This window comes from Trematomus bernacchii, unplaced genomic scaffold, assembly GCF_902827165.1.
Source record: "Trematomus bernacchii unplaced genomic scaffold, fTreBer1.1, whole genome shotgun sequence".
NCBI lineage: Eukaryota > Metazoa > Chordata > Actinopteri > Perciformes > Nototheniidae > Trematomus > Trematomus bernacchii.
Window position 1 is genome coordinate 11071786 of NW_022988043.1, and position 60948 is coordinate 11132733.

The window sequence follows — 60948 nt, forward strand, 5'->3', positions numbered from 1 at the left end:
TAGGACTGCATCCAGCAGAACTATACATTTTACTGTACTCAACACATTTTGCCATACTAGCATAACAAATCAATGTTTTATAATGCTCCCCTTGTGAAAAGACTTTGCCAAAACTCTGAAAGGACTTGTCAAGACACACTGGGCCCAACACTTTTTTTTGTCTTCCCTTTCTCTCTGTCTTTTTCTGTCTGTGCCCACGTGTTATACGCTTTTGGTCCGCACTGCTGAATGGGCCCCAGTGTTTGCCCTCTCCTTATCGTGTGACCTTTGATCTGTTTGGACAGCGTGACCAACAGAGGCTGCAAGGAGAAGAACAGCACAATTCAATCATTAAAGCGCTAAATGGGTGAAAAAAAGGAAAAAGCATCGACATTTCACATGAATCAAGTGCATATTTATGTGGATTAAATTAAATATGTTATACACACACTGTTTGTAACATTCTTTCAGGGCTCTACTGAGTCTTCCCTCTATATTTGCATAAATAAACTTCATAAATGCCAGCACCCAACATATACAGTGAGATCTCAGGATGCACATTTTAGAAAGAAAACTAGGATGTCAACTATGTTTTTTAAACCTAAATCTCATTTTCTGTGGAACATCATGGCACCACTTGTTTGCATTTAGATAGCGTGTCTAGTAAAAATAGCATAGTCAGCCTTTGCCCTCTTAACCCTTTGTTGTTTCTCCCTCCCTTATGTCCTGTTGACACACTTTACCACTGCTGCCTCTTCTGTCCATCACCTTGACACGTATTGAACATCTAATTGTACTTATTGTAACAGTCCAAAGTGGAACATCCAGATCTATATCAGCCATGCTGAATCCTTAAAAAAAGGATTGCATGGACAGTGGATTTTTCGCACTTTGTTTTTATCTCTCTCTCTTGTTTCATCAATCAGCATCACAAAATATTTCAAAAAACATTACGGGTCTTCTAGGTTGACCCACAGTTTACTGGCTGTTGCCAGACAGCGGATGAAGACATGCAGTTGAGTGTTTGCCCAGCAGAGGGCTGAAGCTGCACCTGCAGGAACATCAGCACTGACTCAATGAATACAGGACAGATGATCTCCGTATGATATATGCAAAACTTAATGCACGTCTTTTTGTGAGTCCCACTTTCACTTTCATTTTGAACTAAATGTTCTTTCAAAGCTTTGATCTGAATGTTCCATATTTAATAACATCTTAAGATTTATTTTGTGTTTTGACCACATCAATCTGAAAAAGTAAGATTTCTGTCATTTCATACTTCAGTTCTCAAGTCAGATTAAATAAGATGTAATTAAGCTCTTTCCGTGGCAACTAAGCAACAACGAAAAGCCTCTGCCACTCTCTCAACTGCCATGGCCACTGTTGCCACGGAGACCCATTCAGATGCCCGGTGGTGACCTCTGACCTGAGGGGAGGCTGGTGAATGTAGCTGAAAGGGGCGGCTGGGCTGGGGCATCTGGGGTATCATCTGGCGCTGAACAAAGCCCTTCGCCAGCTGGGGAGGAGGGCAGGGAGAGAGAGGGAGCCGAGGAAGGGGCACAGAGGAGAGGGGAGTGGGGAGAAAGAGAGAGCACCCTTTTCTTCTTGCCCTCTTCAGAGAGAGTGGCCATTGACACTGTGCATCTCATTAAATACGGTGCACCCCCCCCCCCCACGCTCCCCTCCTCTCCTTCTCTCTGTGAGCACCGGGCCCAGGCAGCTGCCTGTCCTGCTCTGGCCATTCAAGCTCAAGTGCAGTCCGCTGCAGGACGAGAGAAAGGAGGCAGACAGAGGGAAGGCTGGGAGTGGGGGGGGTACGGGGTGGTGGAAGAGGCCTTGGACATATGCCACCACCACTGGGACTGCAGAGGCTGCAGGGAGAAAGACGTTGCTTTTATTTCTTCAATGTTCCATTTTTCTTTCTTTTAAAATCTCAAGTTAAGAATAAAAGTGATACAGATGGAAAGGTGGTGTGCATAAATAATATCAACTCTGATCCACCTCTCAAAACACTGCATGTGTACTGTATGATTTCACGAAAAGATGTCCCGACATATATGAGCTGGTTATGTTTTGGGGGCATTTTTTAAAAAGATGTAAGTGAGCTCCAGAGTGATGTGATATCACCAAGGCGCCAGACACGGCCCCATCCCTGTGTAGCTGGACAGCAGATAAAACATGCAAACAGCTGCTGGGTGGCAACACGCGTAATCACAGACCGCAAACAATGACACACGCACCCGCCAACCTCCCAGAGCCCCGCTGGAGTCCCTACGTCCCCGAAGGACATTGTGAATATACACAGGGTCATGGTCATGCAGTGCGTCTGTGTGTGTGTGTGTGTGTGTGTGTGTGTGTGTGTGTGTGTGTGTGTGTGTGTGTGTGTGACGCTTAGAGAGCACAGCAGGACTGCTGTCAAAACACAACATTTGCCATGGGGTGCAAAAGGTGGGGGATCTGTAATATGGGTGGGGGGGAGACATAGGCTTAAACTGGTGGGTGCTATGTTAATGAAATGGTAACACTGCAGGTAGTGACTAAAGCATTATCCAAGCTCACATAAATATATTATGTTTCAATGTGTACACACACAAACTGACTTTAGGCATGTGATTGTTTAAGGGTTAAGTGCAGGGCTGACGGACGGAAAACAACATGTACCACATGTCTGGAGAAATCAGCTTCAACTCTCCTTCCTGTTTTTCACTCTTCACAAGCCAGTTTGGATTTCTAAATCCAAGGGTACAGCAACAGAGCCCCTTGTCCCCCACGTCTTCTCTCTCTCTTTCTCTGTCATCTCGGCTGATGAATGGGGCTTTGCGTGTGGATTTTAATTACTGCTCTGTCGAGGTGGGAATTGGCCATGCATTAAATTGGAATGAGACACATTTTTCCCCTCAGCAGGGGCGGGAGGAGAATGGAGGGTAAAAGGAGAAACTGGTTACTGTATATTAATTGAACCATCCAATGGCACAAAGTTTGCACATAACACTTTTGCGCAAGTCTGACAAAAAAGGGGAGCATGGAGAGAAATATTTTTAGATACAGAAACAGTAAGGATAGAAACATTGACTATGAGGTTCCTTTGGATTTCCATCATTTAGAAAAAGAACATAACTTACTCAAGAGAGGAATTTGTTCTAGAATATCATTGCATTAAGGTGACATATTCAATTAGGCCTGGTGGCTTCTTAATTTTTGAATTGTGGGAAAGTATTTAGCCAGTCTACTGTAAGTGGAGGAAGTGAAAATAGAGGCAGTGCACTGCAGGGCTCCGGCATGGTGGGCAAGGGCATATGCAGTTATGATGAAGGTCTATCTGTGTCAATTACCTCTGATTAAAAAGGACATTACATAGGTCAAATTCCATTTTGCAGTCTGCCGGGGCAGCTTAGCAGCATCAAAGAAATGTGAGCTTTGAATCCATTCACACATGCACACGCACGCACGCACGCACGCACGCACGCACGCACGCACGCACGCACGCACGCACGCACGCACGCACGCACGCACGCACACACGCACACACACACACACACACACACACACAGAGGATGGCTCGTATTGCAGGCCTGGTGTTCAGTGGACTAAGGAAAGCACTATATTATTTCCAATATCAGGAAGTGAATAAAGAGCCAGTCTTTTCTTTACCACAAGCAGCACATAAGAAATGGCTGATAAAGTGTGAATAACTTTGGGAACATATTGTACAGATTGTACAGCATTACAAACATACGAGGGATGAATGCTTAATGGTGTGTAGGTTAAACATATCCTAATGACTTATGCAAAGCCATGTGACGGATTCATTTTCATTAGTTCATGTGATACTTTAAGTCATGTCATGTTTACCAACTTTACGGGTTTATGAGGATTGCTTGGACACGCCATTGACATTACATTACATTGCATTTAGCTGACGCTTTAATCCAAAGCGACTTACAATAAGTGCATTCGACCAAGAAGATACAAACTTGAACATTGAACAGCTAGTGTTGTGACGTTGTTAGCTGGTCTATCAGGATGCATTACTGTAAAAGAATAACAGTGCTTTTATTGTGGCATCTCGGGGGGGAATCTATCATGCTCCTAAATAAAATAGCTCATTCTGTAGTCCATGTTTATTGATATTTCCCATTTGTGTTCCACACTTCATAAGGAAATTATTCAAATAGTCCCTGGTGCATGGTGGATCATGGGATTGTGAGGACTAAGAAGTAGCTTAAGGTGTCCCCTTAACCCGGTCATAAAAGCGAGGGATACATTTTATCTTCCGCAATTGCAGCAGTGTTTGAAATGTTTGAAAAATCAGTCAAGAAAAGTCGACTCTGGACCCAGGCGCAGTAGTGCACTGTTTTTTGTTACATGTATGTGAGATTTCCTGTGTTGTTCCTCTCTACTATAAAACCCCACACATGCATTACATTAATTTCCCTCCGGCAAGTGATGTGCTCCGTTCCCCCTGCAGACTTGGTCATGTACAGTGTTTGCTGTATCAGTAGCGGTTTGCTTGTGACACAAATACGCTCATGTGAGATCAGATGTGATGATGGAGGAAAGGGATACATGTACACTTGTTTGCTGCTCCAACAAGCCACTCCTGTAAGTTGTGGTAGATCAGTGCAGCTGCAAGACAATACACTAGATTTGGATTTGTATTCCTAATTGGATTTAGTAAACCGTCCAGTGCAACATGAATCATAAAATCAAGCAACTCCCACAGCTGCACACAGCATCTCCAAAATAACAGGCATCCAAAGAAACTGCAGACAAGACATATTACATTACATGTGACTTACATACATTCAGTACTGTGGACAATCCCCACAGGAGCAATTTGGGGTGAAGTGTCTTGCCCAGGGACACAACGACATGCTGACTGCAGTGGGACTCGAACTTGCTACCCCATGATTCGAAGTCCAGCACACTATCCACTGAGCCACAGTCACCACATATCGTATTGATAAGTCCTGGTCTGCAGTGACTTCATATCAAAATGTACAAGAGGCTAGAGTTACAATTTAACATGATAAAATGTGTTCCGACAATCCCTCATACAGCACTAACCTTTTATTTCATTCATAATAAGGCGCTCTTCATGACACAGCCTCATCGGGGAAGATGGACATTCCTTCTGCTTTGAGAGTCAGGTTAAAGAAATACAGTTCTATCATAAAAACTAACAGGAAGTAAAGCTGATAAAGATCTTTAAATATGACTGTATGTGTACAAACTGTATTACTCTTTTGAGTTATAGCAATTCAAGTACATAATGTCAAACCCAGTTTATTTAGGAGCTTTTCTATACTATCAACATTGTTTAGGTCATCTTAATGGAAGCTGACTTGAGACTTAATGTGACTCGTGTCAATCGGATATTGGTGGTGTGAAACTAAATAAATCACATTTTGAAATACTTATCTGGCCCCGAAGTAGCCACAAAAGGATAGAGCTGAGTGTAAAACCCAATCATCTCTCACATTTCCTGTCAGTTATTTACTGTCTCTTGATAAGAGCGTGACGTAAAGTGCGAAGTGCCTCCAAGTCAGAGGTCTCATCTTAAGTGCTTTGACATGAGCTCAGCTTTTTTTTAAAGGATTCATAAAGTCCTCTTCTGTTGGAGATCAGCATGCAGCTCTGGAGCAAATGGAGCTGTGATTTGATTGGAGGTTGGAGGTCAACACATGGTCATCTGTGGTCAGCTGACAGGCCGAGATAGTCTCTGATAACAGGCCAGACGGGCAAAGGACAGGAAAAGCATGACTCTGTAAACAACACAAGACCTCGAGAAATATCTGTCTATTTTGTTCTTGTTTGTTCCTTTTATAATTGTTTGCTTTTTCTGACACTCCTCAGAAGTGTGTTAAGATCAGCTTCTTCAACCAAGCACTTCTCTGTCAGTGAAGCTAATGCTCCAGAGATTAATTATTGATTTGAAGGGATCTGTATAGCATTGCTTCCTTAAGAGATTTGAGCTTCTAATTCCTGACAACCGGGATGTTTTGATGAATTTTAAACGTTTTTTGGTCCTTATTAATGCTTTGTTACTGACACTATGATTTTCCATTTTTCTTTCGTCTGTCCTATCACAAATAATATTATTGTAAGGATTGTTATTATTCTTATTAAATATATTTTATATAAATTAAAAGACAAACACTAGTCAGCGACCATAGTGAATAAAATAAAACTCCATTAAACTTCAGTCACCAATCAGATTCAAATTATTGAAGGCAATTTTTCTGGAACATTAAAACATAGTGAATCTATTGGATTTGTTCATTAACTTTTGGTTAACATTGCTTTCATAATCCATTCAAGTTTCGTTTAAACTACAGACATTTTCTACAGATTATTTAATTGAGAACAATTATACTTCCGCTTCTAAATCACTGTCTTTCAACTTAAAAAATATAATTTCATACAATTACAGTTTGAAGACAAGATTCTAGATTTAACTTAATCTAGTGAGAGTCATTTATTCTATCAACCTTCTTATCCTATCAACCCAGCTCTAATCCTGAGATTATAAAAGGAATCCACTGTCACTGAGTACTTTATTCTTTCCTCCATTTCCCCATACTGTCAACTTTTTCCGCTTCCCTTTCCTTCCCCTCTGCCTCTGCTTTTCCCTCCCTTTTTCTTCCTCCCTCCTCTGTCCCTCCTGCTCTCCCTCTCCTCCTCTGCTTGTTAATGGAGTGTTGGCAGCGGGCCAGGGGAAGCCTTGCTCTGTAGGTCTTCCCTCCTTGGCAGCGGGCCCAGTGTGTGTGTGTGTGTGTGTGTGTGTGTGTGTGTGTGTGTGTGTGTGTGTGTGTGTGTGTGTGTGTGTGTGTGTGTGTGTGTGTGTGTGTGTGTGTGTGTGTGTGTGTGTGTGTGTGTGTGTGTGTGTGTGTGTGTGTGTGTGTGTGCTGAAGCTCTCTCATAATCAGTGCCATTCAGCACCTCGCCGGAGTGTGTCCGTGTTTACACGAGAGGGGTCAGGGAGCAGGCAACAACTTTCTCTCTCTTTCACTTCCAACACACACACACACACGCACGCATGTACGTATGCACACACACACGCATGTACGCACGCACGCGCACACACACGCACGCACGCACGCGCACACACACACGCGATCGAGATAAAGTGTTTTTGTTTTGTTAGACTGCAACCTGAACCATCTCCTTAACTAAATCACACTCATTAAGGATATTATTATTATTATATTATTTTCATGAAACCTTTTGGAGCCCCCCTGGGGAGACCAGTCTTTCACTTTGAAAACCTCTGACTAGCTTTCTGCACAGAAAGGTGGCGATAAAGCTGAAAAAGTCTGACGGGGTAGGAAACAAAAGCAGGCACATGATCATTTAGGTTTCACAGAAAGCATCAGGGCAGCCAAACTGTAGAAATGATGACCCCAACATCAGTCAGAGTTTACTGGCTCAGTTGATGAAGTACGGGATCACTGTCAACATTTGGAGCAATAACTTAAAGTTTTTCTCCAAAAGAGATGACATTTGTTCTAGTAAAAAATGTTAACTCAGAATGTGTTTTTGCATGGCTAAAAGTAATTGTTTACAGTTTATAGAAAAATGTGCTGACTTGTAATATTGTTGTGTTGAGCGAATTGGTATTCATATTTTTGAAGACCTTGTTCGGTATATATCCCTTACTCCCATCTCAAACATGGCTTCACTTACCCGGCTGATATTTGCCCCATGTGCCACATGTAAGAAGAATCCGGAACTTAACGGCTGTCCCTGAATGTGTCGCCAACAAAAAAGTGGATATATTTGATGTTTTTTTAACTGTCCTTGTTTGTTTGAAGGCTGATGGACAAACAGTTATGACACTGCGTGCACATATATTGATTGCATTACAGCTTGCAAATAATCTCGGGCTGTTTGAGTCAGCAGAAGCATGTTATTGACAGCTCTCAGCAGGGCAACCTGTACCACAGGTTTTAATGCACAGCTTTACGATGCTCACATTGACAGGTATTGTAAGGAAGTTCTTTGCAGCAAATATTCCCCTGGCATGGAGGAATGTAGTCTGTTCTCTGTCGCGATCAGTCTGTTGTCTCTCTGTAATCTGTTATTCTTTTTTCTTGGTCTCTAATTGCTACCCGCTGCACTTCCCCCCGAGGGCCTGCGGGCCATTCCCTTTATTTGCATACTATAGGAGTGGATGTGTGAGCAGTTGAATTGTCTGTTTGAATCTCAAATAGCCCAGGGATACACTACTCATCACTGGATGGCAATTCTGCTTCTTGGGAGAAATGATAAAACATCTTCAACTGTGACACTGACAACCTTTTGGGACTGTCCAAACACAATTGCAACTTTACAGCGTTCGGAAGGTATCATTCATGATCGTGGTAACTGACTTTGGTGTGTTTTTATTGACTGCTGCATGACCAGTGGCCCCTCATCTACTGGTTCCTCGCAATATATGTGTGTAAAATACAAAAGGTTTTACGGGTATTTGTATGCGTCTATAAGTGTTTGTGAGCAAACATATGCCGAAATGAGAAGGACATTTACATTGGGCATGTGAGAGAGACACATAGGCAGAAAGACAGACACATATGGATTAAAAAAAAGAAAATAGAATTACATATTGAAACATACACCTGCACACAGCACCATTACTCTAATTTGACCAGCATGACTTTCTACCCTGGAGGTAAATGTGCAGGCGTAAAACAAGTCACACAATTGTTGTTGTAAATTATATTCAATAGACTGCTGTGAGGTTTTTATTAGTTGTAATGTAATTGAACATAATGTATTCATAACTAATCACATTTATTATGATTGAGTGTCAAACATGTGAGGGGACAGCTCCTGCTGTGACACATGTGGCTTACTGGATGAGTACATGTGACTCATAGAGGCAACTCAAGTGTTTTCTCAAACTGCATGCCTTATTGTAACTTTTAACCAGAAACATAAAACGTTGTCTATAATCAACATAGGCTAAATGTGTTTTTCTCACTGGTTGCCTTTCTGCTCTGCACGTCTTTAAATTATAAGAAATACAAATAATGAAAAAGATGCAAGAACAGTCATGCTCATATTAGCAACATTCAACAATGTTTAATATTTGTATATAATGTTTAATGTACGTTGAAAACAAAGGATGATGGGCGAAAGAAAGAAACCCTTCCTTTATGTGGGGGAAATTCAATTGTTGTTATCATTTTTCACCAATTACATACACACAGGCCGGAAATACACACACATAAGTAAAGGCCCACTAAGCACAGATTCAACATGTGTACAGGGAAAACACTGTGCAGCTTCACATGGTGTCAATATGTTTTACAATATTGGTGTAGTGGATCAGAAGAATGCAAACAAATGTGCATACCACAAACTTGGCGAGATACAGAGTTGTGTGTGTGGGGAAAGGTTCCAGCCATAAGTTGCCATGGCAGTGAACAGAGGAGTGACAATGTGATGGTAATCAAATAAGGACAAACACCACAGACCTGTGTGAGAAAGATAGTCAACTAGAAGACTGCACATAGCTGAAGAGAGGGGGGGGCGAGGAGTCAGCCTGCAGTTAGTGAAGGAGAACAGTGAGAGAGAGGAAGCTTGTAGCTTCATTTCAGATCTTACGTGAATGAAAAGTTAAAACTGTTGTAACAGAGCAGAAAAAAGAACCGCTCAGCATCACATGGCACACTGTTGTCAACAAGAGTCGTCACTCATGATTTAAACTGATCCAAATGTTTAAGTTTGACATTTTATAAACATTTTTAAGTTTGGCTTGAGTCTTTAGCACAACGTATGTAAGATGTTTTTCAAAGTGGAGTAGGTTTGAACCAAGTTGCATCATGCACTTCCGGTATATAGTCCTGATTTTCTTAAATGATGAACTTCAGTTGAATATAAAAACAGGAGGATCAAACATGTATAGAATATGAAATTGTTGAACAAAGGAGCAAAAGTGCAATCATTTTGTGGTTGGCCATTATTCTGACTCATATGTTGTCCTTATAAGGCACTGGTGCCATTTAGCTCTCAGAGCGGTCCACTCATCGGCAATCTGCTTAAACCAACTGGGTCACTTGCACCTAATGAGATCAAGGAAGGGGACCCAATGCTTTGAGCTTGAGATCCCACCAACCATACATAAATACAACACTATTTCCTGAGCTATTTAGTAGTTAGTGTCTTAAATCATACATTTGTTTTAGACTTATGATACAATGTGATGAAAGAACCCGTTTAGCTTAAAAAAATTCTGCTGCTGTGAATAAATGACTGCAAATAGACGATTGGGTCTTAGAAAAGGTCCAAAACACTTGTCCTTTCTTTTTCCTACGCTGTTGTTCAAGAAACAGCAGTATTGAGCTTAGAGCTGGTTTAGTAATTCTCCAAGCAGATTAGGATGCCTACTGCATGCTTGCAGGGGATTGGGCACACAAGCACACAGGTCCAACAATACAGCGAGACAGATTACCTCCACAGTGCCACACGGCCGAACAGAGCTACAGGAAAGACTTAATACTGCTAATTTCTCCCTCTTATACTCTTACATATAAGATAACACAGGCATTCAGAAACACACACGATGCAACTATTTCCAGATATGCTGCACATGCATGTTGTAAACACACTAAAGCATACATGCAAGTACACACACCAACATGAACACACATGCACACATACCATGCACTCAAGCGTTTGAGCCTGATCATCTGGGGCTGATCTCTTCTGTTTGTACAGAGGTCATATTGCATTCTAAACAATACATAGTATTATCAACAAAAACAATGACATGAGCGCTCACATTGAAACTCAGAGATAATCTCCTCTCGTGTGCAATGTTTATTTAAAGAGGGAAACTTTGGTTTGAATGGTGCATTCAGTAAGTTGTTTTATATTTGTGTGACCATTTAAAAAAACCCTGCTTTACTCATGTCTGTTTTATGATCTCCTGCAATCCTCAGGTGTGTTTATTCAGCTGTAGGTTGCAGAGAGGCGCACACAGAAAGGAGAAAGAGTAATATATAGTTTAGAGTGGGAGAAGCACAGCATATATTCAAACCAAATAGTCCTGTGGCTGCAATGCATGCTGGTCTGTACGCACCTGAGAATATGGCATGTATTATTTCTCAATATGACTTTCGAATACATGTTTAAATGTGTTTTCTTTACAATATTCGAATGTTTTACATATTCAGTGAATACATATGTGTGTTCCTCTAAGACCTGTTTTCTAAATGATTCCTCTGAGTCTTAGTTTATAGATAACATGTACCGGTGGGGCTTACTTAAATATATAAACCTTGTAAAAATAAATACACCATGCAGTCTGCAATGACTGCAATTATTACATCAGGACCTCCTTTAGTTAAACTGATGTCTCTTTACACAGACTGTTGTAGTATCTCTTCTCATAAAAAAACCATCATCACAAGGATGTGGTGTCAGAAAATCATACAAACAGAAGCAATAGGAGATTTTTATGTGAAATTAGTTTTATAGCCATAGGTCCAAATGTCTTTCTTTACCCTCTAACCGGTTTAAATTATTTGTAAAGCCTCCTCCACAGAGATTTGAATCCTGGTGAGGAAAAACGTAATATTTTATTTATCTTTACTGGCTGTAAAATAGTAACCTTCAAATATATTGAGTCTTAAAATACACATAATATAAAAAGTAAACTTCCTAGATGCAAGATTTCCATAAACTCTCACAAAAACCTGCAGCCGTAGCAACATCTCTGTCTATATTATGAGCACAAGTATTCATTTAAACTGTGACAGAAAATGTCTCATGTGTTCCACCCCCATCTGCTCTGCTGAGGGAAAAGTAAACACAGAGCTGTTGGCTGTGATTCCCTCTATTATTCCCAAGACTGTTGTTTCCTAGCAGAGGTACAACACTTCAGTTTCCTTTAAAAGAAATCAAATTGGAGTGTGCTGAATAACATCGCATTCTGTATATACTGCAAAATTGCCTGTTAATGGACTTCAAATCGTTCATATACGCACACATTAAGGGTGCTGGTGCTGTGTTGGTGGAGGCTCTATCTGCATGTGCACATGGAGCAGGTCTGACCCGGTCTAAAGGCCCAGAGTCCCAGAGGGCCAGCGAGGGTCTCGGGGCCCCTATGGCTGAGAATATGTAGGTGATCTATATTCATTGGCCAGCTTCGTAGAGGCCTGCTGTCACGGCCTCCCCACCCCCCCCATGGCCGACCAGACCAGGGACCTGGCTTGTGTGTGTGTGTGTGTGTGTGTGTGTGTGTGTGTGTGTGTGTGTGTGTGTGTGTGTGTGTGTGTGTGTGTGTGTGGTGTGTGTGTGTGTGTGGTGTGTGTGTGTGTGTGTGTGTGTGTGTGTGTGTGTGTGTGTGTGTGTGTGTGTGTGTGTGTGTGTGTGTGTGTGTGTGTGTGTGTGTGTGTGTGTGTGTGTGTGTGTGTGTGTGTCACTAATGAAGGCTGACAGAGATGAATGGAGCTGGACCACACGGCTTCCAGCAACGAGGGGTCCAGAGATCAGAGCGCGGAGGGAGTTATCTGCATAAAAAGGAGAGAAAGAGAAGGAGAACATGTGGGCGAGGAGAGAAAAATGCAAGGAGAGAGGGGAGACTGTAAGGGTGAGGAGACAAAAGGAGAGAGGGAGGTGAGACTATAACATGAGAAACTAGATGGGGGAGGGTGCAGGTGTTGGACTAGATTGGAGGGAGGCCATCTGCATTGGAGGTGAGGATGGAAGAGATCATCATCATCAGACAAGAGAATGACGTCTGTGAAGCAAGACAAAATCAAGTGAGAGAGGAAAGAAAAGTGGGTTAAAAGATGCACCTGGACCACGGAGCATGCCGTGATCGGACGGAAATAGAAAAGAGGGGGGAGGAACAACAGGGGAGAGGGCAAGCAGTAAGAACAATTTGAGGAATGGGGGCTGGTCCCATTAATGTTAATCAAACAGCCCTGACAGATCCTAATGAAGGTTTCATAAGAAAGGTTATTCATGATTTCTCCTTGGGCTCTCATTGTAACATTCCCAGAGCCGGACTGGCGAGAGCAAAAGTGTTCATCTGTACCTATACCAAATGAATGTGTCAGCAAATGTGTTTAAAATAAAACATTAAAAAAAAGAGTTTGGTGAAAAGTTAGGGTGATTATGACGATGATGTGATTGGGCCTTCTGCATTTAAAGTCTGAATTGAACATCTTTGCCAGATATGTGCCCTCTGAATGCATGTGTTTCATTTGCATTTTATTTTTGATTGACTGATTGCCAAGGGATGTTTAGAGGCTGCACAATTACACAAGTCAATGTAATTATGCAAGCGGATGCAGATTCACTCTAGTGAATTGACGCAAAGAAATGCCTTTGGGAAGTTATTGAAATATTCTTTGTCTAAACTGATTCATAAACACACTTGATGTGGTTGGTACATGGACAAAGACTGCCTAAAAACTCAAGTTTCTGTCAATAATTAGAAGTATTGCACTCTGAATACACCTCTGTGAGAAAGAATACTAATACAACTTTGAAAGGCTTTTTGAATGGCTACTAGTTATTTTGTGTCATTATGATTTCCTAAATAGACTGCGACATTGCATATGGGTGGTCTTAGATTTCTAGGGTCTGTGAATATTGAGCTTTGTAGAGTGATGGGACCTTGATACCACCATGGCTAGCTACAGCATGTATTTGAGGTGATTATCCAGCGGGATGTAATGTGTAGCTGACAATGATGTAAGGAACAGCTACAAGATAAAACACAGCACCTAAAGACCTGTACCGCTGTGTAGAGTATAATGAGTGTTAGGGAAAGTGTTGAACACTATTTTTTTTCCAGATATCCAGACCAGCTCTTAGTGTGCCACATACCTGTAACGGTCATGATAATGATGTTTTGCAGGCGATGTGCACACAGTACTCCGTTCCCTTTCTGCAGGGCATCTGAGGTGGCAGCATTGATGTGTTTATGTACCATGTGCACCATGCTGGTTCCCATTATGGACCCGGGGCTCTCTCACCTCCCTCCTCCGCTCGCCACGATTAACAGCACTCTCCTGTCAGACTAATGAACATGCCAGAAAGCAGAGAAAGAGAAAAGAGCGGGTTGAGTAAGAGAGAGGGGGTGGTTATGAAAGAGGCGGAATAAGAGAGAGATTGCAAGATACTAGGAAGGATATTAATAAGGGAATGAAGTGAAGGGGGACAGCAAAAAAGGGGGCGATCAGAGGGGATGTAATTTCACATAGTCAGCCATCAGATCTTATAGCGATCAGGTTTTATTATGACAGCAGGGAGAACAAAGCCTCACAATGAAAGGAGATGCATATGCATATAAGGGGGGCACACATCAGCTAATAATGTAAACAAATATTGACTCTGAAAATGTAAGTCTGTGTTGTGGGAGTGGAGATACTCTATAAGTGAATGAAATGATCCTTTCTAGTCATCTCAACAATATAGTGCACTTTGCCGTAATAACTGAATTGGGGCACAACAGTGGATTGATTCTCTATCATGTTTCATTTCTCTATTCTCCTTAGTACAAAGGATTCACTTTTTCTACAACTCTAATCACATGAGAGAGCAACTTCAAAGCATCAAAGATGGTTTTTTCAACATATTTGACAGTGTATTATGAAAAGAGCTTGGAACATAAGATGAACCTTTCTACTACATGCTGAAGTGTGTTTTATATGTATGTTTGTATGTTGGAGGACCAACAGGCTGTATGTGTTCCCAATGAGTTAACAGCTGGGAGTGGAGAGTTATGGTGTATTTTAAGCACAAGATGCAACATATCAATCTACTTTAGGCTACTTTCTCATTTTCTGCGTCAACACTTACTGTTTATACATACTTTCCTCTAACACATGTAGTGTACTTCCTATGTGCACAATGAAACGATTCATGGTCATAATAAAGAGCTGCAGAAATGTTACACTCCGCAGGTAAATGGAGGATGGGAGTGGGTTATTCCATCTTCTGAACAGCCTTGAAGCACACAGACTGAACGGTGAAGCTTTCAACGTTGCTGCAGGCAGCCTTGAGTGAAACAATGATGACACGATTATAAACTCTGATAGCGCTGCAGATGTTGTGCTTCTATATTCTGTGTCAAATGAAAGAGAACCAAGGTAAGATGATAATGATGACCCCCGTGAATGGCCAACCAGTAAATGCCTATTTATATTGCAAATTAATGCATGTACAATGTCACAATTGAGCACTTTGACAATTAATGTTCATGAATGATGATCAGAAATAATTCCATCAGCTTGATAATAAATCATTTACTACCGCTACCATGTATCTGGGCTGTATTAGAGGGGGACATTCATAAAATCAGGAGGGAGGGGGGTGATGGAGGTTGCTGTGGCAACCCTAATGACACCTCCCCACCCCTATCAATGTGTGCTGGTCCTTTCCTCAAGATACTATGTAATTGCTGCTACTGATGCATAGGTTGGTAATGCAAACCATTAACCAGGTGTGTATGTGTGGTTGATGTTTCAAGAGACTTGTGTTCTCACAGTTAAGATTTGTGATCGCTGCCAAACACATAGAATTGTCCATTTTTTAATGGAGCATGTTCTCGTTGTCTGATTGCAGAGTGTGTACAACTATAAAGAGAAAACCATTAGCACACTATGTTGGATAACCAATCTTTAAAAAGTCTTACAGAGTGTGTCTGAATGAAACCCAGTTAATGTCAGGTCAACTTCTCTAAACTGAAACGTTCTCATGAGCCAAGTAAATACATTTCAGTCAGACAACTCACGTGTTTCTTTAACATGTTTATTAGAAGCAGCATATAGTTGAGTTGGGCGACTAGGCTCGGGTCTCATCACTCCATAGATATACATAGCACGATGAGTGATGATTAAATAACTAACCCCCGAGCCTACAGGTGGAAGCTGGGGTGGAAGCTGGGGTGGAAGCTGGGGTGGTGGTGGGGCAGGCAAGCAGCAGCGACGTGGAAGTAGCTGCAGCAATAGCAGTAGCAAGCAATGCATAGAGAGATATCTGACAGGTTAAATAGAGCGGCACATTAAGGAGACTCTGTTTGGTTGGTTGTAGAGTGGCAAGGGGCGTTATGTATGAATGCAGCATAAGTGCTCGAGTTGACTGCCTGAACTAGCTCGCAGGCTTCGCCCCATTTATTTTTGCTGAATTATCTGTGTTTACGCAGACGTGTCTCACTGTGTGTCTGCCCTAGTGTCAATCTGCAAACACTATGCTGTCGCTATGAGTTCTCAGTTTATCTGCGGGCAGGAATACTATGACTATAGTCTTTCTGCCATTTAAAAAGTTGATCATTTTATTTGCAATTCTTGATCAAAAAAAGACAATAGCTTTTTCCTGTGTGAGCAATAGGAAGGCGTAGGGATGCTACGCTCATATGCCTCTGATTGGGATGTGATGACTGAGGAGCTGTTAGTGTGAGGAGAGGCTTAGACCCATAGGCTGATTACTGATTACCACAGTTTTGCTGAGTATGCTAAACCACATAGGCTCAAGGTGGGCTGGGTCACTATGGGAAGGGAAGGGTGGGTGATGTGGATTGGAGAGCGAAGAAGGGGACAGGGCCACTGAGACCCCACCAATGGCGCATTTCCACTACACGGTCGGCCTCGGCCACACTCGGTACGGCTCGGTACGGCTTGGCCGCGTTGGGCCTTAACAGGGCCGACTCACTTCATGCTGCGCTTCCATTACAGTTTAGGAACTGGGGTAGTTACTATAGTAACGCAGTGTAGGCGGAGCCGTGACGTCATCTTCAATGAGAACTCCAGAAAACACAACACAGCCGTTAGCTGTTAGCACTCAGAGCTCACAGCTCCTTATATATGTTCAGAAACTCGACAAAAGTTAAACAAGTACACACCACAGACTGCCTGTGTCATGGTGAATACAGTCGCTGCTTTATTTATGTCTGTATAGGCCGTTGTTGTGAGTGTGGACGGTCGGGGCATATACTGCGTTAGCTTAGCCAATCTCCATCTAGAAAAACACGAATTTTAAAAGGTTTTTCGCCTGCCGTCTGTCTGCAGACTTGCCAAAGCATTAATTCATGGTTTTTACTAACCGGTATCAGTATGTTGTTACTTCGGCATCATTTTGAAACGTGTATTACAATTAAATCACGGTCAAATATGTCCATCTTGTTGTAGTTCTAGCCCTCTTGCCAGCGCTCCTCTCTCTAGTTTAGCATACTCAGCCCGACTCAGCCCTGTTTGTTGGCCCCGATAGAACCACAATTTTCTAGGGCCAGAAAAGAGGGGAAAAAGTGGCCCCGCGCCGTGCCGCGCCGGAACGAGGCCTAGTGGAAGCACAACCAAAAAAGGGGACGGCACGACACGGCACGCTTAAAGCGAGCTACGCGCTGCAATGGAAATGCGCCACAAGAGAGAGATCTGCTGAGGTGGGCCAAGAAAAGCCATTACAGGCAAATAATCTCCCCCCGTTTCCTCCTGCAAAGGAAACCACATGAGAATACTCTCCTTATAGAGGACACTTACCAGGAAATTACATCATTTGTATGTCACTGTAACATTTGGTGCAGTGGTTGGGAGTTTTAGCGCGTGCACAGTTGATGTTTAAAGTGTCAGTCACAGATACAGAGCTTGATTCCTTTTGAACACTCGAAGAAAAAGGCCAAACAGGAAGCCTGGAGGAAGTAGCTGTCAGTATGTTTGGGATTGTGAAGTCTAGTCTTGAGGGGAAGAGACTCAAAACGGAAACACAAAAAGAAAATGTGCTTTAGTACGGAAAGCACAAAAAAAAAGCTGAGTTTACCTTTAGTCCAATGGTTTACTGTGTGTGTGTGTGTGTGTGTGTGTGCGTGCGTACGTACGTGCGTGTGTGTGTGTGCGTACGTGTGTGTGTGTGCGCGTGTGTGCGTGCGTGCGTGTGTGTGTGTGTGTGTGTGTGAAGACCCTGAGTGAAGATTATTAAATCCATTTGTGTGTGTGTTCTTCTGTCCCCTTGAGGTAGTTCATGATTTTATTGCCCGTCGACTTATTGCCACAGTGTAACCGTCCAATCGCTGGGGGTGAGACCGTAATGAAGTGGCCTTTTATTGTTTTAACTGTCAAAGTCAAAAGGCCACTTCCGAGCTGCAGGACACAGCTTTTTATGCATATGGTGTGCATGTGTTTTTGTGTGTGTGTGAGTGTTTGTGGATACCGCTTTTTAATTTGGCAGAAGGCTTGCAGGCAAACACACAGGTGTTTTTGCTAATAGGTCTAATCTACCTATAACTATTATGATTACTTTTCATTTGTAAAGGGTTTTTACATGTTTTTATTATATATGTTCTATTTTTACTGTTAGCCACTGTTTTTCATACACATTTGTCTTTATAAACATGAATTCTCAGACAAACAAAACTTGCTTTTATGTAGTAATAATTACAATGAACAACAAATGTGTTCATGTCAAAACTATTGAAAGTGAGTTCTTGGCACGACCTCTCTCATGTTCAGTTAACTATATATATTTACATTTCTTTAAGGATTTTTGTCTATGCTGCACCATAATAGAAGTTATTTTCATCGCATTGAGGTGGTGGCCAAAAAGACAAGAATAAAATGAAATATCTACAGTACTTGTCTAGATACTATAGGGTAAGTGAGATTGGATATTTGGTTGAATAATTGATTTGTAACATTGACAATAGTAATGCAGATTTTAAGTTGATGAAACTAGAAGCTGCATAAGATGTTATAAATACATACAACAGCATGGTTTAGCTGTTTGATGTAAAAATAAATGGTATTTTTTGGAAATAGGCTAAAGTATGCAAAACAAATGTTATGATTTGAAGTGGAACCATTGAGCAAAACTGCATGATCAGATTACTGGAAATATGCTGTATAAAGATCACTGTATGGCAGGAAAAGTATCTGTTGTCCTGAATGAGAGCCATCAGGGGCCTTCAAATAGAAAAGACCGATGACACCACATGAAGAAATGCCACAGTGGAGGCCGGCCTTGTGATCAACAGCCTTACTGCCACACCAAATCAATAATCATTAACACTGTAACTATGTCATGTTAATTACATACGTAACATGTTCAAAGCACAACACAATCACACAAAAGAAAATCTGAAATGTTTTCTGTAATCGATTTCACGGAGGCCTTCTTATGACTCATTGTATTAATGCGTTTCTAGACATAGATCATCCACACTTCTTTTGTGCTCATCTAGAGAAAATTGATATAGCTGCGGAAGCACAAATTAACATTAAATAGATAAGCTGCTCATCTTTCGCTCATGTGAAATCTGGAATCCACTCCTATGTTGCAAGCCACAGCATATTTACCCTCCTTCCTGCTGCCTGCCACACACACACACTCACACACACACACACACACACACACACACACACACACACACACACACACACACACACACACACACACACACACACACACACGGTATGGCTGCCAGGCAGGGTGGAATTACCAGAGATGTGCTTCAACTTGCCCAACGACATTCCCCAGAAACCATGGCAACCTAGGTATAGTGGGAGTGTGTGTGTGTGTGTGTGTGTGGTGTGTTTATTTGCCTTTAAGGATTTCCAGTGCCCATCAGCCTCACACACTTTCACTAACTGCACCGACCCTCGCTGGACCAACTCCACGTCTTTCAGGAGCTGAATAGGGTCAAGCCTGCATGGCAACAATCTCTTCTTCCTTTGTGGCGCTCTGGGATGCTTAAAAGAAACCAGGAGGGCATAAAACTCAGGCACGGCCGCACCCACCCCACACACACACACACACACACACACACACACACACACACACACACACACACACACACACACACACACACACACACACACACACACACACACACACACACACACACACACACACACACACACACACACACACACACACACACACACACACACACACACACACACACACACACACACACACACACACACACACACACACACACACACACACACACACACACACACACACACACACACACACACACACACACACACACACACACACACACACACACACACACACACACACACACACACACACACACACACACACACACACACACACACACACACACACACACACACACACACACACACACACACACACACACACACACACACACACACACACACACACACACACACACACACACACACACACACACACACACACACACACACACACACGGAGAGCTGCAGAATGTGGTGGTCTCGTGGGAATGGAGGGTAAGTGCAATGCAACCTCAAACTGACCCTTGGTTGATTGAAGGTGCATGCATTTGTGCACACACACATACACACATGTGCACACACGCGCACACACTCAACTAAAGACAGATCCAAGCACAAGGCTTCAAAGGGGAATCCAGCGTCGCCATTCAGCTGGATCTGTCTTCAACCCTTTCCAATAGGTGGCTGGTTGATACCTGGGTTGTGTACAGTTGAACGTGGATTCCTGTGCAAGCCTGGCTATGGGTGAGGAGGACAGCTAAGGGTCAGTTTACACATCTCTCCCTCTCTCTTCCTCTCAATTATTCATACACCATAACATCCTCTCATGCACCCAGCCAATCACCATAAGCCGAGAATGAGGAGAGGAGGCTTGGGGGAGGGCACGGAGAAACTTGGGAGTGAAGAAAGAGCTGATGAATCCTTGGGCTCGGCAAGAAGCTGCCACTCACTCATTCACTGTGGGCTCCATTATCTCCTGAAAGGTATCACACACGGAAGTATCTGATTCCACAGCAGGCACAAACTGAATTGTACACACACACACACACACACGTACACGCGTACACACGTACACACGTACACACGTACACACGTACACTCAGTACATATAGCAACTTCACCCCCTCACCCTATCCCTCTTTAGTGCACATATACAAGCATGCTTGAGGAAGCCGTCACTGAACAATACTGCCACAATTGCTGTGCAAGCATTAACATAGTAATGGTGTGTTGAATACAGGGCGAGGAACAGCTCTTAGGTTATTAGACCCACTCCTCGTGCCTTAAATCAAAAAATTATCCTGTTCAACTGTGGCTGCAGGATCATCCTATGGGACATTTTTTAAAGGGCTCACTGATATTATTCATGTGATAGATGTAACTGTACGTAAAGCAGGCGTACTGTGTCAACACATTTTTGTATGTGCAAAGGTTTTTAGCAGGAACGGATAAGGGTCCTTGCCTGGATTAAAAAATTAAGTGAGCGACAGTAAAATGCTGTCCAACTTTCCAAATGGCTTAAAGCACATTTAAAAACAATTGGCTAGGATTTTTAGGTCAGGGTGGGTTAAATCAGCATTAGGCGGACCTTATTGAATTTCTGTGTGGGAGGAAGCAGAAAAGCTTCCACAGGGATCAATTTTAAAAGACAATGTAGGCTACTGTATGTGCAAATAAGGACGTAAGGAAGGAACATTCACAAACCTCAGTACACCTTTTCATTCGAAAAGATGTATATTTTCTACCATGATCATTATTTTATTATAAAATCATTGGAGAATGTATTTAAAAAGGGTTAGGTTTTTATACATTAAAGTAGGCTATACTTCATGTATATAACTGTTGGAGTGCCCCTTTAAAACAGACTTTAGTGTACAACCAGTGGCGGCCGGTGGTCTTTTTTTTTTGGTGGGGCTCTTGACGTACCGTAAGTGACCTACCCGGGGGGTTTCCCCCCGGAATTTTTTTTCGAGAAATGACCCCTTAAATGATGACTTCTGGTGATGTTAGAGGGGGGGGGAAAGGAGAAATCGAGGCTTAAAAATATGAGAAGACTGATCAATACCTCCATAATCTTCAGTGTGGAAAATATTATTTATCAACCTGAACATCTACTACTTTACCAGGAATTTGTGTTCTCAGAACTAGTCTGTTTTTTTCTTTCTTAAAACTGTTCATGTTTTATGAACCAACACCTTCACCAAGTAGCTTTACAGTGAACTGCATGTGAGATATAAAATTAATAGCATCTTTACAGTAGCATTAATTATAAATATTTAAGTGGTTCAATACAAGTCACTACAGCATTTCAAACTGAACTGTGAATAAATGCAATTTAAAAAAAATAACCACAGCACAAAATGTCATAAATTGTGTTTTTTCTTTGTTTCTCTGAGGATTATTTACAAACAGGCTTATTTACATATAGCAATAACTCAGAAATGAAAAAGCTACATCGTCTAACATGAACAACCACTTAGCATAATGATAATATATGTGTTATGTACAATGTAACTGGCAAGGCTAGAGCAAGAAAGAACATAAAGTTTGCAAAAGGTTTAAATAACTTCAAGTATCTGTCTTCAGATTACGTGGAGGTTTTAGTCCGATGGGAAGCAGATTTTAAGCGACACCGAAGATAAACCAAAAATGTGGTGGAGCTGCAAACCGTGTAGTGTTGCTGGGACAGAACAGGAGCTATAACCGTTGGAAAATACATCACAGACAATGCAACAAACGTGGAGACAGAACAATCACTTCTGTGATAAATGCCCACTTATTAATAAACTTCTAACAACCATGGGAAACCTCCTCTCTACATATAAAGTGATATCCAAGCATGGGAAACAAAAGACAGCATTTACCTGTTTGCATCCAGCTAGCCAAGCCTTTTTTGTGTACCAGCTACTTGCGAAGCCTCGTGTATACGTTTTGTCTTTTTCCCGAGATTGCTGCGATATATTCAAATCGGGTTGGTCCGGTCCAAGGTCTTTAAGCAACAATTTATCTGCCAAACTTCTCCTTTCGAAAGGATTGGAGATTAGCTCTTGAACAGAATTAGGCGGGGACCGAGGTCCGGAGACTCCACCTGCACACGAAGCCATCCTCATCAACTACTGCGTCAACCGGATACGAGTCACTGTCCAAACTACTCACAGACTGCACTGGGCGCTGACATTGGCGCCCGGTGACCGTCATCTTTGACGACGCTGATTGGCTGAAATTATATTTTCGCGGCATAGTTTACATGTTACAGATAGCAACAGTCAGCTGCTAGTGGCTGCTGCTGCACTGGTTGAAGGCTCCTCTCTTAGCGCCCAGACGAGAGAAGGTGCATGGGCAAGGCCAGGCAGGAAACATGTGACTTATCAGTAACTTTAGACATCGTAACACAATTTTAAACGAGATTTTATTGTAGATTATACATTTTACTGATACCAATTATATAATATTTACCTTGTTCATTAAAAATAAAAATAAAAATATATATTTTTTTTTAAACATATTTTTTTTTTTTAATTTTAATTTTATTTATTTATTTTTTATTTTTTTTTCAATATGGGAAGAGGTGGGGCGGCGCCCCTAGCGCCCCTATGGACCGGCCGCCACTGTGTACAACCCTATTGGTCGATATATACCATAAATCAAGAGCTTCATCATTGGCCAACAATATGATATTTAACAACATGGCAACATGTCGTTTGTGTCATTTGGTTCCAGTCACTAGTTGAATTGAATTGATTTATTTAAAACAAGGGACAGTGTACATTAATCAACATATTAAAAACATGTAAATGTACTCGAATTAGCCAAAATGCTAGTTTTCACCAATAGTCCCTTCACCAATAGTCCCTTCGCCAGATGGTACTTTTTTTTGGTATAACAATATAGTGGTGTTTTTATTCTTGCTTTTAGGAAAAAGCAAGAATAAAAACACCACTATATTGTTATACCAAAAAAAAGTACATATTTACAATAGACGACATCACTGAATACAGGTAAGGAGCAAGTCATAATAATAAAGAAAACATTCACAATACGCACTCATACACACACCTACACCCACACATCAGTGCTGACACTGTTGGTTATCAATGAGCTACTTTTTAACACTGTGCTTGAATGAGTAGATGAGGACTCTCTTATAGATTGTGGTATTGAATTCCATTGATGGGATGCGTTGAATGAGAAGACAGCCTGGCTAAATGCACTTTTCCTAAATGGGATGGTGCAGATTATTACCAGTCACACAACAGCTTGATGTCCCTAATACATGGCTGTTTAGATTTCATGCAATTTTGTTGTGAGGAGCTGTGCAAACTGCCTAATCACTGTTCCTCCCTGGGGTGAGGCTGCCACTGACCTGCCTCCCACAATGCACTGTGGTGGCTTCAGGGTAAAGGGTGTAGCTCTGTGCCGCAAGGGAGCTTTCCTCCTGCCAGTTAAAACATAGCCATTACCTTTATTCTATTACACTCTCCTTCTCTTCCCTGGTCTTCCTCTGTCTTTGAACACAAAGTGAAGACACAAAAGAGAGTGGAAGAGGGAAGGGCAAGAGCGAGCAACAGAGAGAATTAACAAAGGTTTTTAAATGAATAGACTGAATTATGGGAAAAGAGAGCAAGACAGAGAAGTAACCAAAAAGGGAAAATAAGAAAAAAGACAAAAGAAAGAAAAAGAAAGTGAAGCAGCTCAAATTCTGTCCAATTACAGAAGGAGCTCAGGCGTAAAGTGAAACGGTCAGAGGAAGGAGGAGGTATTCCCTACTAAACTAATGTAACAGGACAGAGAGCAGGAAGGGGAGAGGAGAGGAGGGTGTAGGACAGAAACTGAGTTATTCAGAATTATATAGAACAATTATTCAAATGTATCCAACATTAGATCCAATGGGAGAACCGACGTGTCACTTGGCCTGTATTTGCATGCTGAAAATAAGCCAGAGACAAAAGATTAAGCTATAATGTCGTAAATACTAAAAAGAAGGCAGGTCAATTCATGAATAAGCTTCTTTTTTTTATATAAAGAAAGTGTATTATGTGCTATTCTGTTCCGTGTAACTAAAAACATAGGTAAAGAAAGTAAATCAATTAAAAGAAAGAGAAAAATATGTTGCTTTATTTACAAGCACAAGCTTAACACTTATATGAACTATATGAACATTTTTGATGTTTTGATGGGCCGGAACACACACCATCTTGTAACAAACCAACAACTAAAAGCTTATTTTAAAGACCAAAAGTCATGATGTAATAACTCCAAATCAACATGCAAAGTGTGTTATGTCTCCTTTTAATCAACAGTATGATTATTATCTTTCCATGTAAAGCCCCTTCTCATCTGGGCCTTTAATGAGGATCAAAAAGGAAACAAAAGGAATTCTTCTGAAATTGAAATACGTGGCACTTCACAGACTCACTCACTGATCTTCACAGCGACAGATATTCAAAGACTCTTTCATGCCAACACCGTTACTCCATTTAAATTATTCTCCTCTGAAATTACATGTTTTTTTATATATTGTTCACATACACGGCTTTGACTTGTACATTTGGTCAGGAAGGACTGATAATTGGAGAATAAGGAAAGCTTTTAAGCAGACATGAAATAAAGTAATACATCCTAGTTCTTTTATAAGAAAACCCTATTGTGAATGCACATATCTGCATTTGAATGATTTGTGTGGTCAAATTCAGTAGCATGTTATAAAAGCCAGTAATTGCATTCTTATGGTCTCCACACAAGCTTATCTGTGTGTGACTGTGTGTGTGTTAATATGCACACTGATTAACACAACGTCAGCCAGTGAATGATAAATTAGGCAAGTTTTAATTCACTCAACAACAAAGGGAATTACAATAAAAAAACAACCGACCACACACACAGACAAACACACATACACACACACATACACATACACACACACATACACACAGGGAAAGAGATAAACAAATTAGTACAAAGGGGAGGAGATTAGAGACCAAATGAGTTTACCCATACGCCATGACGCTGATTACTCCGAGACAAATACCTTTCCCCTCATGATATCCTGCCACTGTTTATGACCTGATTGTTCTACATGGCTCGTTATGGAGGACAAATGAATAAGAAACGGAATGACCTCACATGTAAAGGACACTTTGTGTTGTGGAGGGGCTGGATGGTTGCCATAAATGTGGCTTTAGTGGCTTTGAAGTCTTTTTTTTAATTAATTGATTAAATGCAAAAATAGAGTTCACAATATTCAAAATCTTCGTGTCATAACTTCAATTTAATGGTTGAGTCTAAATAAGAGCGACAAAGATTTTAATTTTTGCATTATATAAAACTGAGAAAAGCAACACATTCTCACATTTCACAAGCAGGAGCCAGAGCATATTTGGCAGAATTGCTGTTTATTAATTTTCCCCTTGATTTAATAATAAATAGATTTTCAATGTTCATTTGGACCTTGGGAACAGCCAATGGCAAAACAAAAATCCCAACTCAGGTTATGTTAAGCTCTGCTGTTCTGTATTGCTTATATACACATGATCCTCATCCGCAGAGAATGACCCTTGTTATAAATGTATTTTCTGAGTACTTGTTTTAAATTGTTTGGTAAACTGCTGCGGAACCAAGGAAAAATAAATGGACAATAATTAAACATCTGTATGCTGCAACAGCTGGGCAAGTTTAACTGCTGAGAAAGCTTGTCAGTGTGACAGCATCACTCCCTATTGAATGTAGTACACTTTTACATCAGTTTATGTAAGTATTCGAATTCTGATTGTTTAGATCTATAATCACTATTGTGATTGCGGCCCCTAAACTGTGGACCGTTCTTCTCCTCCACATTAGACAGGCTCCTACACTGTCCGTTTTTAAATCTCGTCTTAAAGCCCACCTCTTCTCCTTAGCATTTTGAGAGCGCTGTGTGAATCTGTATTTCTCTGTACAGCACTTTGGTCTGGAGGTTTTAAAGTGCTTTATAAATAATGTTAGATTGGATTGTGCCCTCAAAAAGGCTGAAAAAAGCATTCACTGGCATAAACACTACTTTCTATATATATATATATATATATATATATATGCATGTGTTAAAAATGCAATAATCACTCGGAAATAAAGACATAAGTAAGTATTCATGAATATATCATAGACCTTTCAATATAGGTGTTGAGAGTAGTTGTTGTACATGTCCTTGGAAATGCATACCTTTTCAAAGCTTACAAAATAGGTTCCTAAAGGAAACAGATTGCTCTTAAAGAAAACCACAGCATCAGCTGACAAAATAAGGGACAAAACTGTCACTCTGACCAACAAAAAACAAAAGCAGAGACCCCTCCACGAAGCAGGTCAGCCAGTCTCTAATTCTTATTTAGCCCTGAAAATGGGATAATGATGATAATGAGTATGATTACCAAAATGGACGTCTTGGAGCACAATAATCTAAACTGTCCATCACAAAGAGAAAAAAGGATCTGTGCATTTCCAGTGTGTGCCTGTGTGTTACAGCTTACAGTACTACTCTGTAAATGAACTGGCATTAGCATGCTCTGAAAGGAGCAGGGCCGGGGTTGAAGGGAGCAGGTGAAAATCTCACTTTGAATCATTTCCCCTCCCGGTCCTTGCCATTGTTCCTGTCCTCACACATGGCAGAGGCAGAAAGAAAGGATCCTATTATTCTGGCCCAAGCCTGTTCTCCTCGTTTATCGTTTAAAGAGGGGGAAGAGCGGGGAATATTCTGATGGAAAGCAGGGCCTCTGTGGCAGCCTAGCAGTTGTGTGCCAGCTGAAAAGACTCGGCGGGCTGGAGCTGCGGCGGTGCCCACCACCTGCTGAGCTCTTTCTCCTTCATCTCTCCCTTCTCGCTCGGCTCTCTTTCTCTGCCTTTCACCGCCAAGCGCCCGGTGACTCAGCAGTCCAGGTTCAATTCAGGCTGAGGCCTCATGAAATAAAGAAAAAAAGAAGGGTACAAAAAGAGAGAAAAAAGATTAATTTCTTGAGTGGGAGAGAGTGAAAGGGGTGAAAGAAGCAGGCAGACACATAGGTACTGTATTTTGTTTGGCGTTGAAAGAGAGGCCTAAGCTGCACCTGGCTCTGGATTTAGAAGTGATTTTCATGGCTGTTGCAGAAAGACAAGGTTTCTGTAACTCTCTTGGAGAAAATAACAATTTCGGGAAAGCAAGAATCACGACCTGCAACTTGTAGTTTGTATATCTCGTGCAAGCATTCATCTGAGGCTAGTTTGGCCTTGTCTTGTTACCATACCTGCAACACAGGCCTTGGCCATACTCCCCATGCTCCATAAACAGACCCACAGAATTTAAGATCAGGTATTGATGCTGAGAGCGTACTCAGCCCCCATCAATACTGATGGGTTATTGATGAAGGGGTGAGTGAATCCTTGCACTGCACCATCATGAGACCAGTACTGCCTGGGAAACATGTGTAGTATGTGTAGTGTGTGTGTGTGTGTGTGTGTGTGTGTGTGTGTGTGAGAGATGATATAATGAGATAGAGCTAAGACAAGGTGTTGTCATATATTTGTGTGCACACTCACACAGCAAAAATCAATGAAATTCCACACAAATGGAGATATATACATTGCCTGCAGCGTTGCACTTTTGTGCCAAGACACACGTCTTCCCAGTGGGATGGACAGGATCCACTGCACTCTCCCCCGGGGGAGAAGAGAGGGAGGAGGGCACGGTTAACTACATGGACAGAGGGAACGGCCCCACAGGCAGAGCCAGGGAGATGAAAAGATGCAACTATGAAGAAAAGGCAAAGTGTTAGAATGGCTGGGACAGAGCTTTGTGTCAGCCGGGAAAGCAAAGTCTCTCTCTCCTCTGCTCCAGGAGCAGCATCTCATAACGGCTGTATATACAATCTGTGGCTCCCAGGCATGAATTCAGCACATGTTAATAATTGATGTGCATCAAAACATTGAAGATATATTCACATTGATCAAAATGCATACATTCAACTTGTGGAGGATCCACTCTCTCTTGGTTTTTTTCCTGGTTTGTAGGTTTCCTCATTCTTTACAGCAGTGGTTCTCAAACTTTTTCTGTCAGGCCCCCCCTTTGGAGAAGAAAAAAAGTCGGGCCCCCCCACACAAGTCAGGCTCAGTGGTGGCACCAGAGATTTCTTTTGGGAGTGCTGTGGGGTAGCTTGACGTTTCATAGAGGGTGCTCAAACATGTAGGGTTTCCCATTAATGTACCGGTCGCTACAGTGGAATGTTCTACTGCAACAATCCCCACGCATATACACAGTGTACCCGTGACTGTTACAATGAAGGCTCGATAATCAGCTCACGGCATATAGGTGTAAGCAGGGGTAAAGTGCTATTTTTATAGGTGGTGTGTGGACCTCACATAGGGGGGTCCGGGGGCAAGCTCCCATGGGAAGATTTATTTTTAAATATTGAAGTTAAATGCATCAATCTGGTGCACTTGAAGAGCAAAATGAAGAGATCTATGGATACCTCTCTCAACACCCATATGAAACAGAACTGTAAACAGATTTACTTTTTCTTTATGGATATTTTACAAATCACCCTTTTAAACTTTATTCTTTTTTTACTGTCATATAGTATTTCATACATGTTTTTCATTTATTCTATATAACTATAATGATCATATAAACGTGTGCCTCGGAAATAATTGTTTACATTAATGGTGACCAAAACGTTTGAGTCCCACTGAGATAACACTGAGAGAGTCCTTTAGCTCACTGAGTCTCTCAGTCTGACAGGAGAGGACTCTCCTCCACTTTGTTGTTGAAAAAGCTCCTTATATCCGTTAGCGTAGCTCGCTAGCACCAAAAGCTAACAACAACGATCTCCGGTACCGGTGCGCTCTCTCTCTCGCGCTCGCGCACGCACACAAAATGGCTCGTTCCACACACACACAGAGCCGAGCTTTAATGAAACACAGAGACCCAGACGTAATAGTACTGTATCATATTATTTTCGAATCAATAATTTTTCAAATTATTATTTTTTTTATAACCATTTTTCCTCCTGGTCTCTCGGGAACCGCTGCTTTACAGCAACAGCAACTTTGGACCAATAGAAAGACATTCAGACTCTGCATGAATAACTCTCACCGATATTCACCTTTTTTTCAAACTTCTGCCTAAAAATCAACACAGCAACATAAACACAGATTCCATGTAGTGGTTAAACTACTCTTAAACCCAAATGTATCTTTATAAAATCCTCTTATTTAGACAAGCCTTCCTTGAACGTACAGAACATAAAGATTTTCGCAAGAATCATAAAGCTACAATAGAGTAAGCTGGGAATGTAAAATAGGGGAGAGAAACATGCTTTTTAGATCAATTTTAAAATAATAAAGGACACATTCTACGGGGATAAAAGTTATAGTTTGGGAAATACATTATTCATTATGATGGAGAGCACGACATTAGAAGATTGATACCACCCTTTTCTGTGAGACAGGTATCGATCTTCTCATATAACTATCAGCAAGAAGGCAAATAAGCGTATTTCCAAAAATGTCAACCCGGGTCCTGTCTCTCACACAGAGGTTAAAACAAAGCCAAGACAAGACTAGAGTTATTCTGCCTAATATCAGCATCTAGACAAGAGAGGTCGTCTGGCAGTGGAGATAAAGGTGGGTGTGGGTCCCATCTCCCTCGCCCACCATGGGCAGGCCAGGCATCTCTGCTCCACATTCCTCAGATAATACAGGGCCATCCCAGACGAGCAGAGGCAAGCCTGGACCCACCTGGGCAGACCCTGGTAAATTCCTCTCATGCTCGTAGACCCACTTGGATAAGAAAAGCTGGGGAGACGTTGGGGCATTTCTAGAAATGTCTCTTTGCTCTCCACCAGATAACATCGAACCAGCTGAGCTTCATGCTTGTTCTGTAGCAGCCAAAACAGCACTCGACATGGCAAACACTCCAGGTCTCTGCTGTGGGTAACGTCCACCCTGTGCCGACCCACCCACCTACCCCCCCCTCTGCTCTCACTATTGTGTTTACTTGGCGCTGATGCTATGGAAGAGAGGGGCTCGGGTGGGGGAGGGCAGTGTAGGGCTACCGACACCAGGGCCATTGTTTCTAAGCGACCCCCATTCAGGGTCATTTAGCATGTGACACCTCTGGGGGCACAGTGCCTTGCTAATGGCACAGAAGAGCAATACATGTGCCAGCTCCCTACACTGTGACCTGAACCAACATGATGAGAAACAAAGTAGGAGAGATAAGGAGGAAGGAAGGTGGATGGCACGAGGAAGGCACATCTACAGTCTCAATATTAACGACAAGAAAGCAACAGCATGATGGATGGATGGCAGTGAGAGAAACAGACATAAAGCATACCAGACGCTTCAAGGAGCTCATCTACATACCTGAGGAGGGCGTGTGCCCCAGTATGTGTGATCTATGAGAGTGTGTGTTTACCATAAGTGATGGGAAGGTCAGCAGCCCTCAGCCATGGGCATTCCTGCCTGGGCATCAAAAGGAATAGGAGAAAGAGACACTGGGGGAGGGTAGAGGTATTGATACAGTGTTTACCACAGCTGGGTCTGTCCCAACTACAGGAGAGGAGACGTCAGGAGGAAGCCTAGTAGGGTGAAGGCCACTGTGTCCAGTTTTCAGATTTTATATTTGATATTTTTCGGGAAATACACTTTTTGACTTATGTCTAGTGTTAGATGAGAACATCAATACCATTTGTGTATTATCCACGAAGCTGTAGCTAGCTAAAAAGGAAGATTGAATGCAGGGTGACCGGAGGGTAACAGACGCAGCAACTTTGTGAAAAATCACTAAAGGTATTTTGTAGTATTTTGTCTAACCCTGTACCTCACAGCAGCACATTTCCCCCATTAGAATGTAGTTTTGAGACGCTCAAGTCAAAGGATTAAGCATTTTTGGCCAATAATTAGTCGGATCAAGGGGAAAAGGTACTTCTTTTTAAGGGGGCTCTCAATTAATCCAAACAGTAAAAATGGTTCTGCTGAGAGCTTGTAATACAGAGTTGAAGATGATTGTCAGTTGTGCAGCTATCATCTTTGGGATAAGAGAATCAGCAGAATAAATACCAGAGAATTTAATGACTAGCACTGGTTTCTTGGTACAAAACATATGATCCAATAATATGCTAATGGTATGTGACAGCTGAAGATGATCAGCTGATGTGAGAGGACTTGCCTAAAATAAGGCTCTGCATTATTTGGCCTATTTTAATGTATCTTGGCAACAAACTGTTTTAGGTGCCCCTCACTGAGTGATGGGAGCTTTCTTGTGACCACTGAAAGTAAGTGTAGTACCCCCTGTGTTTGGCTTTTTTCCTATCTTTTCAGACGCTCGCTCATGAACTGTTAGCGCTGTGTTACGCATGCCCACAGCACCTCGCTGGAACGCGCACAGCGTAAAGCAAATACTTTCGTTGATCTGTTCGGCAAAGTTAGGTTTGGAAACGATATCATTTCCTTTTGGCATGCATAACACGGCATAATACCGGAGCCCCGCTGCGGGAAAACTTTGGCGCTGTTCGGAGTTTGTTCTAATCTGTCAAAATGACGGACGGCTTTCAGATTTTTCCGTCATTGTTAAAAAAAATCCGTCATAGACGGAAAATATTCGGTTAACGCGACCTCTGCTGGGTAGTTTATTTAGTTTTTATAAAATGATCCGCTGATTTACAGACGTCTCTTTCCCCATGTTAGTCAATGGGAAAAAGTATTTCTGGACCCAGTGACGTCACGGACTGATACGGAAGTTGTGGTACCGCCGTTTGGACACTACGAATTTTAGGCACCGAGTCCGGCGCACTTCCTGGGGGCTTGGTGTGGACGGGCACGTTTCTTGAGCCAATTCCGTGTGGACGGAAGACTTTTTTGATATCGAATTTGGTTCGTTTTCGTCTCCGTGTGGACGGGGCCTAAGACAAAGTATGGAGATACAAATAGGCCAGAAAGTCACCACCATTTAAGTGCTGGTGCATCAGTGGCAAAAAAGTATGATTATGCAATATAGTTAAGGAAATACCCAACACAGAGTATATCAAAGGAAAACTAGTGGTCACAAGTTGGTCACCTCGTCAACTGCTTAAAATACTCTTGACAGGAGGTTTGCAAATACTAAAAGCTATAGATAAAAAAATAACCACAAAATTAAGTCAATATCTCTTTAAAACAGTGTTTCAGAAAACATATAATTACAGCCTGACTGGTTTTCAAGTGTTATTTGTCCCCACCCTGTACATTGTCTATGGAGAAAACCGGATTTCACTTCACACAAATTAATTACTCGTACACAACACGTCACAGGCATGTTCACAGAATGTGCATCAACTAACCCAGAGGCACACTGCACAGGGTAGCAATACCTGAAATATGGCAAGAAATGCGACCTGTGAGTGGGGAGATAGAACCTATTATATATGATCTACAACAAGGATCCCTTACACAAAGGCAGAAGGAGACTTGTTCTCGAGACAGGAACACAAAAGACAGAAACTCAAACATTCTTGGTTTTCAATCAAGCTTTTAATGAAAAGATCATAAAATAACAGTTTCTTTCCTCACTGCTGTACATTAAGACTGCAAGGTTGTGAGTGCTGAGGTCAGCTGTATTACACTTTTATGACACTTTGAGTTTGCGAGCCCCATCGCTATGCACGGCGGTGGCTCTGACCTGAATACGAGCTCTCTGAGGAGTGGAGATAAAGAGAGAGCCCTGCCTGGGTGCTGCCAAAAGCCACCAAAAAGGGTCACAGAACCTCACCTTTAAATACTGCTGTCTGCATGTTCGGTTGTGTATGAAGTCTAGACGGTGGCATTTGTGTGTGCATGAGTGGAGGTCTATGCGCATACATGCCAGGAAAAAGTGCACCTGGGTGTGTACACCTTTGCATGTGAAGTGTGTTTGCCAAGGGGGGAGGGCCTCTCGTCCTTTAATTATTCATCAGCAAAGACCCTACATGTCCCTTCCAGAGCCTCTCAGCCTACGGAACCTGATACATTATTGAGAGGATGATCCTGAAGAAAACAGATCATAGAGGAAGCATGATACACCCACTTCATGGGGAGCTCCACTGATCAACTCTTCAAGTACCATTTTTTAGCAGCTAATCATGTCTTCCATTAATGTAGTGCACACCAAAGTGACACTGTGCCGTGGTAAATTAGAAAAAACAGATGTAAATTAAGGTTATGTATGAAAATATGCTGCTACAAACTCTATTTCAAAAAGGATTTTTTTTTTTGGTTACAGTTGGACGGCAAAAAAAAAAAAAAAAAATAGTATAAATCTTAGAATGTAATGGCAAGACAGCACATTTCTGTAAACACTGAAAGTTTTGAGGTAATTTGGTGTTTTTCAGTCACTACTGCACATCGTCACTGGAGGTACAGTAAATACTGACGTGAAATGTCAAATGCAGCAGAGCTGAGGATAAAGTCGCCTAGGCAGTAACAGAGATTACAGAGGGTCAAAGGGCTAAAGCAGGAAGTCAGGTGTATCTGAGATAAAGCAAGGGACAATAAAGCTGAGAAATGCTTCAATGGCACCAGAGGCCATTTTAAAACTGGCTTTGGTTAAGTCTGCCGAGGTAAGTAGGAGCATCTCCATAATAACTGGACAGACCAGCCCCTCTACTACAACATGCCTGGAGAGGATAGTCACAACCCTACAAGGTGCAACAACGATAATACCATGAAATGAAATGGAAACGTGAATATGTAGAGCCGAGTACACTCTCTGCGTTTCCTGCTTTGTATATTCATTTTAAAGCTTTTGTAACACTGCATAATGATATGATATTTCAACAAACACACAGGAACAATGATGAGGTAAGAAGAGAAAGACAAAGAGTAAACCGTCAGTTAATGGGAACTGATATGAAAGCGCCTGGGTCTTCCCAGAAGCTTTGAAAAACATACAAAGTGCACTTAGTAAAGCTATCTCACCCAACGTTTCTAAAATCCTCCAATGTAGAACTAATAGACACTAAAAACAGATACATGTAAATAAGAAAGACGAAGTGGCGAGTCGTTTAAGACAAGAAATGTAACAATAGTCATGAGAACACTGCGATTCAGCAGAGAGAGTTGTTATGTGCATGTTTGTGAATGTGTGTGTTTTTTTAAATGGCAGCAGCATGGCAACACCCAGGGAGAGCAGGCTAAAAAAGATACAGTAGCCTCCGTTCTGCACAGGCAGGTCTGTGTCCTGCCTGTGTCCACAGACACACACAAGGGGTTAAAGTTCAACTCCCCTGGTGTGCAGTCATTCAGTGAGAACTCAAGAACACATGGGCAAAAAACACCCATAGTGAATCACATGAAATAAAAACCATACAGACTGTCAGGTATAACTGAGAAAGAACATATTAAATGCCATAAACCATTTTCTTTGAGTTGGAAAAAAAATCAGTTCTCCCACAAAAAAAGTCAACTTCACATATTGTGGTTAATGGCTATGTCTTGTGTCTCACTTTTGATTCTCAGCTTGAAATCCTCAAAACAAAAAAATAACAAAAAGGGGTCCTGCCTCCACCTCAGTCTCACACACTGAGCACATTCTTTGCAGAGGTGAGGGCAGGACCAGAAATAAATACATTCATCACTGACAATAGACATTTGATAAAAAAAAAAGAACACTGTCAATAAGTGTTTGCACCAACTTTGTTTGAGGCCCGGCCAGCCAGAGGTTTGTGCTGCTTTTACTCACAGAACACAGGCAGCTAAGAAAAAAAACATCATAAAGCAGAAAAATGACAATAACATTCACAGTTAAGACTATCAGCTAAGCCTGTTTACATGCAGTGAACAAATCAAAGCTACATTCTCCAAATAGGTTTCGTGAACCGCCAGCATGAGAGATGTACCATGTTACTAAAACCACCCAAAACATTCTAGCATCACCCACCCACCCACTACATCATGGGACCCTCACAGCAGAGGTAGTCCTCGAGTGCATTTGGGCAAACGGAGTCACAAAATGTAGCTAAAGACCCTGTCTAACAATGCTTTTTGATTAATACGTCAAGGACGCACTGCCCACCCCCATCGCTGCGGTCCCATCAGAAGACAGGCCAGAGGGCAGGGGGACCGGGGCGCAGGGTCACCCCAAAGCCAGCTGGCAGAGAAGGGGGAGCCCCTAAACCACTTGCCCCTCCCCTTAATTGAATATGTAGCAGTTCACCCCATGTTTGACGCTATGCTTTTGTTATGGCAGCAACCTCTGTGGAAAAGCATCTTTAAGAATAAAAAAAAAAAACACAAAATCACCTCTCCGTCTGGCCGAGCCTCGATTGAGGTCTGTAAAACTGTAAAAGTTTATGTAAACAATGAGATAAATACATGTTTCTTTTTAGAGCCACACATGGTTCCATAATCATTCAAATGTGCTTTGGTTTAAAAAATAGTTTGTGGATTTGGGTATGAGCTTTTCTTTTCTTTTCTTCTTCTTCTTCTTAGTTCTTTATACAACTTTGAAACTATTTCTGAACATACTGTGTTACTAACTAAAATGTAGACTTGTTTCAAGCTGCCTCGCCTTTGTCCAGGCTCTTTGTGTTAGTTGAAAAAGTACCCCCCCGTTTGTCTTAAATACGAAACTAGTGTTTTGCTTTTCCCATGATTAAAATACAGAGAAATCGATACAATACTATGTCTTACAAATGTAGCTGAGAGTCTGCATTCGCAGATGCAGAACAATCCCTGAAGTATTTGAGTAGTAGTAGTACTAGTAGTAGTAGTAATAGTAGTAGTATTGTCACAGTTTGGAGTTCGTAGTTTTTTTTCTTCGTTATGTCAAGCAAGCAAGCATTCAAATGCAGCTGCAAAGTCTTTTGCAGAGATGGCTAGAGATCTTGATGTATAAAAACACCTTTTGCATGACAGACATTATGCTGTACTGCAGTAAGTGCTGACAAGTACAATAACGTTTGAAGGCAATGCATTGTGGACTCCCTCTTAAGCTAGAAGAGGTCACAAGCAACAGTGGATCAGGCGATAAATAACATGTTTGTGGTTGGGTCGGGGAGTGTGAAAAATTCATAGATGTACCATGCAATCACTGAACAGCAACTGCTTAAACAGCAAGACACCAACATCCAACATAACCAAGTAACAGCCCCGGGAGTCCAGGACGCAGGTACCTTTAAACGGTAGTGATGTTTGTGTAACTGTAGCTGCATCCCTATGATAACAAACATTTCACAGACCATAACATGAGGACGAAAGAGGAATACAAAAAATCAAGAAGACAGTTAAACCAACATAATAGAGGAATGCCTATACCAAAAACTTGTAGTGAAGGTTCATGCTCCACAGGGTAACTGTTAGAGTAGATACACTGGACAGATAACAGAGTGGCCATTCCCAACGCGTGGTTGCTTATGATGAGGTAAAGCTTTAGAGGTCTTAAATAATTTGAAATCATTCTGTGACATAATGAAATACAATCAGAAACAGAAGGATGCCGCAGGAGACCGATGAGTTGTTCAGCTGTCCAGTGCATCTCTGCTTCTCCCTTCTTATTACAAGTTTTCACAAGTCTGGCTCAAAAACTAACAAGCAACTTGAACTTCACATTAAAATTCTGATTATAATTCCTATCTTTTTTGTCTTTTTCTTTTTTTTTTTGGTCTGAACAGAACACATACAATGTCATCAAGTCCTGTTTTTAAAGTCAGGGAATATAAAGTGATAAGGACTCTGGATACAAACGAAAAGAAAACATGTTCAGGGAACACGTTTTTAAACTTCACCATTTCGTTAGGTGGTAAAGTTTAATTATACCGGCCCACCAATCAGCACAAGCTTTCCTTGCAAACCACAATAACCTTCCTCAGTCTCAGAGTCATTGGCCAAAATTCCATCAAAAGAGTGGATTTCTTTGTCTGGACTTAGAATATAATTCATAATTTGTTTTATACAGCAAAAAGGAAATCAAAAAGTGAAATAATTTAGTATGCTATAAATCTTAAGTACATCTTTTTAAAACTTTGGTTATGAACTTGTCTAGCAATGTTAGTTAGCTCTGTTCTCCTCAACATTCATAAGATCTTTGGAACACTATACATCTACACTAACTAACCACTAATTGCTCCAGGCAGGAAGCTACAGTACACTTTGAGGTGGAGCCACACTGACCAGGGCACCCGAAAAGCTATATTTGACAAGTAAATACAACAGCTAAAAACAATATTAATGTGTAAAACCTATGAGCATCAAAAACCTGTGTTGAGAGATGGGCAGGTTAAAGCATTAGGTGAAAAGTTACCATAATCTACACACTTTTTACAATTAATTACATAGGAACTTTCAACTAATCAACATAGAGTTCGTAAGAATAATCAGAGGTAGCGAGGTCACAAGCCTATATAAATAGACTTTTCTTTTTTCTGAGGGGAGGAAAGCTATACAGACAAAAAAATAAACGTACCCACTGAACATAACGTTCAGTCTAAAACCCCTTCTCCTTAGCCAGCCCCCCCCCCCCCAGCCCAAATCCCTCCCCTCAACAAGAAAAATCCCAAGACTTTCCAGTTTAAACATTCACTGAAACATTACAAGCTCTTTAAGTAAATCAAGTACCTCAAGGGGTTTCGAACCAGGATTCTCTCCTGGGAGCACTAGCAGGCAAAACCAAAGACATTGAAAATCCTCTCTGTATTACTGTGAACAGCTGTATACAGGACTTTGAGTTTTCATGGTCTGTGAAAATAAAAACATAATCCAATGTCATTCCACCTTTTTTTAGGTCTTTCAGTTAAAGCATGGAGATGGTCCCAAACCCAGTTACCCCTCCTCTTACATACAGATCCCCATCACCAAAATAACAAAGGATATAAAGCTGTCAGGGTAAAAATAATCTTTTGCTGAATTATTGCCAGTATTGTTTGCGCAGGTTTTTGGTCAAAATAGCACTGGAGTTCAGAGGGGACTTTTGAGTTCATCAGTATGAGGACCAATCTGAAAAACTCAATGCTCAGGTAGAAGAGAGAAAGGCTGCTGAGGGGTACGAGGCGAGGGGGCTTGACTTTATATCAGTACCCACATTCACATTTGACAGACTTGTAATGCAGACCAGAAGTCTTTGGAGAGAGACAGGAGTAATTGTCCCTCTAGAACTCCTGAGCAGGTGAGTAGACGTTGCTTGGTATTAATGATGACATGATCCTTGCATCAACAGTTCCCACCGTCACCAAGAGCCCACTGTGGCTAACCGCTACATCTTTCACTTGGCCATGGCATCGTAAACTGGAATTAATATGAAGAACTGTGAGTGTTTGCAAGTGAATGTGGACATGTGCGTTTCTTTGCTGTTGAGATGGAAAAAAAGGTAGAGAACTTTTTTCTATTCCCAGAGTTCTTTGGCTTGATGCGTTTCTAAGAGGGTGAGGTGTGCATTCTCAGGTGACTGATGAGGTTGCGCTGCTGGGTGAACTTCCCCCCGCATAGCTGGCATTCATACGGCTTCTCCCCAGAGTGTACACGCATGTGCTCTGTCAGACGGTACTGGCGTGTGAAGCGCATGCCACACTCTTCACACGCAAACGGCTTGAGGCCAAGGTGGCTGCGCATGTGGCGTGTCATGGTGCCCCTCTGGGTGAACATTTTGCCACAGATGTTGCAGGGGAAAGGCCTGGTCAGCCAATGGCTCTTTTCATGTTGTCTCAGAGTTGCGGGGTCTTTGTAGCTCTTACTGCAGACTGTACACTTGAACGGACGCGCTTCAGAGCCAAAGCTAGAGGGACCCACGGGGGCAGAGAGGTCCTCTGCCTCCTCCTCGTCTTCCTCTTTCACAAAGGTCCCTCCCTCTTCTTTGATGTAGAGCTCATCCTCATTGTGAGTCTCCACGTGAGCATTGAGCTGCTCAGAGCTGGGGAAGCCCTTACCACAGGGAATGCACACATAGAGGTTGTCCCCAAACGCTGGCTCAAAACCTTCTTGTCGGTAAACGTAGTTGGCGCTGTGGTTTCCCCCTCCTGTTCCTCCTCCACCTCCTGCACTCTCTCCGTCACTTTGCCCGCTTTCATCAGTGTGGTCTTGGCCATTTTCCCCTCCTTCGTCCTCATCTTTACATTGGAAGGACTGGTCAGAGGAGCGTCCATCTTTAGGACCCACAATCACCCCGTTAACAAGGGGCCTTTCATGATCCTCAGACTTCAACCCTGATGCCTCTCTCTTAGGCCATTCGTTCTTGCGGGCACCTTGCCGAGATTTCTTCTGGGGTGGAGGGCCATCTGGCTGGTTTTGGTTGTCCTCTGAGGCTTTGGAGGAGGAGTTGAGCTCCTCTGAGCCGGTGTCGACACCTGGTAGGGTGGTAGAGGAGTCATCCAGTGAGGCACTGTTGGTTGTGGATACTGAGGCAGATTGAGGGGACTCTTGGGATATGCTGTGTGGGCTGAGGGCATCAGTGGCTGTGCCAGCAGAGGGAGGGCTCTTCTTGGAAAGATCTAGTCCAAGGTCTGGTTCCCCAGCACTTCCTCCACTGCTGAGATTTCCATTACTGCTGCCATTCCCCCCATTGCCATTCCTCCCAGAGCTGCCAACAAACATTTCGTCATCTGAGAGCTTGTCCCGAAGGCCTTCATCTGGCTGTGGCTGGTCTACGTCGGATGGGGTCGGAGGATAGTGGTTTTTGGGGCCAGCTGGGGTGGAAGTGGAAAGGCGCTGGTTGTTGAGGCGTGAGCGGCTTTGGGGACCTGGAGTGGAGGGTTTACTTGGCAGGGATTTCCCACCACTGCGCTTAAGCTTCTTTCTGCACAGAGCAGCGAGGTCATGGAGCTGGAGGTAGCTGGCTGCGGTTAAGAGGGCAGTGTAGTTCTGTTCATTGCTCTGCTCTGAGGAGGACATGAGCTTCCCAGTGTAGATGAAGTCCAGAACTTGTCTGAATACAGAGGGGTTAACCATCTCTGTGTCGAGGTTAATGAGGTTATCGTGAAGGACCAACGACTTGAAGTAGATGCTGCTGGCCGCCAGGATGTTCTTGTGGGCGCGGAAGAGTGCATTCTCCACCACGATGATAACATCACACAGGAAGCCCTTGGCTCTCTGCTGGTTGAGTTGCAGCAGCAGTTGTTTGGCATGATTTGGCAGTTCCATTTCCACCTTCCTTCTTTCCTTCGCTCTCTCTCTCTCTCGCTCTCTCTCTCTCTCTTCCTACACGAGCACCACCTGAAGCTGAAAGAAAAAGGCGGTTAGTTTTACATTATATACATTAAGAATTAGACCATGATAAATGATTCTTCAATACAGTTTTAAGAGTGACATGCTCAAGTTCAGAAAAAGCTTTTTTTACCAAGCAATGAGTTGTACGAGATAGCAAACAGGGCTTGCATTGTAGAAAATGTTATGCGTTTGTGCAAGCTTGGTTACATTTTTTGTTTATTGCAGCCTTCAGTAAGATTAAAAATAAGTGCAGTAAGAAAAAACCATGACAGTGACAGTGGTTGGACGTCTGATATTTATAACTATTAATCTTCATGTGTTTTGACTCCAACTGTGAGTATAGCAATCCAAGCTATTAGCTCTCACAGAATTAGTCATCTGTTAGCATGGCGTGCCACAAAATGAAACAACTGCTTAGAAACTGGAACCCTTCCCTTCCTCCCAACTTCCCTTTTAAACAAATTGAAACTCTACATGGATCAAGTTCTGATACACCTTGCCACTGTTCTGGCACAAAGGCCAAAGGGGCGTAGAAGAAGAAAGGGTAGAGTGACTACTTTCCTATGGTGCCTCCCCTCAGCTTCTCATCCCTATCACCGCAGAGTAACTCTAGTTTCGGTGGGGTGCCCTCTTTGGAAACCCGGCTCACTCTAGCCTCCATTAGGTCATGGTAATGTCAGCCCTGCCCCATTGTCTAGAGGTGGGGGTCGGTGCCACAGCAGGGCCGGGGGGAGGGATTAGGTGACACCTGAGCAGGTAAAACTACACAGGAGCTAGGGCAGAGACTGGGGGGGGGGGTGTGTGGCTCAAAGAAGAGGACAGCAACACCTGATCCTCCCGAGAGGCCCTCATATGGAAATAGGGCAGATGAATCTCATTTACTGTTAAAACCATGTTAATGACCTATTCTGTACCAAACGGCTCTACTTCTAGACACTGAAGAACACATTTGGTTGAAGAAATGTACTGCAATAACAGAGCTATAGCCAGAGCTCAGGAGTGATGTAACTGTAGCAGAGTGTGTCCTTTACTTGTGTTCATGATGTTCCTAAAGCCCTGGGCATGCTGGGAGTATGGACACACATCTGTAATGCCCCCGATCGGAGCAGGTTATATCGTATTATAGGAGATTACACTGTAATGCAGGGAAATGCTTAACTCAAGCCATAAATACATTTGAAAATGTGCCATTTAAACCAAGTGCCAACCTAGATATTTTTCTGAAAATCATGTTTCCTAATGTGCAGCAGAAGAGAAGGGAGTGGTTTCTAAAGTCAGCTAGAGAGACTGGAGCTTAAATGCAAATACACACCACTAAACTCATCTTTTCTCAAAACTCCTGCTGGAATAACTCATCTGAATGTATCAGGCTAAAGTCCGTACACTAAACCGAGGGCAGGTGGTACAGCCTTTTTTCCAGTTTCAAATAGATCTGGTGTATACCATCAAGAACAACTGCACAAAGGTAGAAGGTATGCCATCAGCACAACCTTAGTACTGTGCTCTTTACCATTCAATTGAGTGTAAATACATTAACCCGGCATGTTCTTAGCTATTCTTCCTCAAAGAATGTGACATTTCCAGCACAATATTGATGCATCATTACATTCTGAAACAAAATATTGAGTTAAGGCCCTACAGAAAAGCTCTGCACCAATCATTGTCCACAACCTGATGAGGGAATAATTGCAAACCGCTTTCAAAGAAGGTTGTAAGACAGGATGAGAAAAATCTATAAAGGGAACACTGAAAATCATATAAGAACAACAAGGTGAAGATTGTTAAATGGAGATGGCTGGCTGGTGTATCAGAGCGACTCTGTTGGAACAGTCATGCTAGCTGATACAATCAGCTGGAGTGATCATTCTTCTCAGGTCCAGGCCTGGGCTTGTCTCCTCCGCTTTGACACTTCTACTCATGGTCTTCTTCTTCTTCTTCCCCTCCCCCGTCTTTCCCCTGCTCCGCTCCTCTCCTCTCCTCTCTCTCTCTCTCTATTACCTCCCACCCTCACCAGCCTCTCACCGGGCATGCAGACACATCCCAGGAACAGTTCGCTGTCCCCAACATGAATTATAATGAGCCATTCTGGAACACATCACCAAGATATGCATTAAATTGCAGAATGTGCTGGAGGGGTGTGTGGCGCTCAGCCCTGCAGGCGGAAATGGAGAAGAGGGCTGCTAGAAAGAAGGGCCTCTGCTATGATGCCAGCCAGGAAGCCATATATCAGTCAAGTCTCTCTCCCTACATACACACACCTCTGCAGGCTTTATGGGGGGGTTTCAGGAGGCTTTTCCAGCAGGCCGACATAAAAAGGGGGCTGGGCTCAGAGAAGAGAAGCAAGCTCAGGAGAAAAAGCCCTCCCCCACCCCTTCCTCTTCTCATCCCTCGTTCTCTCTCTCTCTCCTCCTCCCTCCCCCCCCCCCCCATCACCCACAGCTACCCTCTCCCCCTGGCCCCTCCAGTGCTGTGCTGTGCCGGCTGGATTCCAGGGAGCTGCTAATGGATTACGGCTGATCTATATGCAGCTAGGGTGGGACACGTGTAGGCCCAGCTCCCCTTCCAATGGTGCTGCCCAGGAAGGCAGGCTTAATACCACAGGAGACGGATAGGCCTGCACTATGATGGCAGCTCCATCTGCGAGTGCATGGCCCTTCTTGCAGTCTGTAGAAACATGTTCAAGACCAGGTGTAGGCTGGTACAGCATTGCAGCCTCACAGTTATCATATAAGGTCAGTAGCTGGCTTGTGTCCCTGTATTTCGAAGCCCCTTCCTAAAGGCTGGCAAGGAGGTTTAGAGATAGCAAGTTGGCTGCTAAAAGGAGTGCTGTTAAAAAACAATACCTGCCATCACCAAATATGGCCCTACATACCAATCAAAGACAGCTCAGGGGCCTCATTTATAAAGGGATATACGCTCAAAAAATGGCGTACGCCAGTTTCTACGCAATGTTTGCGATTTATAAAATACTAACTTGACGGGAAAATGTGCGGTCCTCGACGCAAACTCTAACCCATGCGTACGCACTAAGCACAACAACGGGAGAGACGAGAAACTGCGACACCGTTGGCAGAAGGAAGAATGGAGAGAAATATGTGGAAATAAATAAAATGTTACCTCATTTATCATATGAAGAATTCATTTTTAAACATTGATTAAAGCCAATCTTAAAATGATGAAACAAACGCCTGTTTGAGACTCCTCATTGCACACAAAAACATAACTTGGAGAAATAAATAAATACGGATATGTTAATTAAAACCACCTCGAATATGTTGTGTTAATGTTATGAAATGTTTTCTCATAAATGATGCGGTAAGCAGGAGGACAGAATAACGTCTAAACTGACGCCGTTTTGCATTTCTATAGGTTGTAGATACGAGCATGGTTTTATATACTATCACGTTTAATCGTGTTTTATGCCGTTTGCCAAGACTTGATAAGTCGCTCGTAAAACACAGGAGTTATGGAAACTAAGAACACCTATGTGGTAAATTGTACAGCTAATATAACACAACACATTAGTTGTATTTCCTTTAACTGGTGGATTATGGATATATAGTTGCTGATCGACAGCTGGAACACAAACCACCAAATACAACACAATAATTCAGATCCAGTCGTCATGACTCCACTCCGGAGGGATTCCCCGATCATTTCTTACAGTTTCTCATCAAGGGGGTGTCTCCTGTCCCCGGTACAAACACACTGCCTGAGGAAGGTTATGTGTATTTTTTTTGTCATTAACTTTTTTCGGACCACTTATTTATTTATTTTGGTGACGATCCGACCTCCATGCTGCTACTCTGGTTCAAACTGCATCCACCAAACAATATGATTTATCTCGACCTCCCCACAATAACCTAAATCTGACACGGTGTGAGATGTCTTTTTTAGCTGTTCGGTCGTAATTTCCTGCGATCTTCTTCATGCAGTCAGTCACAAATGAATGAATGAATGGGCGTTTCTTTGACTATTTATAGGCAAATATGGGCGTTACGTGAAGCCTGCAAAAGCTGCGCCGCATTTCGAGTCGATTGTGATTTATAAAAAGGGAAACAGGCGTATGAAGTGCCGGTACGCACTTCCCTCGCCGGTACGCAATGTTTTGTGAATCGGAAAATGTCGGAAAATGTCTTTACCTATTTTTTTGCTTTGTACTACGTAAGCAACCTTCTCATGTCAATCCTACGCAAGGCGTTATAAATGAGGCCCCTGGGCTTGTACTACAGACCAGGGTATAGACATTGCCCTTCGTGGACAGGATCAGTTTACCTTCTCTGCAGCATTAAAGGTCCCATGTAATGGCAATTTCTACTGATCCAGTAATGATTCCATTGTTGAGGTCAACTAAAATAGATTTATATTGTGCAATTTTCCAAAATCGCATTGGTTTCTCATACAGCATTTTTTCTCATTTAATCGTTTATTTGGCAGGGACAATGCACAGTAATGAACACTCAAAACATTAAAATGTATCAAGCGTAACAGTGCCAGATTTAGCTTTGAGCTCGTATGTGTATTCACTCTCTGTCTCCTGCCCCCCCCTCCCTATGAGCCCAGTGGCCGTCTGCGAGACAGCGAGACGCAGCCAAACCCAGCCCGAACACACACACACACACACACACACACACACACACCCGCAGCCTGGCTAGGAGTTTGTGTGTGACTCACAGCCTTGCCGCGTCCCGCCGTCTCAGGGAGGAGAAATCGGCGGAGCTGCAGCTGAGAAAAGATTGAGTGTGTGTGTGTGAGGAAGTCCGCGGATTGGTCAATTTGGACCAATCCACGGACTTAACGTAACGGCTCCGCGGATGTAACGTAACGGCTCCACGGATTGGTCCATTTGGACTAATGGGTCCATTTGGGTATGGGCACATCACTGTACCCAGGAAGAAAAAGAGAAATCTCCAACGAGGCGTTTTTGGGGCAGCATCGACAGGTCTTTTCTGTGTTAGAGTTTTACTCGCTACAGGGTGTACTTTGAGGGTTTGTGACTCAGCAGACCGTTTACATGCATAAAAACCTTCATAACACACAAGGGGACAGGTAATAACCGGAAAGCATGACATGGGACCTTTGAGCTGTTCAAAAACTGACTGTGGCTTAATGATAGAGGGGGGACACCTAATTTCTAAAACACAGCACCCTACTGATTAGCCTCCACATTGACTTGTGTCAGTAGTCTGCTGATGAGGAGATGAACAGACAGAGTTGTATACACAGACTTGACAGGTGTGATCAGGATAACATATCCGTGTAGATCCAGGAGGGACAGAAAAATAGTCAGCATCAAATGCCAACTCATACTACAACTCATTTTAAGTTCCATGTGCTTTACTCCATTTAATTTTCCACTATGGACAGTATACAGGGATATTTAAAAAATGCAATCGCTATTGACAGTACCCGGGCTTTGTACAGGAGGTCCCTTTAAGTGCTGATTACAATTCTCCCCAACCTCTGAGGCCTAGGCTCCACGGGAACGAAAACGGGTTGAATCCGCATATTTCTCTTGCGTATAGCCCTTTAAGCTAGACGACGCCGTAACGGAACGGTAGAAACGGACCCTGCAAACGACAACGGGTCCAAAGGTGGATAGATCTGGGAACGGAGCGCTCTGGGGGGTCCAACGGGGCCGTGTGGTAGCCTATACAGTCATCCGTTTCTGATAATGACGACGCAATAGCCCCGCCTCTCCCCACCTCTGCTGCTCACCCCCGCAAAAGTACACTGCACACTGAATTCAGATTATTTATCTTTTTCTCGATATGGACATAAACGCGAGTGAAGTCTAATCTGACAGGACGGAGACACGCAGCTCCTCCCGCTGTGATGCAGCGGGAGGAAAACACACACTTCAAGTCAGATCATCACCCTTAGCTATTTTAATTACCTCTCAAACTACCTAAACTAGTTATAAATATGTTTATTTTTACTGTCGAGTCATCATTACTGGATCAGCTGCTGCATGAGACAGACACTGACGCTGTCAGAAGAGAGGAAAAAGAGACAGGCTCTGTGTATTTTATTATCATATATCATTATATCGTCGTTATTCATTTGTTTTAAAGCTTAATAAATAACAAAGAAGACCTTTGACAGGCACTTTTATAATTTTGTCCGGAAGATTTAAACTTTAACACACGTTGACCGGCGAAAAACTCTGCCCGGATCCCTCGGCCCCCACCGCGGAGAATAAACAGAAGTGCAGCCATGACAACCATGCTTCTTCGCTGCTTTTGTGGAGGAAGTTACAGCTCCACGTACAGGCTCGGCATATGTACTGCAGCTTTTCCAGCGGTTGGATGTAAACGGAGCTGTCTCGTGTAGCTTGACACAATCTTTTTGGCATTTGCGTTACTCCTATGCGTTTTGCCGTATCCGTTCCCGTGGAGCCGGGGCCTCAGTGGTCTGCAGTGTTGCAGCTTCAGCTCAGCTAGTTTAGAACCCTTTACGAAATGCTACTAAAAAAAAAGCTGCATGTATAAGGTACAATCTACAACTTGTTCTTATTTTAAACCAAAGAAGTGCAAATTGAGTTGAGTAGAGGTGTGTTGCACTATGCAGTGGAAACATGGCTGCAGTGCCCCACGCCGTGAGTTTAGGTGAGTCTGCTTTAAATTAAACTGGTTACACCAGTGATCTGGATGATCTGGTTTTACTTAATTTGCTGGTGACTGTTATTGCATCTTTTTTCCAAGGAGTTTATAGATTAAACAGCAAGCTAGTAAACCTTTCAGAGTTGGTGTTCATGCAGTGGGCTGTGGCACTAATCTCCTGAACAGAGGGTAGAGAGCCAGGAGAGAGGGCAGAGGTGAGGCAAAGTCCTGTGGCGCAATAACAAACACACCCTACTACTAGGAAAGGTAATTTGCTAAATAACCAATAGAAAACAAGATCTAGGCTTTTAAAAACATATTTAACCCAGGCTTTACTGCAGGGTTATGGTTCACAGCCATTCCTCTCAACAATACATAATAATGACTTTGTATAACTGTGTACAGGGTCACATAGATCAGAGGGTGGGCCGAGGAGACCAATGTGCAGGTAAAGAGTGTTTGAAACAGACAGAAAGGCAGCCAATCCTGTACATGAGCGCAAGGTCTCCCTGAGTGTGCACACACACAGAGCCTGTTAACACATGCACACGGCACACACACACACACACCCAGAGTATGCTGGTGGGCAGGGGGAATGGGGGAGGGGTTAGGGGGATGGTACAAAGCCAGTTTGAAATACAAACACCGAGCAACCACCTCTGAGCCATTCCAACATGGCTGACGCTGCTACATGGGTAAGGCTGATCCACGCAAGACTCGTGGGTACTGGGTTTCAGGTCTGCTGGAGAGAAGGGATGGCTCACCACATAATGATAATATTAAACTTACAGCTGTGCTTTTAGCTACCTGCTCTACATGTTCCTTTACACCTGTGTAATATATGCTGCACCGGAAGAAATGCAATAAACCCATCTCTAACGATTGAGTAATATTTCAGTTTGCAGAAACATTTCAGGTCGACATTTAATATGTTTAAATGCACACAGAAAATATGAGCACAAATCAGGAAATTAATATGTTTCTTTATAGTAACCTGGAAACCGTAAAACCTGCAGTTAAATGCATGTTATCAGTTAGTAATATCTCCCTTTATGATTTTTATTTAACATCATGGTGTATAAGTATATTATTAGTGAAAGGGAATTGTTTTCCTTTTTTCAAAGCTTTTGGTTGGGGCAGGCTGTGCAATGCATCCTGTGTGGATGCTCAACCAACATTATGATGTGGTATTGTGGCTTACTTATTTAAGTTTCTATTGGCTACATGCAGCACTTCTAAGAGTAATGATGTTTCTTTTATCCTGCCACACCGCTGTCACAGCAATACCTCCACTCTCTGATGTCTTTGTCATGCACACATAGGTAAAGAAAAACACGTTAGAAACCCTTTGTAATTTATACGTGTCGAATACATAAAGTGAATTCCAAAAATAAACCATTTCCAATTTTGGGGCAAAGTCAAACTAAACAGGCCGTATAGTCTTGTTTATCTATTTATCTGCAGCAATGTGGTGCGATGAAAAGCAGAATATTCAGGGTGATGCTCGGACCAGAGAAAACAGAGGGTGAAATAAGAAGTGAAATCACCAGCTGTGGCCTTTCCTTGGAATACAACCTGCTTTTTATTGTGTCTCCATGGCATGTGGTTGAATAGAACTGTTGCAGAGCATCTGCTGGGATTTTGAACACTGATCAATTTCTGGTTATAATCTCTTCAAAAAAGCTGCAGGGGAGACGTCCTGCTATACAAATGCTGAGAAACATGAAGATAAGAAGTTAATGCTAATTTCTACTGTCTTAGAGAAGTGGCTTTCTATACATTTTTTGGATACAAATGCTAGTGAACAGGTGAATGAGCCTAGTACTGCATAGCTTAAGGGGGGGGGGGCGGCACATGAATTACAGTATCTATTCCGCAGTCTGGGTAGAAACCTTCCAATTAAGACTCATTTTCTGTCAGGCAGTTCAGCCATGTTACAGACAAATAAGTCCTGCCCAGGGTGCATTGGAATGAAAGGAGCCCCGTCCATTTCTTCACAGGAGGGGGCCAAAGGTTGCTGTGAACCTCATATGTACTAGGGCTGTGCTGCAGAAGAAGAGTATATTCTCTCTCTATGCCACACACATGCATACACAAACATATGAACCATCTTACATGAGCACAAGTCAACCTGTAATCAAACTCATGACTGAATTCATGCACTTTTGTCAAATGAAAATGCCTAGTAGTAAATGATAACTTTTCCTGCAGCAGGGCATTAACACCATCGAAGAAGAAAGACTTGTCTTAAGATTTCCCTCAAAGGATAAAGCAGTCGCCTAAGTCTCAAAATGTTTTTCCTACACCACAACATGTAATTTATTTATGTATTCTGTGGTGTGCATTTCATCCATAGCTAGACAAATAAGCTACAGCCAAATCTAGAGGGCATAACAGGTACACAAGTATACTTTATGAAGTGGGCAAAAATAGCATGTACAACCTCATACATTTATTGTTGTCAGGTTTGGATGCAGTTGCCTAACGTGTGCACAATCTCCATATGGAAAACCCTCATTTAAAATTAACCAAACGTTATTCATCAGCATGTGACAATTTAATGTCATAATTAAATGAATAAAATAAAAGTAGGACCAGGGCAGAATGCTAGATTTAAGGCTGGCTCCAGGTATGGGAGTATTTGCAGGCAGGGGTCAGGGGTCATGTGAATAAAGCTGAAAATACAAAGCTAAAAGACAAAAGTTCTGTACACTAAAGCACAATGTTTTACTAAAATGTATATTCTCTGGAACGGTTTTGTTTGATTTATGGTGGCTTAGGAGATTTCCCTTTATGGTTCTCAGTACTTCTGCAAAAATGTGTGTGATGAGTGTTTCAATATTTTATTGGAAATATGGGTTATTATGGAGGACATTGATATATGTAATACATTTGAATGATATCTTAAGCAAAACTGTGCCGTGTATATAGATATTCATTTCTTAGAACTGTCAATAACCAGAAAGCAACAACATGACAGGAGCAGGTTAGAGTCACTAAATAATAACAAGACGACATAATGTATATTATTTATCAACAAAAGGATAATTTTGTTCGACTGACATGAACAGATTCAGATAATAACCGATAGAATTGTCTGACTAAGTGGGCGTTTTTCAAAAACAGTAAAGGGGTAATGCCCTCTCTCTCTATGGGTTTATGTATCTATGTTCAGTGTCCTCAATGCTGCATCAAAGTGCCCTCTAGAGTAATTAAATAAAGACCGAAATAAACACTGAGACTTTCAATGAGCCTACCAGCAAATACTGCCGATCGATGGGCACCCACATATTTTGTATCCAACTGCGTACCCTCGCCACAAGTGAAGTAATCATCAGCTCCACTAACAAGTGAACATACTGTATGATTGGTATGATGAAGTGGCCTCTGTCTTGAGATAATCAACTTTATTGATGAGATAACCTCCCCTGTAAAAAGCAGCAGACCCACATGACCTGGAGCCTAATGCTTTGACTAAGGACAGAGGGCATGTTGGGTAAGGAGAGATCCTGTATGGTCCAAAGTTTTACAGAGCTGCCACCCCCTCCTCCTCCTCCAGCCTTTAAACACTGCATAACCTTCTGGCTATCAGCACTACATTCCACAGACTGTTTCTTCTTCTTTAAGAACAACAACAACCCTGCCCTGAGGTGCTTCAGTCACTGCACCAACCAAACTGCCCTCAAACAGGCAGCACAGCGCAGAACAGAACAGGCGGATCAGTTTGGATACAACAGCCTAGCACAATCTATAAGTCCTCTGCAATCATGTCAGCAGAACATATAGCCTAAGTAGCCTTACTGCGCTGTGCTGCCCACACACGCCACTGTAAGCCACATTCACAATGTACACAGGATACCGTGTGTTGTCAGTGAAGAGACATGTAGGGTGAGGCAAGACCAATGGGCTGATCATGAGGATCATGAGGCACACATACACACATACACAGGCCTCAAATTACCCCCCAGGCCCCCCTTTGTAGTCCATAGTAATCAATGAAACTAGTCACACTGATCAGTTGACTTGGTCATTTTAATGCCACTAAATAAACGTGTTTGACAGTTATTACTAGACCATGCATGTAGCAACATTTAATGTATATTGGACAACAGATACAAAATGCTTCCAGCAGGCTTGGTGAAAAGCAAGCAACAGAGTAATTCTCAAACTTTTTTGTCACAATATCCTTCTCATTTCTGTGTTTTAGTTAAGCTATCAGCTTGCTACTTATCTGCCACAGATCATAAATAAAACATGTTTTAGTGTAACATAATTGTCCACTCTTTAAAAATGCAACACAGTATAATCACTCACACACATTGTTCCTTTCTGAAATGAAGAACGGGTGTTTCTGTTCATAAGAGAGACTGTGTTTAAAGTAGTATCAAATTAATTCAGCACTGAGCACTGTCAGTCTTCAAAGCTGATAGCTGTTACAGATGCAAGATTGTCATTATCAAACAAACAATACACAGCACAGCCAAGAGCCCTATTCAAACTTCACAAGCCTCAACAAATTGGACTATGTGCATTAGGTGTAATATGTATTTTGATGCTGCTCAGAATCTTTTTAACTGTATTGTACACTTGAGCTAACTGCTAAACAACTTTTAAGACTAACAAGCAGAGCAACTGCTCACTTCAACTGTACTTGTGGGAGGGTGTAACCAGCCAAAATACAGTCCTATGATCTTCATATTATAAGTTACAGCACCTTGTAACCCTGAGGATAACAGGTTGTGAAAATACAAAGATTTATCTTAATATTGCTCTTAAATTGTGACAAAACTTTCCCAAGTCAAGATTCTAAAAATGCCTCGGCTTTTATAGAAACCAGTGAAATGTTCGGTTTTGAAAAATGCTTCTATGCTTACTTCAAAACATAAGTATATGACAGAAACTTCCCTGGATGTATCTAATCCAAAGAATAATTACAGTTCACTTTGTTTGATTAAGCTACAAACAATACTAAATGCACCTTTATGTCATGCATGACAAAAACTGAAAAATAACAAAACGTATTTAAGTGGGGTCTCTTGCTTCAGCTAGGGCAAGACGTATTACTCAAGGAACATAAGTGACACATGTACAGTAATACAAGAATACATTTGAGACAGTCATCAGTCTTATCAGAAGTACATAGTGTAATTGTTCTTAGTTGAAACTATGCAAAGCTAAAGAGACCTGAGGTGGAAGTGTTCAAGCAGAATTTCAATTTGGCAATAGAAAAACGGCAGCCAGTCAAAGGAACCCACATTACTGACATTCCTGTACCTCATTATCTTCATGCCCCTTGGTACTTTAACAACACTAATCACCTGAGAAGCCAAGCTGCCTTTGCACCTGAGCAAATACATAGTTTAATAAACTATTGAACGATTTGTTGTTGTCTTGAGTTCAATATTAATTATCAAGTATTCAACATACAGGAGTTTTCTGTTTTATCAGAATACTAATGAACACGGGAATCAATATCATGCAGCACTGTTTCTATAAGGCAGTTTTGGGTCACAATGTAATGTTACACCCACACTGTAGCAGATCACAAAGATGGTCGATGTATAGCAGTAGCCCACCTATAGGCTATAAGACATATACAATTCAATGCATCGATACCATTTAACCGAAAACGTTTCAAATCAGAAAACTACCGAGTCTAATTGTACTTTAGACAATCATGTTATATTATTTGTTAATTGACTACCTAAAACTAAGCCTACCTACATAACAATGCAAGCTACACTATAGGTATCGGCTGTAACATATGATTGTAATGAATATTGCGCAAAATGTAGTGCGTAAAATCCTCAAAGTTATCCATGTTACTTTACACAATAAGTGCAAGTTACTGCAATTAAAAAAAACTCGATGTTATGATTACACGAGACATATCGTTTGAAATGAGAGCTGCAGCTCATTTGTCTTCATTTCGGTAAACAATTCATTTAACATTTTGATTAGAAAACCAGAGAAAACGAGATAAAGTGGGGTTTGTGAGGCGCTGCAGCGAGCCGTTTGTGGACCCTTTCTGTCGCTAATGTGCTTTGCCATCCTGGTGAATATTTGGTCCTCACTTGTCCCGTGGGGCATCTCTTTTATGCCCACGACGTCAAAATAAACGCCACAACATTTGCAAAGCATGTTAGCGGTTTCCAGATGAATCTGCGATAAACTAAAACAAATAATGTTGGATTTGTCGGCGTGCCAAGGAGGCTGGTAGAGCCAGAAGAGGCACCACCAGAGACCCTTTTTGTTGGCACGCCGTGGAAAAAACACCACCGTAACGCCGAAAACCCGTGCGATCCTTGCAGCAGCTGGGAGAAGGCGATCCGATCAAAACAAACACGAAATCAACCCCGTTGCGCATTTACTCCCCACCTTAAAGATAAATAATGTCTTTTAAATACCTTATTACATCGGTAGGATCGTTCTCAAGCGTTCTTTACCATCCTCTTGCTCATCTCACAGCCTTCGGGACGCCATGTTGCAAGCTTATGACGTTAGGCTTCCTCACCCCTGACCCACATTTGAATAGAAACCAGCCCAGAGTGCAGCAGAGGAAACATCCCACTGTGGGAGGGTTTGGCCACTTTCTCAGCCCAGGACCCCTGGCAACTTTACCTGCAAGATGGCAGGGAGAGAAAGACTGAGGGAGGGATATATTATATTTAGGCCTTCTTCTCCCAGCAGCACGACTCAGCCATACTGCTGACTGCAGCTCTACGCTGCAAAAAATGTCTGACAATTTATATTGGGCAATGTATAGGCCTGCTTCTCTGATTAAAAAAATTATAATTAAACAACCCAATAGTTTTATGGGAGGGTCTTAGCGAAACCTGCAGGTTTCGAGTGCAGTTTCAACAAAATAGTAAAGGTGTCAGTAGGCCATGACTTGAAATACAGCGCCAACGATGATCAGATCATTATATGGTAAACAATATGTTTTCTTGTCTGATTGTAACCGGTTAAAATATACCAAGCTGAAGCTGGTTCCATGGATACGGATTATGTGTACTAATGTATTTTTTGCAGTGTGCATTATGTTTCTATACAAGCTCACGAGTCTTCAATATTAAACTATGCAGTTTCAATATGCACTTTATTCATTCCTATATTGCAATCATAGAAAACTGAAAGAACCCTGTTCACTTTGAAATTAGAATTATCAGCTGCATTTAAGATAAAAAATGCAACTGGAGACTTTAGATTTGAGTTCAAAGCCTCAACAGTTCTCGAGATGATTAATGGTCAGATGATTTATGGGTATCAGCAGAAAATAGAGAGAGATGGTTTTGGTTCAAACATTGGGCACCAGATGTGCGGAAGTGTGACGATCTCTTGGCTCCTCCTCTTAGCCCAGAGGACCCCAACCTGCCCTCAGCCAATAGAAACCCGGATACATGATACATACAGTTACTGGACATTTATCAATGAGATGACTTTGATGATGCCACCTGGCTGCCAACAATAATTAATATTCTTGCCCATCGCGTGCACGCTACTGAAGAGGCATAGATTGATCCATATAGTGTGTCACTTTAATCTGCCATGCTTAAAGTTTATGGTTCACATTCCATGGATATCGGAGTTATGGCGCTGTGCCAAAGTGCTCTTCTGACCCGCTGTGGTGGCCACGGAAAGTGCATCTTCTGCGGGTAGCACTTCACTGAGGTGTGTGATCAAGGTGCTCAGATGGCCTGCATGTGGTTTTGCATAAGCCTGGCCTATAATTGAGTCTCATTCACAAATAATTGCACTGGATATAAGGCAAACATGTGAAACAAATTCAATAAGATATACCATAAATCAAATATCTAGCCTACAATGACAACTTCTATATGAATTCAGTGAACACATGCGACCAATATCTTCACTGTTATTTCACCGTGTGCTACCTTTCAATGACAAACAATTAGCATTCACTGCAGCAAAAAATTGCGTATTAATTCAAGGTTACAGCTTGAATTATTCTTATCAGAAGAATCATTTATAAAGGCGTGACACACTTAGTTATCTGCATTTTTCAGATTTTATTGTTTCAAAGAAGGAAATTATAAAAAAAATAGGACAGGAAAGCCATAAAGCCTACAAAGTAAAAACAACGATTAACAACGATATCAAAATACGTTCAATTCGATTTGAGGACAACAAAGGAAATTATAAACTTTACACATTGTGACTTCATGATGAAACAATTTCAACATCTTCCAAGAAACACAAAGCCTGAAAATGTCCTTTAACTATACGTTTGACAGCTTGCATTAATAATAAAAACCCATGAGTAGGCTATAGTCTTTAATACGTTTGGTTGGCATGGATTTAAAACCACGTTAAATTTGACATCAATCATATTCCTTAAACAAACCGAAGGGACTGTTTGTATAATAAAGCCAAGTGGGGACAACAAGACAAATACATTCAAGCAAGATTCAACAAAAATGAACATGGGAAAACATATGCAACAAGTCATAGTTGTGGCCATCCATAATGAGCTAGAATATGCATTTCAACAAGGCGTAACAAATTTGATAAATATTGACTACATATAAATCATAGCAACCGATTTAATTCATTCTGGGCTCAAGTGTGTCCAAAAATAAATTAGATGGGCAAATGTAACTATCATGTAGGCCTACTGCAACTTTTGCTTACACATTCAGACTCGTCAAACATCACCCTCTTCTTCCTCCTGCAGCAGTGTCTCCACACTCTGGTGAGCAGCGTGGCTCTGAGCGCAGAGCAGCCTCTGATGTACAGGATGGGGGTCAGAACAGCGTTAACTCGGGGCAAAATGCGCAGAGGGTCAGTGCCTTCATTTCTGAAGCTATAACAGGTGGAACCAAAGAAATTGCAGACAATAATGTGACTGAATATAGGAAGCCACGTCCCTAAGAAAAACACTGCCACCACCAGTATGAGATACACGGAGGAGCGCTTGTTGTCCCTCTCCTCAGAGGGCGGCTCCCTCCCTAGCTGGAACCTGGCTATAATGAACAGCCTAACATTCAGCCCTATCATTATAATTACCGTGAATATGTTTCCTACAAACGTGCCCATGCTCGTGATCCTCTTGGCCACCCCAACTGTGACCAAGTTGTGCGCAGCCACGATGAGGAAAGCGTAGACCCAGTAGGCGAAGATGACCAGCAGGGTCCGGTTTCGGGTCATGTGCTGGGAGTATTTAAAAGGTGATACAACCGCGTGGTACCTGTCGGCCTGCGCGGCCAGGATTGCCATGTAAGACAGCCCAAGGAATGTGGGTACAATGTAAAAAGTTCTCGTAGGTGAGTCGTAGCTATCTCTCACGTCAAGAACACCGGCATAATAATAGGACACACCGGAGCAGATGTCACTGAGGCAGGTGCTCAGCATGTACATGAAGCGGTTCTCGCTGCACAGAGCCTTGTTCAGCAGGATGGAGAGGGACACAGACACGTTGAGGAAAATGATAGATGTAGCCAGAGAAATGCTGAAAAGAAACATCAACACATTGCCAAAGCTTGTGAGGGGCAGTACAGGAGACAACCCCTGGCTGCTGTTAGTCATCGGAGCAGAGAGAACATGGGGTTCTTAGTACAGCAGAGACACATGTGTGACTGCAGCTGAGGGCCTTTCATTTGCTCTTATTTATATAGAGAGAGGAGGCCCTGGCCCTGGGTGACTTGAATTTCCATGGACAACAAGTAAACAAGCCCTAGTAAAAAAAAACAGAGGTTAACAACTTGTCGACATATTTAGAAGCTATTCAAATTTGACTAAAGAGTCCTTCAGCTACTTTTTTCGTGCATTGGTTTCAAGTTCCATTATGAACCGTTTACAGTCCTGACTTCAGTGATTATAAAAAATAAAAGAGCAGCATCCCTCTGCTCTGGGTCTGAGTTCAGGAGCATCAAGAGAGGCCTTTAAGCATGTGCAATAAACAAATCAAATCAATGTAACCTTATTTGTACCTATATAATAGTGCATCTAAATTACCCTCTGATCAGGTATCACCCTATTTTGATTGAGACTTATCAAAAACTTAAGCCTCAGCTGCTTTTATATAGATAATTGGACACTGTGTCTTTATGAAAGGTGCATGCAAAAACCTGAAAACCAATACTAACTAAGCATGTGTGTGTTTTTCCTATTCTCTTGGAACATTTTGATCTTCAAATATATTTTTGGAATATTCACAGGGGAGACGGGAGACAGTAAAACATGGACAATGATATAGTGACAATTGAAAGTTAACCCAAATTAAAAGCCATATTAAAAAGATAGGTTTTGAATTTGCTTTTAAACATTTCAAGGGAGTTTGCTGTTCTAAGATTCACGGGGAGAACACGCACTCAAGTTTCTGCCGTTATGATTTTGGACCAACAATTACAATTTCTGTTTTCTGCTCATTCTGTTTTAAAAAGTTACTTCTCATCCACATGTTAACATCATTGAGACAGGTTAAAAGTGCATTAAAAGAACTTGGGTTTTCTGGCTAAATAGAGACATACAGTTGCGTATCATCAGCATAACAGTGATATTTGACATCATTCTGATTAATAATGTTGCCTAGAGCTAGAGGGAGCATGTACAGGGAGAACAGGATAGGTCCAGGATGCTTCCTTGAGGAACACCATACTGAATGTCGACTGTATCTGACACACAGTCTCCCAAGTTTACAAAACATATACAAAACATGTCTCTGAAGTGTTTTGCTCAAAATACTACACAGATCATTGTAGCATGCCGTAAACCCCTCTGTTTCAGCCCTGTTTCAAAAGTGCTGATTCTGTGTCTGTACACTCTAAAAACGAATTCAGTGGACCTTTCACCTCCACTTAATTAAATGCATGGTTGCAAGATAAAAATGTGAGTTAATTGATTTAGATACACATTTTAAGTTGCAAACATTCATTTATAAGTTGTGTTGACGTAATAATGTTGGTAATTACATCAACTTAATATTGTGTGTAATTTGAACTCTGATTTCTGCGTTAATTGACTTAAAACAAAATTCAAGTTGTAGTAAGTAATGCAATTGGCTTGACAACTTAATTGTTCTACACCTTGAGTTAAGGATTTCAAGTCCACTCCCACTTAACATGCCTGGACAAGTTCCGACAGTTAAGACAAATAGAAATATACAAAGGAAATGTTAAGGTGAGTGTCATCTTTTGTCATTCAAATACAGTAGATAGCCTTGTAGTTGCACTGTATAGGCAAATTGCTGTTTGACCAAAATTAGCAGCCTTTGAACTGTGAATAGTTATGTGAGAGGATACAAAGTAGTAGAGGCTACTGTGAGTGTACAAATACTTTGGTTACTATATCACTTTTTATTAAAAAATGAATCTTGGTGAAGCAGATCAAGGACATGCTTCTTGAGGTAGGATCGTTATTTAGAGTTGTCATTGAAATGCAAGTTGTTGGCAGTCACCCATTCAGAATATATTAATTTAGGTAATTTCTCTTTTTTTCCTTCTTCAAAAATAGCACAATACAATTGAAGTACGCAGAGAACTATAGCCACCCGCTGCCTTGTCGTGTACCTTGGAGAAAAGGAAGAGGACCTTTTCAAGGAGTTTAACAACGTAATTAAAAATCTTGAAATAAAATAAAATCCATGGGCACAGTGACAAAAGCACTGCTCTCTGTCAGTTACATTTTGAAGCATATTGCACTTTTGGCCACACCCCAATCAATAATATCTTAGCATGGATAGGTGTTGACAGCAATGGCATGGGAAAAGGATTGTGTACAATTTGAAAAGTGGCTTCTGCTCTTCACTAAACCAGTTCAAATATTGTATTGAACCTGCGAAAAAGATGACAAGGTACACTTAAACTTGCACGGTTGTGATTGACAAAATCTGTCCACATACATTTAAACACTAGGCAAAGTACTCAAAACCACCTCTGTGTGTCTTCAGGACCACATTGCCATGATGACACACACATGCAGACTCAATAGGTGAAAACAATACCAGCGTTGCTTTAACAGCTGGTAATAATGGCTCTGAATTAGCTAAGAGTGACAGTTTGAAAAGTATGCAATTACCTAATTCATTATCTCTTATGCGCTAACCTATTATTTAATGTGCTTCAAAAGGACATGAATATCGCCATCATCATTGACCGGTCCACCCCAGGATCTGACCATACGATGGCAACCATCGTGGTCGAGGGAAACAAATGAATGAGCAAGCATTCTGCGTTAAATGTGTTCATACTGTTTCAAATAATGACTCTCGGCAGTGTAAACATCTTTGTTACATCTTTTGTAAAATTGATGTGTGTGATCTGCAGATTAGTGGCCATTGAAAGTTTGTTACTGTAGTTTTACAAAAACTTTACAGATTTTACATATTTGGCACTGGTTTTAAATATGCAAAGGCCTCTAACTTCGATGTGATGGCAGCATTTATTTGCTGTGTCCCCATTTCCCATGGTAATATGGCTAATGTGTTTATTTATTATTTGTGGGGAAATTTAAATTTGTGTTATTTATCTTTTTTTTCAAGATTTAAATGAAGCTCAGCGCAAGTTCTTTCAGGAAGACTGGGTGTATATACATTCACTCCGCAGCTGCATATAATCAGCTCATCACAGGCGTTCTCTTTAACCTATTACATTTCACCTCATTCTCCAGCAGCCAATCAACGTGCTGCAGCCAAACTATAAAATGGTTCTCCTCTCTCCTGCAGTCAGCTGTGATTTCAGGTGTTCATGCACCTTATCATATGGCATGTGTCAATACATGTTCAAACAAAATGAATTCTCTCCTGATTGAAACATCATGTGTTGAAATAAACAACTGCAGTTCAAAATAAAAAGTGAATTGCCTAATATTTTTGTTGTGGAATCAATTAATTTCTTTCTTTAAAGGCAAAAACATGAAAAAGCTAAAAAAAAAACTATTGAATACAATATATTTGGAGCAACTTAATTTATAAATGGTTGTCAACTTAAAAACGTGTGTTCACAATGATGGTAATTAAGTACATACAACTTCAAATTCCTTTTAAATCATGTGGTAAAACTAGTCGGAACAACTTAATCTTTTGAGTAATCAACTTAAAAACTTGTGTTTATGCTACCAATTATTAAGTAAGTGGTAATTAAAAACACCTCTGATTGTAGAGGAAAAGCCTTCTCCCCTAACTCAAATAACTTTGTTGCTTTAAGACAATTTCATTAGAAGTTGTCTTAACTCAATAAACATCGATGCAAACTGTTGCGTTGATTTTCTTTGTTGAGCCAAGGCATTTGTTTTTAGAGTGTAGCTTTAAATGCAAACGAGCTGCTGCTGGCCACCCGTTATATAAAATTTAACTTTTTTGATGTTTTTGAAAAATGTTACACATCTTTCTGACATTATTCGTGTAACACAACGTTTAAATCTGATTCATACTTTTAGAGATATTAAACATTGTTCAGACCTTGGTAAAGAGGCCTTCTTCAGATTTTAGAGTGCGTGATGTCACAGCTAGAGTGGAGGACAGATTT

General features: G+C 41.9%; 1 protein-coding gene across 1 annotated transcript; it reads right to left on the reverse strand.

Annotated features, from left to right (window-relative positions):
- Positions 1–38210: 38210 nt before the first annotated feature.
- Positions 38211–53977, reverse strand: hic2 (hypermethylated in cancer 2). Its single transcript, XM_034117675.1, has 2 exons — positions 53872–53977; positions 38211–40874 (listed from the first exon to the last, which is right to left on the reverse strand). The coding sequence occupies exon 2, from the start codon at positions 40794–40796 to the stop codon at positions 39078–39080; it is 1719 nt and encodes a 572-aa protein (XP_033973566.1). The 5' UTR covers positions 40797–40874; positions 53872–53977; the 3' UTR covers positions 38211–39077.
- Between the last annotated feature and the right edge of the window lie 6971 nt (positions 53978–60948).

Bases quoted from the DNA above. Each gene is read 5' to 3' on its own strand.
- hic2 (XM_034117675.1), bottom strand. From the start codon at position 40,796: ATGGAACTGCCAAATCATGCCAAACAACTGCTGCTGCAACTCAACCAG.